The sequence below is a fragment of the Sus scrofa genome, chromosome 2, assembly GCF_000003025.6.
Source record: "Sus scrofa isolate TJ Tabasco breed Duroc chromosome 2, Sscrofa11.1, whole genome shotgun sequence".
NCBI lineage: Eukaryota > Metazoa > Chordata > Mammalia > Artiodactyla > Suidae > Sus > Sus scrofa.
In genome coordinates this window covers 51,071,437-51,141,739 of record NC_010444.4, presented here as the reverse complement: position 1 = coordinate 51,141,739, position 70,303 = coordinate 51,071,437, and the positions used below count along the sequence as shown (strand labels likewise).

The 70,303-nt window shown below is 52.2% G+C and overlaps 1 protein-coding gene across 1 annotated transcript; it reads left to right on the top strand.

Annotated features, from left to right (window-relative positions):
* Positions 13,394 to 38,983, top strand: WNT9A (Wnt family member 9A). Its single transcript, XM_003123611.5, has 4 exons — positions 13,394 to 13,576; positions 32,247 to 32,503; positions 33,292 to 33,554; positions 35,759 to 38,983. The coding sequence occupies exons 1-4, from the start codon at positions 13,482 to 13,484 to the stop codon at positions 36,239 to 36,241; spliced, it is 1,098 nt and encodes a 365-aa protein (XP_003123659.2). The 5' UTR covers positions 13,394 to 13,481; the 3' UTR covers positions 36,242 to 38,983.

Here is a 70,303-nt window from a genome sequence, read left to right as displayed (position 1 = left end):
GTATGTCTTCATTGGAGAAATGTCTATTCAGGTCTTCTGCCCATTTTTCAATTGGGTTGTTGTTTTTTTTGCTGTTGAATTGTACTGGTTGTTTGTATATTTTGAAGATTAAGCCCTTGTCGGTTGCATCATTTGAAACTATTTTCTCCCATTCCTTATGTTGTCTTTTTTTTTTTTTATGGTTTCATTTGCTGTGCAAAAGCTTGTAAGTTTGACTAGATCCCATTGGTTTCCTTTTGTTTTTATTTTTGTCTTTTTAGGACCACACCCATGGCATGTGGGGATTCCCAGGCTAGGGGTTGGAATTGGAGCTGCAGCTGCCAGCCTACCACAGCCACAGCAAAGCAGGATCCGAGCCGTGTCTGTGACCTACACCACAGCTCACAGTAAAGCCAGGGATTGAACCTGTGTCATCATGGATGCTAGTCAAATTTGTTTCCACTACGCCATGATGGGAACTCTGGGGGTGCAATTTTAAAAGGTATTGTATTTTTATATTCCTTTTATAATATTTCATTTTTAGTATACAGGAATGCAACTGATTTCTGAATGTTAATCTTATAATCTTGTATTATGCTACTTTGCTGAATTGGGTTGATCGGTTGTAGCAGGTTTGTGTGGAGTCCTTAGGGTTTTCTATATATAGTATCATGCCATCTGGATACAGTGAAATTTTACCTCTTCTCTTCCAATTTGGATGCATTTTATTTCTTTTGTTTGTCTGATTGCTGTGGCTAGGACTTCCAATACTGTGTTTCATGATTTAACTCCCCTTTTAAGGTAGATCTATTGAAGACAAATTCTCTTCATTTTCCTTTCTCTAAGAATGTCTTTATTTCCTCAATTATTGAAGGATTTTTCTCCTCCCTCCCTTCTTTCTTTCTGTCTTCCTTCCTTCCCTCCCTCCTTCCTCCCTCCCTTCCTTCCCTCCCTCCTTCCTCCCTCCCTCCCTCCCTTCTCTTTCTTTCTTTCTTTCTTTCTTCTTCCTTCCTTCCTTCCTTCCTTCCTTCCTTCCTTCCTTCCTTCCTTCCTTCCTTTCTTTCTTTCTTTCTTTCTTTCTTTCTTTCTATCTTTCTTTTTTTTCTGGATATAGGTTCTGGGTTGACAGTTCTTTTCTCTCAATACTTGAAAGATGTTGTGCCACTTCCTTCTGGAATTCATGTTTTTGATGAGAAATTTGTTAGAATTGTTTTTCCTTATAAGTAAGTTTTCATTTTTCTCATGCTGCTTTCAAGAATTTTCATTCATATTTTTTCCCCCATAAGATTGGCTGTGATGTGTCCTGGAATGCATTCTTTGGATTGATCTTGCTTGGGATTTGCTCAGCTTCTCAAATCTGTAGGTTTATGTCTTTTACCAGCTTCGGGAAAATTTTCTCAGCTTTGCCCTCTTTCTCCTCTTGTTCCAGGAGCTCAACGACACATGTAGGTCTTTTGTTGTAGTCCCACATAGTCCTTGGGTCTACCTATTTTTTTTTTAGTAGTTTATTTTCTTTCTGTTGTGCAAATTGGGTGGTTTGTAATATTCTAACTTAAAGTTCACTGATTCTTTTCTCTTGGAGTTGTTGTTGAGTCCATCCACTGAGTTTTGTTTGTTTTGTTTTGTTTAGCTGAGCCCGAAGTATGTGGAAATTCCCCATCTAGGGATCAAACCTATACCACAGCAGTAATCCAAGCCAATCCAAGCGGTGACAACACCAGATCCTTAACTTGCTGTGCTGCAAGAGAACTGCCACTGAATTTTTTAAAATTTCATTTTTTGCTCTTAAAATTCCATTTGGTTATCTTAAATATTTTCTATTTCTTTCCTGAAAATTTCTATTTTTCCACTTATTGCAAGTGCATTTGTAATTGCTTATTGAAGCATTTCCTGATAGCATCTCTAGATTTCTCATCAGATAAATTTAACATCTGTGTCATCTTGTTGTCAGTATCTGTCAATTGTCTGTCATTTAGGATGAAGTTTTACTGATTTTTGCTACCATGAGTGTGGAGTAATACATTTAAGTCTGTTTTGGCAGACATCCTCTGATACAAGCCCGTGGAGAAAGAGATGCACTGCTTCATTACTGCCAGCATGTGGCTCCTCGTCAGGTTTCCACTGACACTGCAGGGATGAGGTTGGGGTTTGTAATCCCTGGGAGGTGTTTGTCTGGCTTCCCATCAGGAGCCTTCTGTCACATCATGTTGGTGAATGAGAAAGGGAGTGTCATTACTTCGGGGTGAGGAGAAGGTCAGGGCTCCCACCCTGATAACAGGGGTGTGGTGGGCATGTTTTCTCCCATGGTGTCTTGACTGGGATCAGGCAATTACCATCTAAAATGTCTAGTCTTTTAGGGTATCTTTCTTGGTGCAAGAGATAAGCACATTTTATTGGTGATTTTTGAGTTTCAGCCCTTATTGTGTCTGGGTTTCTGGCTTCTCCAACACCCAGGTCAGGATCTTTGAGGCAAAAAGAAAACCAAGACGTTCACTTATGCATCTTTCATCAGATCCCAAGGTCCAAGGTGGGCTACCTTCTCTCCACCTCTCAGGTCTTCTTGTCTTACTTGGATCTTTTGGAACCGATTTATTATTTATGTTTTGTGTTATCTCCGCAAGTAATGGCATTATACTACTTCTACTTCTGCTTCAGATGATAGATGGTGTCCAACGGCCTTTATTCTGACATGGCTGATGTTTTCAGCTCCTTGTCCTCTTGGGCTTCCAACTTTCTGTTGGGTAGTGTGCATTGAGGATGGCCAGAGGCAATCTTGATTTGGGTCAACTCATGATTTTAAGAAGATGGCATAGGATGAACTCCAGAACATAGGACCCAGAGGCCCCAAAGCCACTATGAAACATTTACATTTGCTGTCTTTCCTCTGGTGGTGTGGAAGGCACCTGATACTCAGGGAGATATAGGACTGAGAGAAGCTGCCTCTGTTTTCCTATAGATGTAATCTGGGTTTAGGTCCTTTCCCTGCAGGGCTTTTGCCTGACCCTGAGATTAGTTTATTTAAGGACATGAGAACCAGGGGTCAGGATCCATGACTGATCTCTGTGTCCAAGGGACAGGTTTAGGTGGTGGGAGAAGACAAGATCAGAACATTGGAAATGTTCCTCCTAGCTACTGATAAAGCCTGGTAGATAAAGATCACCAGAGGTGCCCTTGAAAGTGCTGCTGGGGAGGCCTGGTGTCAAGGTGAGCCTCAAAGTATCCTAGAGAGGAGGAAGGGCCGTTTAAAGGGCCTGGTGTTGTGCCGAGTGATTCTGAGAGGGCCTAGGAATTCAGAGTCAGCTCTGGGCTGTGTGCTGCCAGCAATTGGGGCTCTCATTGCTCTTTGTGGGGGTGGGGCAGGATGGGGGGCTGGACGGAAGGAGTGGTCAGCAAGTAACTGTCACTTGGGAATTGATGGTGCTTTCTGGGGAGAAATGTAGCTCCTGTGGCCTTCACTTGCTGGAACCCATAAGCTGAGGTTGATGTGGAAAGTTATGTGTAAAGAAACCCCTTGATATAAGCTTTGTATCAGGTCAGTTAGTTTTCTGCTGCCACATAACAAATTAGTACAAAGTTAGCACTTAAAACTCGTGTATCGTCTCATCTGTACAGTAAGTCCGGATGCAGTGTGGCCAGGTCCTCTGATCAGGGTCTTGCCAAGCTGAAACCAAGTGGGTAGGCAGTCTTTGTTCCCATTTAGGGGCTAGCCTAGGGAAAGAGCTACAGTATTCCCCATGGGTCATTGGCAGAACTTGTGCCTTTTTCATTCTAGAGCTGAGATCCCTGTTGTCTCACTGCTGTTGGCTAGGAACTGCTTGCAGCAGCTAAAGACCATTCTCATGTTCTGGCCATCCCTGGGCCCCCTCACACTTCCAATCTCTGTGACCCCAGAGAGGATCAGTCCCATCTGATTAGGTCAAGCCCACTTAGATACTCAGCCTTTTCAAAACCAATTGGTCAGTAAACTGACCTCATCATAATCACAGGTTCACTCCCACCCAAGGGTTGGAGCTTATGCAAGGTGTGTACATCTGTGAGTGGGACTTTCAGGGGGGCACTGTAGAGTCTTGCATGCATGCAAGATTTGGAAACCAATGATGCTTGTCCATGTCAGAGTGATCCAGGGGCTCCTATCTGTAAGGCAAGAATGGGCTGCACAACTCTCACCAGTGTAGTTTCAGAAAGCAAAGCCCTCATTGTCTATGAGTTTGGGGACAAGGCTTTTCAAAGCAGGTCTTTATGCTGCTGGACATGTAAGATCCATAGGCTCACAATGGCCTTTCCCTGCCACCTTGGGCCTGCTCCCCCCAAGTGCCAGGCCAAAGCTGTTTTCAGGCATCCAGGGTGCTGGTGGGGGTTATGTGGCTGCTATGCAGTTTGTTGTTGATTGTTTTGTTGCAGGGGTTCTTGGTCCCTGGAATCTAGGGCTGGTTTTGTAAGATGGGGGCTGCAGCTTGTTCTAATTTTCCAATGTGGCAGGAATCTCAGATCTGCTCTCTTAAATGCCTTTTAAGTGGTGATGACCATTTTCCCTCATTTACAAACTTGATGTTGATAATCAACTCAACACCTGACACTTACTGTGTCCCTGAAACTGTTGGTCTCTTAGTCCTCCCTTTCTGAGCTGACAGCAGCCCACCTTCGGAATTGCCTCACTCTTCCCATCTACCCACACCCACAGGAGCCTTGAGAGGTCTGTCAGCTCTCTCTGCAAGGAAGGCTAGAGCCAGCCTCCCCACTACCGGCTCTCTGATCCAAGCATGTGCTTTTCTCACTTGGTTCCTCCTTCTGTGCTTGCCCTACAGTCTGATCTTAGTGCAGCCCAAGGGACTTGCCTTGGGCCCCAGACCTATGTGACCACTTGCTCAGTGCAAGAGCCTGCATGATCTGCTTCCCTAGTGTCCATCTGACTCCCCTTCCCTGGCCCTCACTCACTCTGGCCTCCCCATTGACCTCTAGGACCTGACATCCACACTCAGCCTGCTTTTGTCAGACAGGAAAGCCACAGTAGGGAACTCAGCTACCCAGGATGGGACTCATTTTGACCTTGTTGAGGAACACCATGAAGTTAACAGAAGGTCCACTGCACTAGAGCAAGTCAGCTGGGTCCTGGTCCTCCAGGGTCACTATTCTGTCAGAGGATTGACTCAGGCAGCAGTAGTCCCCACCCACTGCTGATTCTGGTAAGAAAAAAAATCATCGTGATATAGGGATAATAGATATCAGTTCTACACATCTCACCTTAGGTTTTACCCTCCTAGGCCTAGAGAATCACAGAATGTCAGTTCAAACACATGGCCATCATACCTTATAGGTGTAAAACAGGGATGGTGAGACTAGGACTTATTTTGTTCTTTTTAATGGTTGTTAGTAGATGTAGCAGAGTGGTATGACCTGGATCAGACCCTCCATCCCGCCCTGTACCCACCTCCTTTCTCATCCAATGTGGGCCCTGATCTCATCCCTACTTCCTCCCTTGGATTAGGGGTACTCTGATTTATTTTCATCACTTCTTTAAAGGTCTTGTCTCCAAATAAGTCACTCTGAGGTCCTGGGGGTTGGGGAAACCACATTTGAATTTGTGGGGGACACAATTTAGCCCATAACAGCTTCTGTGGACTTTCGGTGTCTTCTCAATCAGGGGTCTGCTGGACTCCACCTTGTGCTATAGTCTAAAACCCCAGATTTATCCATCTGTTTTCTTTCTTTAAAAGATCTGTTATCGGAGTTCCCGTCGTGGCACAGTGGAAATGAATCTGAATGGGAACCATGAAGTTGTGGGTTCGATACCTGGCCTCACTCAGTGGATTAAGGATCTGGCGTTGCCATGAGCTGTGGTGTAGGTTGCAGATGTGGCTTGCATCTGGCATTGCTGTGGCTGTGGTGTAGAATGGCAGCTACAGCTATGATTCAGCCTGTAGCCTGGGAACCTCCATGTGCTGTTGGTGCGGCCCTTAAATGACAAAAAAAAAAAAAAAGACAAAAAAATTTTTTTTCTTATTTATTTATTTATTTTAACTTTTTAAAAACTATTTTATTACTCAAATGAATTTATCACATCTGTAGTTGTATAATGATCATAACAATCTGATTTCACAGGATTTCCATCCCACAGCCCAAGCACATTCCTCTACCCCCCAAACTGTCTCCTCTGGAGACCATAAGTTTTTCAAGGTCTGTGAGTCAGCATCTCTTCTGCAAAGAAGTTCAGTCTGTCCTTTTTTCAGATTCCACATGTCAGTGAAAGCATTTGATGTTGGTGTCTCATTGTTTGGCTGACTTCACTTAGCATGACAGTTTCTAGGTCCATCCATGTTGCTAAAAATGTCAGTATTTCGTTCTTTTTAATGGCTGAGTCATATTCCTTTGTGTATATGTACCACATCTTCTTGATCCACTCCTCTGTCAATGGACATTTAGGTTGTTTCCATGTCTTGGCTATTGCAAGTAGTGCTGCCATGAACATTGGAGTACATGTGTCTTTGCAAGTCGTGGTTTTCTCTGGATAGATGCCCAGGAGTGGGATGGCTGGATCAAATGGTAGTTCTAGTTTCAGTTTTCTGAGGAAAACTGGACAGCCACATGGAAAAGAATGAAATTAGAACACTCCCTAACACCATACACAAAAATAGACTCAAAATGGATTAAAGACCTAGATATAAGACCAGACACTATAAAACTCTTAGAGGAAAACATAGGCCAAATACTCGCTGACATAAATGATGGCAACATCTTCTCAATCCACCTCTTAGAGTATTGACAATAAAAACAAAAATAAACAAATGGGACCTAATCAAACTGAAAAGTTTCTGCACAGCAAAGGAAACTCTAAACAAAACGAAAAGACAACCCACAGAATGGGAGAAAATCTTTGCAAGTGAATCAACTGACAAGGGATTGATCTCCAAAATTTACAAACAACTTCTGCAGCTCCATACCAAAAAAACAAACAACCCCATCAAAAAATGGGCAGAAGATCGAGACAGACAGTTCTCCAAAGAAGACATATGGATGGCCGAGAAACACATGAAAAGATGTTCAACATCACTCATTATTAGAGAAATGCAAATCAAAACCACTGTGAGGTACCACCTTATACCAGCCAGAATGGCCATCATCCAAAAGTCTACAAACAGTAAGTGCTGGAGAGGGTGTGGAGAAAAACGAACCCTAGTACGCTGTTGGTGGGATTGTAAATTGGTGCAACCACTGTGGAAAACAGTCTGGAGATTCCTCAGAAAACTGAAACTAGAACTACCATTTGATCCAGCCATCCCACTCCTGGGCATCTATCCAGAGAAAACCACGACTCGCAAAGACACGTGTACTCCAATGTTCATGGCAGCACTACTTGCAATAGCCAAGACATGGAGTGATCCAGAGGAATGGATCAAGAAGATGTGGTACATATACACAAAGGAATATGACTCAGCCATTAAAAAGAACGAAATACTGACATTTTTAGCAACATGGATGGACCTAGAAACTGTCATGCTAAGTGAAGTCAGCCAAACAATGAGACATCAAATGCTTTCACTGACATGTGGAATCTGAAAAAAGGACAGACTGAACTTCTTTGCAGAACAGATGCTGACTCACAGACATTGAAGACATTGTCTTATTTTTTTTTTTTGTATTTCTGCAGTATCCATTGTGATTGTTCCTTTTTCATTTCTTATTTTGTTTATTTGGGTTATTTCTCTCCTCTTCTTGGTGAGTCTAGCCAGAAGTGTGTCAATTTTGCCTACCTTTTCAAAGAACCAGCTCTTGGTTTTATTGATTTTGTCTATTGTTTTTTGAATCTCTATTTTATTGATTTCCTTCTGCTGACTTTAGCTTTCATTTGTTCTTCTTTTTCTAATTCATTTAGGTGGTGGGTTGTCAATTTGAGATTTCTCTTCCTTTTTGAGGTAGGCCTGTATTGGTATGAACTTCCCTCTGAGCACTGCTTTTGCAGCATCCCATAGATTTTGAGTGGTTGTGTCTTAATTATCATTTGTCTTGAGGTATTTTTTAATTTCCTTCTTGATTTCCTCATTGACCCATTGGTTTTTTTGTAGCATGTTGTTTATTCTCCATGTAGTAGGTTTTTTTTCTTATTTCTTTTCCTGTGGTTGATTTCTAGTTTCATGCCATTGTGGTCAGAGAAGATACTTGGAATAATTTCTATACTCATAAATTTGTTGAGGTTAGCTTTGTGCCCCAGTATGTGATCAATTCTTGAGAATATTCTGTGTACACTTGAGAAGAATGTGTATTCTGATTTTTTTTGGATGTAATGTCCTGAAAATGTCAAATAAGTCTAACTTTCCTATTGTTTCCTTTAGGATCTCTGTTGCTTTATTGATTTTCTCTCTAGAGGATCTGTCCATTGATGTGAGTGGGGTTTTATAGTCTCCTACTATAATTGTATTCCCATCAATTTCTCCTTTTATGTCTGTTAGTATTTATTGTATGTATCTGGGTGCTCCTATATTTGGGGCATATATGTTGATGATAGTAATATCCTCTTCTTGAATGGATCCTTTAATCATTAAATAGTGTCCATCTTTGTCTTTCTTTATGGGCTTCGTTTTTTTCTCCCCACTGAGCGAGGCCAGGGATTGAACCCACAACCTCATGGTTTCTAGTTAGATTCGTTTCTGATGTGCCGTAATGGGAACTCCATCTTTTCTTTTTTTTTTTTATGGTTTCCTTTACTACGCCAAAGCCTATAAGTTTGATTAGGTCCCATTGGTTTATTTTTTGTCAAAACAAAAGTGTGAAAACTTTGAATGAACATGTTAAAATGTTTATTATACATCCAAGTCTTCAACATACATCTCACAGAGGATGAAGTGGTGTGAACAGATAGTGTCCCACTATGAAGAATCAAGCTCAGGAGACCTGTTGTGGCTCAGTGTTAATGAACCCGACTAGTATCCATGAGGATCCCTGGCCTCACTCAGTGGGTTAAGGATCTTGCATTGCCACCAGCTGTGGTGTAGGTCACAGATGCGGCTTGGATCCTGTGTTGCTGTGGCTGTGGTATAGACTCCAGCTGCAGCTCTGATTTGACCCCTAGCCTAGGAACTACTGTATAGCCCTTGTGTGGCCCCAAAAAGAAAAAAGAAAAAGAATTACGCTCTAAGCATCTGTCTGAGTATAGGTCCTGTGCTGGGCACTGCAGAGAGGGTCTATTTATGCAGGCCAGGATGCAGAACTGGATGCTGGCCAGGGTGCGTTACTGGACAAGGATGTTGCCTGAGATACTGAGCCCTTTCCACAGCTACCTGCAGGGGGCAGACTGACCATGCAGTGATGGGGCTACAGTGTCAGCTCTTTTGAGCTCAGAGTCCTGGCCCTGTAGAGTACCAGTTTCTCTTCTCTCTTCTCTTCTCTACTCTCCTCCCTTCCCCTCCCTTCTCCTTCACAGGTGTGCATGAGCCCATGAGCTGATTTGGTGGCCCATTCATGGCTGGCAGGCTGGATGGGATCATTTCTCCTTGAGCTCTTTGTCTAGCTCAGTTTCAAATGATTCATGAGTGGCTTTCACCATCTTCCCCAGAAAGTGCCCCTGCCTGGCTCTGTAAACCTTTCCAATTAGGCTCCAATTAAGCAATGTTTTCTGATAAGTGGCTGCTCACCCATTCCTTCCAGACCACCTGAGAGAACTCTTCCTGTTTTGGGCAGCATCTGGGCAGTGCAGCCTCCCTATCCTGGCTCTTGCGCCTCTTCACCAAACCTCATTCTCATCATTCTGTTGACTGAGGCCTGAAGAGTAGCTGAGGAGTGAGTAGGTGTCAGCTGGGAAGATGGGGCTCCTCTTGTCCTTTATCCCTTCTATCTCTCTGTCTCTGTCTCTCTTTATCTCTGGCCCTGAGAGGAGGTGACTGAGGAAGTCACTGAATCGACAATTGAGGCCTTGTAGCTGCATCCAAACTAGGTTCGAAGATGTCAAAGTGGGCCAGCCCAGGGAGGTGAGCTGCCTTTGCCCAGCTTGGGGTCCAGCTGTGCAGGACACTTTGCGGTTCTGCTGAGACCTGGGCAGCTCCCTCTGCTTGGTTGTTAATATGCTCAGGACCCATTGTTGTTCATGATTCTGGCAATGCATAGGGCCAGGGTATCCATGAATTTGGATGTTTGCAAAAGTGCCAGTAAGCCTTGACAGCCTACTGCCTTTGTTATTCCCCTCTTGGGAGTGGGCTTTGTTTGGGAGCTATGCCCATCAGCCTGGACCACTCCTTATTCTTCATGCTGCACAGGGTGGCTGCAGCCCCTGCACTAGTGGTAGCTTGTTCTATGAATGTCCTTTCCCAGGAAGCTTGCCCATGCCAGGCAGGACTGAGTGGCTATGGTAAGGGAACTAAGAAAGCCCCAAGCCCAGGCTTCTCTAAGAGAAACATGGGGGCACTTTGCTATTGGCCAGAGCATGCTATGCTGAAAGAGAAAGGTCGGACCTCTTTGGAAGAGACCCCCTTCCCATGCTGTGCAGAGGCCAGAAAGATGATCTATAAGGTGGCTTAACATGAGATGTTTGCCCTTCTAGCTTGCTTTGTGTCTTTGGTGGGCTAATTTGCTGAGTTCTCTGGGCCTCAGTTTATCATCCATGGTCAACTGAGGCAGATGCTGGTCTGTCAATGGCTGTTCCATGTTAATTTACCTTTCTTCCCCACCCTGGGCACACACAGAGAGGCCAGGTTGATGTGGGATGGCCAGGTGTTGTGGGTGACCAGAATCTACAAAGGTGGCCAGGGCTTGATATAGATAAGGCAGGGGTTGTGGGCACAGAGGTGGGAAGCATCTGGCCCATCTGGGGAAGTACAGACTGCATGTATGCCTCTGGGTATGAAAGCAGGAGGGCCACTTTGCCTCTCCCCTGCAGTTTAGGAAGGCCCACCAGTGGCCATGGGGGAGGTGGGATTGCAGGCAGGGGTGTGGTGAGGCAGTCAGACCTGATGGGGAGATGTGTTGTCTAGGAGATGGAGCCTGTGACCTTAGGTCCAGCTGGGGTGGGGGTAGCTGGTAGCTGGGAGCATCATCTCAGTTGCTGCCCTAGATGCAAGGGGCAGGGACAGCCCCTCCTAGGCCCCCAGATACTCCAATGTCACCCTGCACCAGGCACTCCCCCCCCCCAACTCCCATGCTGCATGGCCCACCAAAAGCTGGTCCCTAAAGGCCTTGGTCCTCACTGTCTAGACTGAATGGGTCTCTCAGAATCCCTCCCCTCCTGATACCTGGGGGAGGCTCAGCACTCAAAAACGTGCTATAGAGCTGCTTAGGCTGGCTAAGTGAGCCCCCCAAGCTGCTATGAGCTGACAACTCCTGATGAAAGCAGAACCCCAGCCATCCTTCACGTTCCCCAGATGGCGCTCACCTTTCCAGCTCCCTTTGTGCCACCTGTAGCCCAGCCAGTCACAGGCTGGAACCTGAGCTGGCCACCTCTTTCTTTGGGACTTGCTGGGTGGCCAGACAAGAAACCTCTACTCCCCATGGAAGTGAGCCCTCTAAGGCTTGCAGTGCCTTCCAAACACATATTTACAATCTCACACTTCATTTTTCTTGGACACAATCTCTGTGCCTATAAACACGTCATCACTCACACCTCCTCACCCCATGCCTCATACTTCCCGGGTGTAAGAGCCATGTCTTCAGGTGGAGGCCCTGATAGTGTGCTGAGGCCTTTGGAGGTGGGGATGACAGGGTGTCCCCAAGCTCTGCAGCCTGGGTGGGCTGAAGCTGCTTTGGTTGGTGTTCTCTTTTGCCATGCCAGCCCTGTTGGTGAGATGGCTGAGTGTGGTATGAGCAGATGAGGGCATCAGATATCCCCCTCCCAGAGAAGGAATCCCTGGAGTAGGAAATGACGTGAGGCTGGTCACACCCACAGAGAGGCAGAACGATGGGTGGAGGTTTCCACAGTGTGACACCACAACTTAGAAAAAGACATGGCTCCCTGGAGTTGGATGGGTCACAGATGGGAACACTGAGGCCCAGAGAGGAAGTGATTTGCTTAGTCCCCATCTCCTTCCCACCCTCTTCTCACCCAGTCAAGCACCAAAAATTCCCCAGGCAGGATGAGGTATGTCCACCAGGATGGCCTTCTAAGAGGGGCGTCCTGCTTCACATGTCTTTGTCAGGTATATTTTTTGTCCTTTTGTTTTGCCTCAGAGCACTGCCCTGAGATAGGTCACCAGGTGGTAGATCCTCAGAGACCACTAGCCCAGCCTTTGAAGGTGCTCAGGCCCCCAGACCCTGGGTCACTGTGGCGGGAAACAGAACTCTGACTTCAGGTGTCTGATATACAGCTGGACTCTCCCTCTCAGGCTCCTCCCTTCCCACACCTCTGGCAGCACTGGCCATGGAAGTGAAAGCTAGTCGTCTGAAGGCTAGCATTTAGGGGACTCCTACCCCACAGCCTGTACCCTACAGCGGTGCTCTTCTCCGTGGTTTGTGGCTGTTGACATGGAGAACCCCTGGCCCAGGGGCTTCTAAGCGTTCTCCTTGATCCCATCCTCTATCTGGTAATTTGTCTTATCTGTTTTAATTACAGCTTGGGGCTTTGCCTTGCTTCAGCTGTGGCTCTGCGTTCTCTGTGTGCCCAGCGGCTCATCTTGCCTCTACCGGCAGCCTTCGTCCAGTTCTCACAGTTTCTGAGACAGAGGTCGCCCCAGGATCAGCGCGGGCAGTGATCTCAGCCTCTAGTTCACCTCTCTCAATTTAAATGTAGGGAGACAGCTCCCAAAAGGTCGAGTGACTCGACCTGCCTGCACCATCCCTAGTCAGGTTGTCTCACTCTCAGGCCTACAAACCAGGGAGCAGCGCTCCTCTGGCCTCCCTTTTTAAAAGTCATGCTTCGCAAAGTGCAGGGGCATCACCTGCTGGCTAGTCTCCTCTTTCAGGAAAACTCCCCCTTCTTGAAAACTCCCTCCGGAGCGCTCCAGCTCTGGGCTGACACCCGAGTCCCCTGCGGCACCACCCCCTGGCTTCCCAGCCAAGAGCTCCGCCCTGGCCCCGCCTCGGGCCACACCCCGCCACCTCTGCGGCCCCAGGTTCCCCCATCCCCAGATCCCCTAACGCTCCCACCCCTTGCTCCCACTCCAACGGCTGTACAAGGACCGCCCCGCCCTCTAGCCCCAGGCCACCAATGCTCCGCCTCGGCTCCGCCCCCACGGCCGCGCCGGGGGCTTGTTCCCTTCCCCCGGCCCTCACCGCGCTCCGGCCCCTCCCGCCTCTTCCGGCCGACCGGGTTCCCACCCGCCTCCTCGCGTGCCTTCCTCCCCACGCGCGGGGCGCGGCCGGAGACCCGAGTGGCCGGGTTGCAACAAGGCTGGGCGGTGCACTGGCTCGGGTTTCGGCCCGCCCCCGGCGCCGGCGTGACTCCTCCCCGGGCGCGGGCGGGGCCGGGCCAGCTGGCCGGCGCCCCGCCCCCGGCCTGGCGCTCCGGGCGCTATAAGAGGGCGGCGGCCGCGGGGCGCCCTGCGCGGGGCCGGGAGCGCGATGGTCAGCCGCCGCGGCGCGGCAAGATGCTGGATGGGCCCCTGCTGGCGCGCTGGCTGGCCGCGGCCTTCGCGCTGACTCTGCTGCTTGCCGCGCTGCGCCCCTCGGCCGCCTACTTCGGGTAGGTGCCTCGGCGGCCCGGCGGGCGGGGCAGGGCGGGCGGGCCCGGCCGGAGGCCGGCGGGACGCGAGGGCGGGGGCGACCCAGGTGCGTGGGGCGCGGTGCCCAGCCTAGTGAGGGCCGTCGGGTTGCCTGGAGCGGTTTGTTTGCGACGCTCGCGTCGCCGGATCCCGAGTCGGTGTCCCTTTGGCGCGGCGTGAGGAAAGGGGCTGGCGTACCCGACGGGCTGGCGCGAGGCCCCGGTCCTCCGTGACCCCGGAGCCGTAATCACTGGGGCCGCGCCCGCGACCGTGCGCGGGGCTCCCTGGAGCTCTGAGACCAACCTTTGGTCCCCGCTCTCTTAGGCCGGGATTTCTTGCCAAAAGTCTGGAGCCTCCCCGGCCCCTGCACACCTCCCCCCCCCTTGCAGTTTCCCCCTCCTTTCTCTCATCGAGAAGTTAATTTAACAACAACAAAAAAATACGTACAAAATCCAGATGTTCCTTGCACTGAGCCCCAAAGGGGGGAAAAAAACTACAGTCTGGAGGAATTTTATTTTTCTTGCGCTTTTCTTCTGACGCTTGTTCGGGCCCGGCCTGAGGGAGCGCGTCTGTGGGACCCTGTCCAGTGCACAGGGGCCAGCTGGGCTGTGAATGCTGCCTCCCGGCCGTCTCCAGGGTCGCTGCCACATGTGCTTCTCCAAAGCAGCAGTTTGCGTGGTTTTGGCGTGTCTCTCTTCGACGTTCCTTCCTGCCCTTCCTCATTCCTCCCTCCTAGTTCTTGGATGTCCAGCCGGGCAAGCATTGGGGACTCTTTCTGTGTTCAGGTCTGGGTGGCATCTTGCGGGCAGCCATATGGTTCTCCTCAGACTACTCACCTTCTGCTCCCTCACCACTCCTGCTTAGCTCCTGTCCTGTGTGCCCTGCGGCCGCTCCCGGGCTGTCGTCCTCCTCCCGTTGTCACCTGTTCTCTCTCCTCTGGCCCGGGCGCCGCCGCGCAGCGGCCTGGCCAGCAGAGGGCCCCGTTGGTCCAGAAATGTGCCACTGATAGGGTGGGGAGAGGCCGACTGGGCGAGGAGCCCTGCAGGTGTATCCTGTTCTCAAAGAAAATAAAATATTTTCATGGGAAACTTTCCCTTTGTGTTTTTCTCCCCCACCTTCTCCTGTTCCTTTCTCCTGAGTTGTCTTCCAGGGTCAGCTCCCTGTCTCCTTCTCCTGGAGACCCCACCCCTCAGCCAGGGCTGTGGCTTTGGGTTTGGCCCGCCTGGGGCCCAGGCCATGTAGAGGCTGGCACGCCCCTGCATGCCATCTGTGCAGCCTTTGCCTCACCCTCTCGGGCACAGGGAGGGTCAGAGGATGGCTGTCTGGCTGCAGGTCCACGGTGAGTCACGATGGCCTGTCAGCCAGCTGTGCCTTCTCGCTTTCCCGGCCCAGCCATGGGTCTGCTCACCAGGCTTCAGACACACCCTGGGCTTGTCTGCGCCACACTGTGCTTTGGTTGGAGTCTCCTTGCTGCTGGCTTTCCTTCTGGGGAAGATCAGATCCACAGGGTGGCAGTCCAGGTCCTGGCTCCCACCCCCATCCCCACCCCCACAGCATCCTTCTCTTTCTCCATGCTTTCTCTGTGCTTTGTACCTCCAGGAAAGTCTGTTTAGCTCCCTTGAAGGGAATAAGTCCCTTCCTACAGTGGATGTATGGCAAGTAGGGAGGGCTTAGAGCCCCTGTGTCTCCTCTGGCCAGCCCCTTTGACCCTACTCTTTGACCCCAAAATCCCCATCAAGTGAGGCTTCTCAAGTCCTGCCCCATGGGTAGCATAGGAAGCAGTTGTGCTGCCCTGGGGACAGCTGGCTCTGCTGGGGGTATCCCCTCACCCCTGCCCCCTGCACTAGACTGCTAGAGAGACAGGACTCAACTTGGTGGAATGGAGGTCCTGGAGAGGGACAGACTCTGTTCCAGCCAAAAAGGCAGAGGAGGGAAGGGGCCTGGTCCTGGAGGAGTCTGCTCCTGGTGTGCTCTGCAGGATAGCACAGGCATGGAGGCCCCGCCTCTGGCTAGTAGTGACCAGATGAACTTGGGTTTGGGGCCCTTTCTCCTGGCCCAGTAAAGGGGCAGGAGCCAGGGGGGAGGTGGGGAGGAGATGGTCCAAGGCAGGCAGGGCAGGGCAGGGCTGGGCCAGAGCCAGGGGGCCTCCCTGTGCCTTGTACTAGGGCTTCCCTCCCCACCCTAGTACAGAGGGAGCGCACGGGCCAGCCTGGGGTGGGGTGGGGGTGGCGGGGAGCTGGGATCCAGGCCCTCCTCTCCCTTCTCCCTTCCCCCACTCCCCCGCTCTGAAAGCTCTGCCTGGCACAGAGGCTCACAGGCAAGGCAGCTCCAGTTACAGCCCAGAAACCCAGAGAGGCTGGCCTGGGGGAGGATCACGTGGGCAGTGGGAGCCCTCCCTGCCCCACCTACACCCCCCCCCCGCCCCCAGGCTGCAACCCTACCTGCCTTACTCCTCCTGTCCTTCTCAGGCTGTGGCCACTAGGAAGACCCCTCTAGGTCACCTGCCTGCCATGGGGAAGGAGCTCTCCTCTCTCCCTCCCTGGCCTGACCCTGCTTCTGGTGTGATTGGCAGGTGGTGTTTCCATCTGGTTCTCCTGGGGCTACAGAGATGTATGTGCTTTGGGGTCCTATACAGCTTGGCCTGAAGCCCTCTTGGAAGGAAGTGGAGCCTGGCTCTGAGCAGAAAGAGGCTGTCTCAAGGTCTTGTGGCGAGTTTGAGATACAAACTCAGACACCTCTCCTGCTGCCAACCACCACCCACCTCTGCCCTGGCTGTGGATCTGGGTGGGCTCACCCATACTCTGTTCCTATCTTGATGTTATCCTCAGGTGAGAAGATGGAGCTAAGGAGTGGGCCAAAACCTGCTCAGGAAGGGTTGCCCCAAGGCCTTAGAGCAAGCCATCTTTGTGCTTCTCTGAGTATGGAGCCAGGGTCTGGGTCTGGGGATTTTGGGGATCTGTGCCTGCCAGAGCTGGGACTGGGCTCCCTGGCACCTCACTGCCTTTTTCTTAGAGATCCTGTGTGTGTTTACGTGCTGAGCCATCTCCCAGCAGAGGCCCCTGGGGATGCAAGCATCCAGGGACTGACCAGGCAAAGGGAGGCCCAAGGCTTCCTACATGATTAATCTCCAAAAGAAGTAAGAAGGGGCACAATGAGCCTTGAGGCTCTTTCAATACTCCATGTTGGCTTAAATACTCCATGTTACATAGGAAACATTTGCAGGCTGGCTTAGGGGGTGTGGGGCCTTTCTGTGAGGTCTATGGGCTGGCCCTAGCTCTCTGGTCCAGGCAGCCTGGAGGCCTGCATGGAGGAGGCAGCATGAGGCTTGGCACCCAAGGGCCTCCCTTGTCCATGAGGGGTCTTCGGAGCCAGTTTGAAAGGCAGCTAAGGTGCTCTGGATCATTGTGAATGATCCAATGGACCATTGTGAATGGTCAAGTGGGTGTTAGGGCCGAAGGTCTTTATGTAATTGAAATGTAATTCACATCCTGTAAGTTCACTTGGCTGAAGTATGCAGTTTGGTGGTTTTTAGTATATCCATGAAGCCCTGCAGCCAGCACTGCTGTCTAATTCCAGAACATTTTCATCACCCCAGAAACCTCATATTCTGTCTACCCCCCCCTCCCGCAGCTTCTGGCAACCACTAATCCACTTTCTGTTTCTGTGGATTTGCCTGTTCTGGACATTTCATATAAATGGAATCATACAATATGTGGCCTTTTGTGTCTGCCTTTTTTTCACTGAACATACTGTTTTCAAGATTTATTCACCTTTGTAGCATGAATCAGTGTATCATCCTTTCTTGTGACTAAATAATATTCGACTGGATGGATGAATGGCAGTCTTTTATCATCTATTCATCTGTTGATAGACACTTGGGTTGTTTCAACCTTTTGACTATTGTGAATAACGCTTCTGTGAACATTGTATCCAAGTTTTTTTGTGGAGTTTTCAGTTTTTCGGGGTATATACTTAAAACTGGAATTGTCAGATCTTATAGTAATGCTGTGTAGGGGCTGCACCCAAGGATCTTCACAACAGATCTTCCTCCTGCTTGGCCCCCCGTGGACTGTATGGGGGGTCAGGGTGCAGTTGGCTGTTCATTTTCTGGCGCTGGTTCAGGGAGTGGGCAAACTAAGGGCCCTGGCACTGTGCTTGTGTGCTGCCCTTGGAGCGGGGGGCTACTATCATGGGGTAGTGTTGGGGCTGTGCATGTGGGGTTGGGAGAATAGACTACTTATTGCCAGGAGGTGAGGGTACCTCTTCTGCTTCTCTGAATATTGAGCCTGGGGCCCCGCAGGGATTCCTGTGTGGCCACAGCACAGGTCCTACTGGCTGCTTGCAGCTGGTCCCTAGAGTAGAAAGAAGGAGGGAGAATTTCAGGGTAGGAGGATGGAGCCTGATGGTGGAAGGATGAGGCTGTAAGGTGAGCCTGTGAGTGGGCAAGGGAAAAGATGGACTGCTGCCAAGAGAATGAGGCAGGCCTGATGGGCATGGGGGCTTGAGCTCACCTGTAGTGGAGGTTAGCCTTACACAGTGAGACTGGGGTGACCTAGAGTCCACTAGGCAGTGGGGCTAGGGAGGGGCTGCAGAGCGTGAAATGTCCCAGCAGATTCCCTGGCCAGGGTGGTGTTGCTGTGAGTCAGTCCCCATGTTGGGGAGTCACATGGGTTTGGGTGGCACTTAGGGCAGGTGCTATGCATGGAGACCCATCTCAGGACAGATGTGCCCAAAGCAGTCCTGAGAGACCTTGGATCTGGTCTTTGGGGGAGTGGCCATGGAGAGCAGTGTGTGTTTAAGGGGTTCAGAAGAGGATAGGCCTGCATTAGGAGCTGAGGGGGAGGGAGGGCCCAGTGTCCAGGGCAGCTGAGGAGCTGGCAGGGATATTACTGAAACCCCTTGGAATTGGCCCTGTGGGTAATAGCACCTCAGAGCAGCGGGTAATGAGAGATGCAGGGTGGGGCAGCAGGCTGGGGATAGGGGAGGGCTTCACATCAGGGGAGGGAGCCCTAGAGACAGGAGAGAACAGAGGAGTGGTATGTGGAGGGGACTGGACTTCCTGTCTGCAAAGGAGGAAGGATTCTTCCTTGGACTCATAGTCTGGAGCCTCTGTGGCCTGCAGAGGGACCAAGGTATCTCAGTTTCCCAGTCGTGGATCCAGGGAAGACATGGAGACAGGTGGAAAGAGCAGGTGGGGGAGGCAGAGGGGATCCCTTGGGAGGGGTGCTGACTACCCTTTGCATCTCTGATCTCCAGAGTACCCCCTGCCTCTCCCTGTCTCATGGGCAGTCTTCTCTAGGGGGCTATGGACTCTCAAACCCTTGGCTCCTTCCACAGGCTCCTGGTGGGGGGGGGGCTGCCCTGGCCCCTTAGTACGGAGACCAGATAGAGACAGGTGGGAGTGTCAGGCCAGGACCTCTGCTCTGGGAACCTTGTGCATGCAAACAGTGGATTCCAGAGGCCTCACGGTGGGGCCTGAGGTGAGGAGGAAGCCGCCGCCATCTGGCTCCCCTCAGCTGTGTGAGCAGATGTTCTGCCACAGCCGGCGGCCGTCTGGACGGGAGGACAGCTGGCCTAATCTCACCCCTGTCCTTGCCACTGTGGTCCAGGACCTGACTCCAGAGCCATAGGCACTAGTGTGATCCTGCCCAGGCTTCCAGGGTGGCCCTAGACCGAGGGTGGCACCCATTACCCACCCCAGGGGCTTTGTGATATCAAGGACAATAGAAGTGTGTGGCTATTTTTTCTCCTGGAAAAGAATGCACACACCATTCCTCCTGGGCAGGGGCGGGGGGCGGGGCGCTGTGGGCCCTGATTTCAGGGAGGAGTGATGAGCTGATAAGGGGACTGGCTTGGCTTTCCTAGCTGCAGAAAAATGACACCTGTCAGCAGGGCCGGCACTGAGCACCCTTAATCTCAGCCTGGGGGACACCAGGCTCCCTTTGTGTATTGTCCCAGTAGTGAGGGTGCCCCTTGGTGACCACTCTGGCTCAGTAGGCTGAGGCTCAGTAGGTTTTAGATGAGGCACAGTTGTCTGGGAAGTTGGCAAGGTCAAGTCCCTGCTTAGAGGTCAGCTTCTGGTGGGTGGGGAGCAGGCCCACTGTCCTAATGGGCCTTCACATCCTCTAGGGCCTGCCTTAGCAGTTGCCTCTTCCAAGAAGACAGAGGACAGTTCAATGGTATTGCTCTTTACCCGTAGCTTACCTCTTGGGAGGCCAGGGGGGTTCCTCGTGGGATTTCCTCCAAATTGCACTGGGCTGGCACTCCTGAGGCCTGTAGGGAAAGTCCCCTCTCCCATCTACTTCCTGGCTCTGCACTCAGGAGCCTGATGTGGATTCCAAGGTTCTCATTTACCAAGTGGGCCAGCCCTCTGCCCACCTCTGGCTCTGACCTCCACCACCCTGTACCCACATTGCTGGCTGGACCACTTCACCTTCTGGTCATGGCCTGGATGTTGGACAGAGACTTGGTGGGCAGTGCTGGAGTTCCAGGGGGCAGGTGGGAGGTAGAGACTAAGGATCCCATTGAGTGAAGTTTGGGGAGGTGGGGGCAGATGGAAAGGCTTGTGCTGCATACCAGGTCTGCAGGCATCTGCAGGAGGGCTTGGTGGCATGGGCTGGGTGATGACCAGCCTGTTTTCCTGCAGGGACTAATCATTAAGGGATATCCATGGGCTGGGCCTTGTGGCAGGTGGCTATGCCAGGGCCTCCAGTGGAGGGCAGCCCCACTCTGCTCAGTGTCAACCTGGGTGGTGTGTGCTGGCGGCCTGGCTCCGTGACCCACGGCCATGGCTCTCTATCCTTCCCTGCCCCTCCCAGTGAGGTTCCTGGCTGGCCTGGTGCCTCTGGCCACAAGAGGAAACCCAGCCGCCCAGCTGGCAGGCCCTGCACCTCGAGACCGGCAGCCGGACGAGGGAATGGAAAAAGGCAAGCCTCAAGCTGCGTTTGTTTTTCTTAGCGATACCTGAGGTAGACGTGGCCAGGGAAGTGGTCTGGCTCAAGAGTAGAGGGTGCCAGGGGCTCCCAGCCCAGAGCACATCAGGGCTGGCTCCCTCCCAGGCAGAGAGAGCAGCAGTGGCTGTTCAGGCCACCCCAGGGTAGGATGTTGATCAAGGCTGTCCCAGTGTCTTCCATCTATGTCTGGCATGGTGCTGCGCACCTGGGAGGCCAGCTCTAGGAAGGAAATCAGTCATCGAGGTGATTCTGGTCGTGATGAGAGGGGGGTCCTGTGGGTCTCTAGGCACCTGCTCTGCATCTTGCATGTCCTTCTTTGTGGCAGCTGTCAGTGAGGCCTGGGGGTGTGGTGACCAGGGCACAGAAGTGTCCTGGTCACTTTAGTTTCTCCACAAAGCCACTGATGCCTATCTTCTCATGGCAATCAGTGAACATTGTGTGTATGTGTGGGGGGTCCCACAAAGCCTCGGCTACCTGCCTGGGGACCTGTAGGCCTGCTCTTCTCTAATCTGGGCTCCACCATCTTATTCTGGAAAGGATGCAGTTGGCTGGTGGCCCTCAGAATCTGAGGGTCCCACAGGTTCTGTTTGCTTTGGCGGCCAAGTGTGGAAGGGGCATTTCTGTTAGGCTTGTGGATGCCAGGCTTGGTGGGCAGTGCTGTGGGTCCCAGTGTAGTGGAGTTTTCTGAGTCCTGTGTCTGCCAGCTGACTCCCAGGGTGGCCAGGCCTTAGCTAAGTAATCCCCTGGAGTAGCCAGTCAGTGATGTGGAGCTGGCGCTGATCAAGAGCTCTTCGTGCCCTGGAATGTTGGGGCCCTGTGAGGTGGGAAAGTCGAGGCCTGGTGGTTCTCACAGCTGATGGCAGTGACAGCTGTCATAGACACAAAGTCCCTGCCGCAGTGTGACCTGTTCGTGGGGCAATGCCCTGCTGCCCTTCCTATTCCCGTCCCTTGGCCCTCATTTTCTCCTTGGCACAGCAGGGCACCCAATGATGGTGGAGATTAAAGGGAGCCCCAGGCTCTGGTGGTGGTATCTGTGCCCACCCTACACCTGCATGCCTGAGTGAGAGGCTGCAGGCCACAGGAGGATGGAGGGTTAATCTCAGAACCAGTTCTCAGCATTGGAATTTGTTTTGAATTTGATTCACACAGAAATTAAATGCCGTCTGGTGGGGCTGAGGTTTCCTTGGCAGAGTGCTGTGGCTTCTGGAAACTCTGGCCTCTTCTCTTTCCGCCCAGCCTAGGGTCTGAGCTTCCCATGTGCAGGGAGCTTGGTTTGTGGGCAGGGTAGCCCTTGCGGTGGCTGGGCCTGTTGGTAGGAGGAAGGGCAGTCAGAATCTGTCCCCTACCCAACCACAAGTGAGAAGGAGTGAGGCATTCTAGGGGCTGAGGGGTATGGGACAAAGACGGCCCCAGTGCTGGCACCCACCCTGATCTGACAGTGCTCATCCTGTTACCTGGCTGTCCTTCAAAGTAGGTATGAGGATATGAGACTGGCTGAATGCTCATAGGAGCTGCCCTGGTAATCTCTAAGCAGTCAGGCATGACAGCCTCAGGCCTGGCCCACAAAAGGGGTTGGGCATCTCCAGACATGGCTCTGTCTGTCCTAGGTTCGTTCCTGCTCTCCTCAGGGGTGCATGTGGTCTCTGAAGAGCTGTTGCAGTCTAGTTGGGGCAGGGCGAGCCCTCAGCAATGTGGGACCTAATCCAAGGTGAATTAGTCTCCAGATCCTTACCTTGATTACATCTGCATGTTCTGAGGTTCCAGGTGGATATGAGTTTGGGGGACCTTTACCCTCTGCTTCAGATTATTCCTGCAAACAGTCTCTCAAATATAGCAACAGCATATGGTCAGAGATAACTTGGTGTGTGTGGAAGTGCAGCCAAGGACTTGAAGAAATGATGGCAGCAGACCAGTAAACAGAGCATCCCACACTGAATAAAACAGTTCTCGGTGTGCCTTCAAGAGCAAGATAAGCTTGGGATATCTGTAAGGAATGAGAAGCCACAAAAACTGACCCAGCAAGTTTGGAAAAACCAAATAGAATTGGGAAAAAAATTCAAGTAATAGACTGATTTGAAAGCAGATTAGAAATAGTTGAAGAGAATTGGTGAACTTTAAGATAGGTCAAGAGAAATTACCCATGGGAAGGCAAATGCATGGAAAACAGAGAGGATGAGAAACCTGGGAACACTGAGGAGGCCGCCTGTGTCACCAGAGGCCCAGAGGTAGAAAAGAGGGGGAATTGATGGGGTGAGGTGTGGAGAGAAAGGCTGAAAAATTTCTGAAATTGATCAGAACAATCAAGAAGACTCAAGAGGCCCAGTGTCTTCCTAAGCAGAAAAAATAAATGTTCATGCTGGAGCATTGCAACTGTAAAACACCAAAGACAAAGAATTATAAAAGCAATCCAAGAAAAAAAAAGTACAGATCACCTCCCAAGGATCATTAGGTTGACAGCTAACTTCAGAACTGAGAGCAAAGCCAGAAGATGGTGGGACCATCCACTTGGTAAGTGAAAGAAAATAACTCCTGGCCACGAACTCTATGCTTAGTGAAGCCTACTCTAAAATGAAGGTGAGGAGTTCCCGTTGTGGCTCAGTGGTTAACGAATCCGACTAGGAACCATGAGGTTGCGGGTTCCATCCCTGGTTTCGCAATTAGACCCCTAGCCTGGGACCCTCTATATGCCGTGGGTGCGGACCTAGAAAAGACAGAAAATAAATAAAATGAAGGTGAAATAAAGATATTTTCAGACAGGTTGAGAGTTTCTCTGAAGGAAACTTTGATGCTGCAGCTCTGGCATGGGAAATGGCCCTGCTGTGTTTCAGATGCAGAAAGGAATGAAGAGCAACGAGAATGTTACAGGGGAGGAGGAGGATAAGCGAGTATTGAACAACTTCCTATAGGGTCCTAAATGTAGAACTAAAACACACAACAGCGTATAATTCTGGGGAGTCAATGAGGTTGTGTTCTCAGGCCTCATATTACCCAGAAGGGGGTGGTATTCCCAATGCTGGACATGAGTAACTTATATTGTAATTTTGAGGGAATCATGAAAATAATGGAAATGAGATTTCCAATTAACAGGAGGAAAAGCATAATAAGAAAAATAACCCAAAAGAAGTCAGGAGAGGAAAAAAAAAAAAAAAAGGAAATAGAAGAAGCATGGCCAGCAGAAAAGATAAACTGAGACCCTAGGAGCTCAGTGGAAGAAATGCCCCAGGCATCAGGCTGGAGTGATTGGGGTTGTAGTCAGGTCCTTAGTTTAATTATAGGCTCTGTGTGAGACCCATACAATGTAAGGATAGAGAACATAAGAAGATGGAGAGAGAACACACCCATTCAATGGACCATAAAGCAAAGAAGGAAGCAAAAGTAGAGCAAGAAGCATGTGCTGTGATTCAGACTCAGGACAATGATCTGAGCTGTGACCTGGTTTTAGTACAGTGACCTGGGGCTGTGTCAGGCCCAATATAGTGACCTGAGTTATGGCTCAGGCTCTGTGCAATGACCTGAGGCTGCAGTGCTGGAGAGACTGAAGCAGCCACAGTGGTAGCTTAAATGCATGTTTTAGAATATGCATTTATTGGAGAGACACTTGTGAGCTCTCAGAAAGTATCCATCACAGAAGGGGGAGAAAGAATAGTGAGGTAAGCCCAAAGAAGGCAGAATGTAGAAAGTAGAAGTACTGCAGAAATTGACACAAAAATGTGCATTAGAGATGAGAATGGATCCCTTGCTGGGAAAAAGGTCTTGGAAACATCTTAGGAGACTAACCTAGTGAAGAGGAGGCTCAGAGTGCTAGTGTCCCACTGCAGGGAATATCAACACAGATTCTGCAAACAAAAGCAAGGGAATGTAATGAACAATTCCATGCTGATAAATCTGAAAATTCAGAGGAAAAATGGAGAAAGCCAGAAAAGTAACAGAAACAGATCCAAGATATAGAAATATTGACTAATACTGTAGTAAGCAAAGAAATTGGGTCATTGGTATAGCCACTATGGAAAACAATCTGACAGTCACTCAAACAAACATAGAATTCCTTTATGATTCCAGTATGATATATCCACTCCTGGGTATATATCCACAAGAAATAAAAATTTATGTTCATGAAAAAATGTGTGCATGAATGGCAGTAGTGGCATAATGTATAATAGCTAGAGTGAACAACTCAAATGTCCATTATCTGAGGAGTAGAAAAACAGAATGTGGTCTCTCCATACAGTGGAATCTTATTTGGATTAAGAGGTGAAGCGCTGATTCATGTTATGACATGGAGGGCCTTGAAAACATTGTGCTAAGTGAAAGAAGCCAGTCACAAAAGTCCACATGTTGTGTGGTTCCATTTATATGAAATGTCTAGATCAGGCAGAGCCATAGAAACAGGATTTATTAGTGGTTGCCAGGAGTTGGGGGAGGGGAATAGGGAGTTGATAGCTAAGGAATACATTATAGGGTTTCTTTTTGAAGTGATGCAAATATCCTAAAAATTGACTGTGGTGGTATTTGCACAATCTGAAAATATACTACAAAATGCTGAACTGCATACTTTAAATGGGCAATTTTTAAATTTTTTTGTTTATTAGGGCCACAACTGTGGCATATAGAAGTTCCCAGGCTAGGGGCTGAATTGGAGCTACAGCTGTTGGCCTACACCATAGCTACAGAAATGCTGGATCAAAGCTGCGTCTGTGACCTACACTGCAGCCAGATCCTAAACTTACTGAGTGGGACCGGGACTGAACCTGTGTCCTCATGGATACTGGTCGGGTTTGTTACCACTGAGCCACAATGGAAACTCCTAAATGGGCAGATTTTTTTTTCTTTTTTTTTGTCTTTTTGCCATTTCTTGGGCTGCTCCCGCGGCATATGGAGGTTCCCAGGCTAGGGATCGAATTGGAGCTGTAGCCACTGGCCTACGCTAGAGCCACAGCAATACGGGATCCAAGCCGCATCTGCAACCTACACCATAGCTCACTGCAACGCCGGATCGTCAACCTACTGAGCAAGGCCAGGGATCGAACCCGCAACCTCATGGTTCTTAGTCGGATTCGTTAACCACTGCGCCACAACGGGAACTCCCCTAAATGGGCAGATTTTATGGTAGGTCAATTATATCTTAATGGAGTTGTTTTTTTTAAAAAGAGGAAAAATAGAATTTGGATCAGAAAGGAAATCTTTCCACCAAGAAAAGGTCAGCCTGCATGGCTTCATGGCATGCATTGTTCCAGCAAGCAGTCAAGAAGACACAATTCTAATCCAACACAACTCTTCTAGAAAATTAAAAAAAGAAATCAAAAACAAAACCAAAACTCTCGCTAAGTCACTGAAAGTCGGCAGGAAGAGCATGGGAGAAGAAAATTACAAGCATGGATGCAAACATCTTAGACAAAACATCATCAAGTTATATCAAGCAAAACAGGGAAAGGATAAAAATCCATCATGGCCAATTGGGTTTATTCTAAGAATGCTTAATGTCTAACATTAGAAAAATCAATTAGTGAAATTCCTCAATTTAGCAGATTAGAGGAAAAAAATGACACATCAATATATACAGCGATGACACTGATCTTTATCAACATCCTTTTGAAAAATTTTTTTCTTTTTGGCTGTGCCCATGGCATGTGGAAGTTCCTGGGCCAGGGATCAAACCTGTGCCACAGCAGTGACCCGAGCCACATCAGTGAAAGCACCAGATCCTTAACCTGCTGTACCACAGGGGAACTCTTAATTTGTGATTTTTAATACACTCATAGTAATCTAAAATCAGAAGGGAAATTCTTTAAGGTGGTACAGGGTATCCAGAAAAACACCCAATGAACCTCATTCTTAAAGTGAAATGGCAAAAATCTTCCCTTTTAAGACTGAGAGTCAGACAGGGATCCCTGTTGTCACACTTCTCTGTATCTGGGTGATGTCACCTGTCTTAACAGACCCTCAAGCATGATGGGGGTTGTTTCTCTCATGTAGCAATACAGTTCTGGCTCTATGAGTGCATTGACTCCTGGTCTCTGGCCTTGTAGTGCCAGCCTTTAGGGTGCTGTGCCCTTGTCTCCAGAGGGCTGCATCTGGATGGCAGAGATGTGAGTTTGGACTTGTGGAGGAGAGATGAGCAAGAATGAGAGTGCCCACTTTCTGGTGGCTTTCTCCCTCACTTCATGGCCACACATGCTGGCAAGCGCACTGGGCAGCCCAGTGCTGGCCAATGATGCAGAGCTGGGGGTCAGGAGGCTGGGCCCCAGAGAGTAGCTGGCAGCTTCTGCATGACTGATGGCCCTAGCCAGTGTCAGAAATCAGCAAGACTGTGTAGCTTTGAAACTAAGAAAGCAGACTGGTGTCTCTGCAGGTGGCATGATTGTATAGAGAGCATCTGAAAATAATCAGAGATTTTGTATTTTGGTGACATAGCAAGGTCACTAAATACACAAAATCAACACAGAGTCAATTGGACTTTTGTAGATCAGCAGCAGAGGGGAGACTGGCTTTGTGAAGATGTTTTATTTTTATGCACTATCACTCTGGAAAAAAGGGTTGACTCTAAATACAGTGCAGCCCTATCAGGGGCTGTAAGATTTCAGACTTCAGTGGGGAACCAGTAAGACTTCAGAGAGAGGTAAGAAGGGAATTCCATTTAGAGAGAGATGCCACTCTCACCAGTGGAGAGACTCAATTCTGCACCCCCAGAAGTCATGACTGCCACAGCAGACCCTGTCCCATGTGTACAAATGCAGAGCCAACACATGCCTCTGAATCTGTTGGAAGGAACTCCTGATGGAATCTCAGTAAAACTTCAGTTCAGTGGTCGCTATCCCAGGGTGGAGCCTGGGAGTGACCCATATGTGAGGCCACTATGATGTCATAGAGCAGTGAGGAGAGGGGACTTTTGGAATCTTGGGGGAGGGATGCTAGCCCCACCAAAACTCATAGGCAGATGCCAGCTGGATGCAAAGCTGGAGGTGCACAGCAAAATGGGCCGCTTTTGAAGGGAGGATGTTTAGGAGACTGCTTATGACGTTAGGGGTGGGAGTTGGGAGTGTCCCAGGCACAAGGCTGTTTTTGAGCTGTGTTCCATAGTTGTGCTACTCATTTCCACGTATCTTTTGAAAATACCTGAATGTTCCAAAGTGCCAGGCTGACATTTAGATCTTGTCATTTCTTCCAGGGAAGAGGGTCCAGTGCTGGGAGAGGCCAGTTAGATGGAGCAAGGACAGGCATCCTTGGCTTATATCCTCCATGGGCCACCTAGGCAGGCTTGTGTGCCTGTCTGTCTCAAATCAGATGCCCATGGTGAGGGAGGGACAGCTGTGTTCAGTATGGTGACAGGTGCACTGGTATGTGCAGCTGGGTGGTCGGTGGGGGGCTGTTCTGTGCCAGGCACTTTCTGGGCTGGAAGGTGCAGTCCCTGTAGGCTGTGTGGGCAGATGCTCATTGCTCTAGGCTGGCATGTAGCAGTGAGAACTTTTGGGGGGCTCTCACAGGCCACTAGTTGTATTTTGAACTTTGTCATTTTGAATGGGCCACCTATGCATGGGACAATGTGTGAGTGGCTCACAGGCCCTAGGGAGAAGAATGTTTCCTCTGTCCCATGCTACCTTTGTCCTGGGTTACCCTGTGCACCCACACATGTGCGTGCAGGTCCTCTTCAGAGTGAGGGCTACACCTATGCACTGATTGTACATAGCAGGTGGGCAGTGGCTTTTCTGATGCTTGCTGGATACTTCATGGAAGGGATGGATCCCATTTATTCAGCCAATCTCCAGTCTTTTTGAGTAACAAAATGCTTCCATTGTTTTTGTATGACAGCATTGTGTTGGGTAACATGTGAGTGACATATGCTTGTACATTTTAAGAATATATCTGTAGTCTGTATTTCTAGAAAGAGAATTGGTGGTTGAGTTTTATACATATAATCAGTCCAAAATCCTATCCATGGAGGAACACTTGTTTCCCTGTGTCCTTAGCAGTAATCTTTTCAGACATTGATTTGTACTCATCTGATGAATGAAAAATAACCTATCAGCGTAGTTTTATTTTGCATTTTTGAATGAAATGCAAATAAGTTTTTAACAGACAGCTAATTCCTTCCCTTGAACTATATGTTCATATCCTATGTCTACTTAACAGTTGATTCCTTTGTTATTGATCCAGAGGAGAAAATACACCTGTGTTGACACATGTACATGCACATGTGCCCACATGCACAGGCCCACACATAAGCAAACAAACTTGGCCCTTGGCCCAGGATCCGAAATGCAGCATTTCCCATGATTTTTGTCTATTGGTCTTTTGACCCTCTGCTACTTTTTCACTTTGCAGAGATTCTTGTGCTTTTAGATAGTCAAATAAATTTTCAAGGCATTTTGGTTTCTAAGTCACTGTGATAAAAGCTTTCCTGATTCTAAGAATGCTTTATGAACCTCTTCTCTTTCCTCCAGCACTTCTGTGGTTTCTTCCTCATGTTAGGGTTTCTGTTGTGGGAGACCTATCCCTTGTCCCTGGGGCCTTCTCCACTGAGTCCAAGCCCATCTTATGCCTTCCCTCTACCCTGTGTATTATCTCACCACTGACACCTCTGCAAGGGTCTGTCTTTTGTCACTTCACTCCAGGCCATAAGCCTGCAGAGTCTACCTTGATTGTTAAGGGGCTGGGGCAGGGGGCAGCTGGCAGCTGGCAGCTAGGCCCTCATAAAAGAGAGGTGGGGGAAGGGCTGCCTTTGTGGGAGGGATGCCAAGGGACAGAGCAGTGCGTTCCCCTCGGGTTCCCCCTTGTGCCTACCATGGGAGCTAGGTGATGGCTCAGAGGAAAGGCTTAGCCCTTGGGCCCTGGGCCTCAGGCCATGTGGCCACATGGCTGTCAGCTGGCCATTCCTGGACTGGGGCTGAACTTTCCTCCATGTCCTTCTGCTGAGAACAGATGTAGACCCCACCTGGCTAGAGGACAGGGTCAGCTTGCCTGGATCAGCTTGTCCTGTGTAGTTTGTGCACAGGCTGGCCCTAGATGGGTGGGGCCCCTGTTCTCAGTCCTCATATGCAGAATTTGGGTGCAGTTGGCCCTAGTGCCTTCAGGTAGGCTGGAAGGCAATCACCTGCCATTTGTCCCCTGCTCCTTGTGCACACCCACATTGCCCTTTCCAGCTTGGCCCTAGGTCCTCCTAGGATAGTCTTGCAGTAGGGGGTCCTTTTGGATGCTGGGCCTGAAGCTCAGTTAATCTGGAAGAATCTAGCTTGGGGGTGTGTGCCGTTTGGAGGCTACAGTGCTTTAGCTGCATGGCAGGCAGTTCTCGGCACAGCTGTTGACATTCCTGTCTGGGGACAAGACTCCACCGTGTGTGCTGCCTTTGTGTGGGAAGTGTGGCTCTTCCGGCTCCCAGCCCAGGGACCTTGGGCCCCTGCCTGCTCCCTGTTCCAGCTCGGCAGCTGTCCTCAGGCAGGAGGCCTAGAAATCCACAAGGCTGCCCTGATGTCAGCCCCTGCCCTGTCCCCATGCCCTTAGGCATGAGGTTCTACCCTTAGGTAAGGGGTGTGGGTGGCTGAGGTCTGGAGCCAGCATGCATTGCCACTTCCCCAATGCATTGTCCTATCTCCAAGCTCATGTGTCTTCTCCCCATAGGACTTTCTACCTCTGCATCCCCACTGCTCAGCGTCCCACAAGGGATGTGTCCATGCCTCAGAGGATTTGGGGATTCTCCTCTAGCCTGCATCCATGCTGGCCTCCCTCTGTGCACCCAGGGAGCCTTCTGGTTCAGAGTATCACTTAGGCAGAGGGGAATGGGCCCTGCAGCAACATCTGCATGGACTTGAGCTGGCAGGGATGCTACTTTGTGCTCTGCTCACCCATACCCTTGGTGTCAGGGTTGGGAGCAGTTGCCACCTCTGCTTCCCTACAGCTCACTGGTGCACCAGCTCTGAGCATTTTGGGGAGCAGGGCCAAGGCCTGGGGTGAGTCTTCTCAGGGTGCCCACCATGGCCTTTCTCATGCTATACCTAAGTATGGAGAGGTGGGAGGATGGTCCTTTCTTCTCTGCACCCCTAGGCCTGGCCAGCCTGCTCTAGACAGAGAGGCGTTCCAGTGGCCTCTTTGTCTAGCAACTGCCTGGGCCTCCTGTTGGCCTGGTTCCTGAGCCTCAGTGCCCTGCTTTCCTGTCCTCAGGGAGCTGATCAGTGAGGGTTAGACAGGGGTGACTCCTTTAGGGACTGAGATCTGGGGGCCTCAGGACAGGGCTGATTTGCTCTGCATAGGCCCCATGCTTGCCAGGATAGATGTGATGACCTCATCCCCTCAGCAGGGCAGAGCATGCTGGGGTATGTGTGCATGCTGCTTCAAAATGCAGCATCCCTATTGGTCCCCAGAAGAGCCTCAGTCTGCAGCATTACTGCTTGAGTCTGCTAGAGGATAGGCTTCTAGAAGGCCTCACCCACATCCCTTTCCCTGCAGAAAGCTGCAACTCTCTATGTCAGCCCAGTGCCCGCTATGCCCTTTAGGGGCTTTGGAAGGACACTGAGAAGGGGGATGGGGCATGGAGTGGGCCTTCAGTATCTGTGGGCACCTAGCACCCCTGGTTTTTGTGGGTTGGCTGGGGTGGGGACTGGGGGTGCTTGTTTCCAATAATACATGTTGTTTCTAGCGGTGGACTCTGAGCCCCACCCATGTCCAGGTGGATACCTCTTGCTTTGAGAACTGAAGTTCTGGGTAGGGCTGGGCATGGACATGCCTGGAGCCTAGATGTCTGTCCAGGGATGCTGAGGCCCTTGGTTCTGAGCACAGAGTCAGCAGAAGGCCAGAGCCAGTCAGTCCCTGGACGGAGCGAATGCTAAGGCAGGCCGGACAGCTGATGACCGACTCAGGCCAGGGCCTTGGGTCAGCCAAGAGAGGGATTAGAGAGCCACAAGAACCAGGGCCCACTTCCTAAGGGGCACCTGGGTTCCGGGCTGGGAGGTTTTTCTGGTGCAAGTGTTCCTGGAGACCCCAGCGGGACAGTAGGGTGCCCAAGGACAAGGAGTGAGCTAGGGTCTTCCCCAAGGGACCACAGAGCTGTTGGGGGGTGGCAGAGGATGGGGTCCTAGAGAAAGCTGGGTAAGCAGTTATGGGAGTGAGTGGGGAGGGTATGGTAGATGTACATCTCATACATGTACCTCCCTGCCCTGGTTATCTCTGCCTTCAGCCAGCACCCTGGGCTGCAGTCCCCCTGGATATGTTCATGTGGGTTTCTAGCTATCTGTTCCTTTCCTTGTCATCAGAAATTGGGCGGTGAGGCTGGTGTCAGCTGGGGTGTGACTCTCTGAAGGGAGTTGTTGGGGAGGAATCAGCAGCCATGTGGGTGCCTGAGGCATGCTCTCTGAGAGAACCCAGTGTGAGAACCCAGGGCATGCAGGGGGCCAGGCAGAGGTCCACAAGCAGTTGGCAGGGCAGGGGGTGAGGTGGCCAGGTGGGTATGGGGCCAAGCAGCTGCAGAGAGGATGCTTGGTGGGCAAGGGTCCTGTGACCTTCTTGCTACCCCTTCCCCACCAGATTCTCTGTGGCCTTTCTGTACCTGTCCCTAGGCTTGCTACCCCTCCTGCGCACCCCCACCAGGTGGGCCCACTGAGGCTCTGATCCAGTTACCACCATACTTTCTGGCTGGGCTGGTTCTTCTGCTCATCTGGCACTCACCTCCTGCCTTCTGGGACAGGGCTCACTTTGGCCTCTCTGTGTCCAGGCTGACGGGCAGTGAGCCCCTGACCATCCTCCCACTGACCCTGGAGCCAGAAGCAGCTGCCCAGGCACACTACAAGGCTTGTGACCGGCTGAAGCTGGAGCGCAAGCAGCGGCGCATGTGCCGCCGGGACCCTGGTGTGGCTGAGACGCTGGTGGAGGCAGTCAGCATGAGTGCTCTTGAGTGCCAGTACCAGTTCCGGTTTGAACGCTGGAACTGCACCTTGGAGGGCCGCTACCGGGCCAGCCTGCTTAAGCGAGGTAAGTGGGTGGAACATTGGGCAGGAGCAGAGAGGCAGGACCTCCTAGCTGTGGTCTGTGTCCCTAGCACACCACCTCAGCTGAGTTCCAGGTGACTGGGGCAGTGGATGGGATTTGACCCCCAGCTCCCCTGTTCCCTCCCTGCCATTCCCTCCCCTCCCTCTTGACCTCTGCCCCATGCTCAGTCACTCCTCACACCTGCATGGAACAGTTGCTGCTGGCACAAGTCACATATGGGCAGCTTTGGCAGGGCCCAAGGCAGCTCTGATGGCTCTTGCCACATGGCAGTGGCTGAGGCGCAGTGCCTGGGCACAGGAGCAGGGATCCAGCTGGCATCCCATCCCTGAGGACAGAGCCTCCTCTCTTGTGCTTCTTTCGCATGAGGGTGTTGAGAGGGACTCTCAGTGAGTCCCTCAATAGACTTGTTTAAAAACTGGGGACCTGAGGCCCAGGTCATGGCAAGGCCCATACAATGCCCTGGCCAGTCCAGTAGGTTGGAACCATAGAGGTATGGGGTCTCTGATCACTGGGCACAGCTGTGATTGCAGTACACTTTGGGTTCTCTCCTGTCCCTGTGATCACATGCACTGGCCAAGAGAGCACTTCCAGGTGCACATGTCAGCCCAGGCAGGTATGTCCCTCCCTGTGTGGAACACCAGGAAGGATCCTTCCCACAGACCCTGCTCTATCTGGAATGTGTGCTTGGGGAGGCCATGGCTTGACTACACCCAAGTGATATGGGGGCTGCTCTGGCCTACTGACCTGCCCCTTCCCCCTCCCACCCTCAGGCTTCAAGGAGACAGCCTTCCTCTACGCCATCTCCTCAGCTGGCCTGACACATGCACTGGCCAAGGCATGCAGTGCAGGCCGCATGGAACGCTGCACTTGCGATGAGGCCCCTGACCTGGAGAACCGAGAGGCCTGGCAGTGGGGTGGCTGTGGGGATAATCTCAAGTACAGCAGCAAGTTTGTAAAGGAGTTCCTGGGTCGGCGGTCTAGCAAGGATCTGCGAGCCCGTGTGGACTTCCATAACAACCTCGTGGGTGTGAAGGCAAGCGGGGCGGGGTCTGGGGTGGGAAAGGGTGCAGGGTGGGAGGTACGTGGGGTATAGGGCAAGGCATGGGGCCGGGGGTAGAGGCAGTATGGATTGGGGCGTAGTGCAGGGAAGTGCAGAAGGGTGGGCAGGGGCACTGGTGAGTGAGAGGGCTGAGGGCTGGGAGGAGGTAGAGGCAGCTGCCTCTGTGTCTCTGTTTCAGCCATTGGTGCCAGCCAGGGCCTCCAGTCCTCAGGGATGCTAGTTGAGGGTGGGGAGCCCCATGGAGGGCTGCTCATTGTCTCTCATGGTCAGGTAGAACCAGAAAGCCTATTTGCTGCTGGCTGGGGAGGAGGCAAGTGGGTCTGGGATGGTCTGTGTCTGATCCTGAGTGGCCAAGGCCACAACAAGGGTCTCCTGCTGGCAGCATCTAACCAGGAGGACAGTGGACTATGCCCTACCAGCCAGGGCTGAGGGGTGGATGGTCCTGTCACTAGGGACCTAGATGGCCAGTGGCCAGGGAAGTGTATGGCTCAGGAGTCCTGGGAAAATGCTGGGGGTGTGGCTGGCCCGAGTTAGGGAGGCTGCTTCTCCCTCAGGGACTCGGTCTATGGCCAGGAATCTGTTTTGAGGAAACCTGAAACAAAAGGCTCAAGGTGAAAAGGACTGTTTCAGCTCTCTTTCTGGGCCCTTCTGGATGCTGCTGGCTGTAGGCATGGCTGGGCCTGGAGGAACCTGGCTTTGTAGCCATTCTCTACGTACCCCCAGCCCCTTGGCTCTGTACCACTGGAAGAGGCATCAGGCCCCATCACCTTCACTGTGGACAGAGCACCCCACCCTCTTAGTGCCTGTACAACCTGGACAATCAGATGCCTCACAAGGCTTAGCCTGAGCTGTGGGACAGTCAGGGCCTGGGAGGGGCATCTGTGTGCTTACTGGGCAGTCCTGGGATATGGAGCCCCGGCCTGGAGGCTGGAGGAGGGGCGAGGTAATTAACACCAGCCTGGCTCTGAGCCCCCTTTATTGAGAAGCCAGAGTTCTGAGGTGTAGGCTTATTAAAGAATCAATTTCTTCTTTTTCCATAGGCTCTGCCCCTCCTTCCACCCTTTGGGGAGGGGTGCAGGCTGATTAAATCCCCCAGGCGAGGCCCTTTCTTTTCCTCTGCACTCACCCTTTTGTAAGCTATTAATGAAAAGTCAGAATATGAAAGTGCTCTATTAGCTCCACTGGGCCTGGGTAAGCTGCGTTTTAATTAAATTTGTCCGGGTTTCTCAGCAAAGTATCATTAAATGTGACTCTTCTGTTGCCTGACTGGAGGGCAGCTACGTTTCTTAATCCCCCTTGAGCCTCTCCCTGGGGCAGTGTGGGAGCTCAGGCTTGGCTGAGGGCCCACTGGGAGAGAGACCTCCCCTTCCCCCGCTGTTCTTCCCTGTGTCCCTCTAGGGACCCCAGTGCAGGAAGTCAGGCAGGAGGCCCCCCGGGGGAGCTGGCCTGACTCCATGGCTTTGCAGGTAGGACCCAAGTCCTGTCAGGGGAAGGATTTTGCCTTAATCTCTGGCAGCTTCCCACGTTCAGAGCAGAATGTTGGTGCCAGGCCATGCCTGCCCCTGCCTGTGTGTAGGGGGTGAGGGGGTGTGGCCCCCTCCCATTTGGGCTTCTCTGAAGGCTTTCTCCTTCCTTTCAAGATCCTCTTAGGGGGTAGAGGGCAGTAGCATCTGATCACTATGCTTAGATAGGGACATGGTCAGCTCAGATGCAGACTCTGGTGGCCAGTTCTGCCCATTAGGCAAGATAACAGACTTGTCCTCACCTTTTCAAGGAGCAAACTGCTGAGAACAAACACTGAGATCTTGCTGGGGTGCTGACAGCAGGGCTAGTGGGGTGTGCCCTGCCCTTGTGGAGGTCAGCCTGGGATGCAGGGATGGGAAGGAGGGTCTTTACAGTGCAGGAGATGGGTTCAGGGTGCTGTGATGTCTCCTCTGGAGGCTAGGTGCTGCCTGTGGATTTTTCTGATCCTGGTGGTCCATGGCTTGAGCATGTGGGAGCCAGGGAGCCTGGGTGATAAGCAGGGGTGACCTCCTGGCCTGAGCCCCAGTTTGGGGGGCCATGAGGTCTGGCCCTGATGTAAATGGCAGTTCCAGCCGCTCTGAGAATTGTCCTCGGGGACTGGTCTCCGGTCTGCTCAGAATGTCCCTCATGCCCACCTCCCTTCCTTTCACCAGGTGATCAAGGCTGGGGTGGAGACCACGTGCAAGTGTCATGGTGTGTCGGGCTCATGCACCGTGAGGACGTGCTGGCGGCAGCTGGCACCTTTCCACGAGGTGGGCAAGCGCCTGAAGCACAAGTATGAGACAGCGCTCAAGGTGGGCAGCACCACCAATGAGGCCACTGGGGAGGCTGGTGCCATCTCACCACCACGGGGCCGGGCCATGGGGACAGGTGGTGGTGACCCACTGCCCCGCACCCCAGACCTAGTGCACCTGGATGACTCACCCAGCTTCTGCCTGGCTGGCCGCTTCTCCCCAGGCACTGCTGGCCGCAGGTGCCACCGGGAGAAGAACTGCGAGAGCATCTGCTGTGGGCGCGGTCACAACACACAGAGCAGGGTGGTGACCCGCCCTTGCCAGTGCCAGGTGCGCTGGTGCTGCTACGTGGAGTGCAGGCAGTGCACCCAGCGTGAGGAGGTCTATACCTGTAAGGGCTGAACCCCTGTGCCTGGCCAGGCTGCTGTAGGGGTGCAGGCAGTGTGTGCAATGTGAGGGGTGTACACCTGTAGGGGCTGAGACCCTAGGCTTGGCCAGGCTATTGTGGGGGTACAGGTGGTATGTGCAGCGTGAGGGGTCCAGACCTGAAGGGGCTGAGTCGCTGGCTTGGGTGCCCCCAGCATACTTGACAGGGGCAGAAGCCTAGGGGTTGGCTGGGTTTGTCGTCCCTGCCCCTTTGTCTCCCCATCACAGAGGTCCACTCTGACCTCTGTCCCCTCTGCTTGTCCCTCCCATGACCTGAGAGCTTTGCACAGATGCTTTCCAAGCTGTGTACCCCTTAAGTCACCAGTTCCCACAGAGTGGTGCCCCTTCTGCTCTTGGTACCCTCTGAGGAGCAGCAGGCACATCTTTGTGACCTACAAGGCCTCTGTGTGGGCTGCCTGTGGGCTGTCCTGCACCAGCACTGGCTTAGAGAGTCAAACCACTAGGAGAGAGAGCAGATGCCCGGCTACCCAGATGCGGGGTTTTACTGCTGGCCCCCTCTGCATTGAGTACTTCTTTTTGGAGTGATATCAGTGACTTTTAAGTTATTTTTATTTAACTAATATATAATTATTATTTTCTCCATCCCTGCAGTCTCCCAGGCTGTGGCTTCTCTCCTTGTCAGAGCCTGGTCTGGAGGGACCCCTTTCCCCTTCCCCTCCAGGCTCCTTCCTAACCCATTTGCCTGATCTGCTTTGTTGTTTGAAACCACTAAATCAAGAGAGACATTGCTGTTCATTGTTTTTTAAAGAAGTAAAGCAGGCTTTTTCTGGCCACTACCCTCATGGTTTCTGAAAGCCAGGTCCCATGGTCCAGGTCAGCTGCCCACAGCAAGGCTGGCTTGGGAAGTGGATGGGTCCTGTTCTGTACTCAGTGGGCACATGGCTCCACACTTCAGACTGTTCAATGCAGATTCTGGGGCTGGGGGTGTCAGAAGGTGGCCTATTTTCCCCCAGAGGTGGGCATGGGCAGAGGGGCAGGGGCAGCCCCTTGAAGGTTCATTCCATAAGAAAGGCATGGCTTGCTCTCTGTCACTATGGGGGAGGCAGAGTAGGAACAGACATGGGTGGAGAGAGTCTGGGGATAGGATTGACAAATGGAAGGCTGGTCTTCTTGGCCATGCTATTGATTTTGCAGGGAAGGGAAAAGGATGGCCAGCACTGACCTGAATTAGTTTGACTTTGTGTGCACACATGTGTGCATGTGTGTATTCATGCATGAGTGTGTGACGTGTGTGTGCATGAGCATGTGTGCATGCATGAGTGTACATGTGTATGTGATGGTATGCATGAGTGCACATGCTTGCTTGTGTGTGAGCTTTTGTGTGTTTATGCATAGGAATATGATCATATCTGTGCATGGGTATGCATGTATACACATGAATACATTCAGTTGTGTGGCTGTCCATGTGCACATGCATGTGTAGTGTATGTGCATATGCGAGCATACATTATGTGTGTGCATCATGCATGTGCATAAGCACTTCTGTGCATGTGTATGGTGTGTGTGCCTATGCATGCTGTGTTGGTATGGTCAGTGATGGCTGGTGTATGGCCTCTGCCCTCTGCCCATCCTAGGTCTGGGGCTTTCCTTCCCATGTTGACAGGGCCTCCAGCCCTACGCCCATCCTGCTCAGCTCCATGGCTGTGCTCTGAAGGTGTGGGCTTGGATTTGGGCAGGTACAGAGCTGGGTGGCAGCATGGACATGGGAACTACTGAATGAAGGGGTTCCTTGGAGTCCAGGGGGGCTTCAGGAACCCTGGAGACTGTGTTTTAAAAAGAAAACCTATTTATGTGGATATGGGTCTCTTTGTACCTGTTTCATAGTGTAAATAGTAAAGTTTATTTTCCTGTGGTTCAGAGAACATCCCCGGGAATAACTGCATGCTGACAGAGTGGTGCAGCCAAGGCATGTCCCCTGGGAGGGAGCCAGGGCGGGCTTTATGGCAGTGGGTGATATGGGTCTGCTCCTCAGTCTCCTTCACAATTGGCTAGAGAGGGTGGGGATGGGCTGGGGTGCATTCCAGTTGTCCCCAGGCATCCCCACCTGCTGGGACCTGGAGCAGGCAAAGTTGGCCATGCTTCCATGACAAGACTGTAGCTCAGTCACTAGTGGGTCTGGCGAGGTGGTAAATCAGAGGAAGGATTTCTTTTTTAATCAAATACCACATTTAGCTCTATGTCATAAATATTAAGAAAAGTGTTTTTTTAAAACAAGGCAGATTGAAAATGTCTGCTGTCTGGTTTGTTTATACACAAATATACAATAGAATGTCTTGCTAAGTGAAGAAGCCACTCCCGCTTATGGAGCCTCTTGTTAACATGCTTCTCTTTTGTGCAGCAGAGGCTCTCTAAAAGGAAACATGTTCTGTGGTGGGACTCAGACACTCCCCACCCCTGGGCTGCAGGGGCAGAGACATGCTGAGGGACAGGCAGGTCCTGGCCCCCTGCTCTCTGCCCATGTGCACAGACAGGACTCTGAGCTTGGTTAGGCCAGGTCTAGGCTGGCGGGAGGAGAGGGGCATTCACACATGAGAACTCTCTCTGTTCGGAGTCTCATGTGAGCCTATTGATTTCTCTACCTCATCTGTATAGCGAGTAGGTGTGTACTCGAGTGACTTGGAGAATGTATTTATTTAATGGCCTTGTGTAACAGAACAGAAACAAATGGAAACACTAAATAAATGTATTTTTAAATTATAGCACCATCTTCATTGGCTGCCTTCAGAAGGATATTGGTGGTCCTGGGGAGAAAGGCCTAGGGGAGGAGGGTGTGTGGGAGGAGTGCCTGAGGGAGGAGGATCTGAGGGCAGAGGATCTGAGGGCAGAGGATCTGAGGGTGGAGGGTCTGAGGGAGGAGGGTCTGAGGGAGGAGGATGTGAGGGAGGAGGGTCTGTGGGAGGAGGGTCTGTGGGAGGAGGATCTGAGGGAGGAGGGTCTGTGGGAGGAGGATCTGAGGGCGGAGGATCTGAGGGTGGAGGGTCTGAGGGAGGAGGGCCTGAGGGAGGAGGGTGTGTGGGAGGAGGGTCTGTGGGAGGAGGGTCTGAGGGAGGAGGGCCTGAGGGAGGAGGATCTGAGGGAGGAGGGTCTGATGGAGGAGGATCTGAGGGAGGAGGGTGTGTGGGAGGAGTGCCTGAGGGAGGAGGACCTGGGGGAGGAGGGCCTGAGGGGGGAGGGTCTGTGGGAGGAGGATCTGAGGGAGGAGGGCCTGAGGGAGGAGGGTCTGTGGGAGGAGGGTCTGTGGGAGGAGGGTCTGTGGGAGGAGGATCTGAGGGCGGAGGATCTGAGGGAGGAGGGTCTGAGGGAGGAGGGTCTGAGGGAGGAGGGTCTGAGGGAGGAGGGTCTGTGGGAGGAGGATCTGAAGGAGGAGGGCCTGAGGGAGGAGGATCTGAGGGAGGAGGGTGTGTGGGAGGAGTGCCTGAGGGAGGAGGACCTGAGGAGGAGGGCCTGAGGGCAGAGGATCTGAGGGAGGAGGGTCTGTGGGAGGAGGGCCTGAGGGAGGCAGGCCTGAGGGAGGAGGGCCTGAGGGAGGAGGGTCTGTGGGAGGAGGATCTGAGGGCGGAGGATCTGAGGGTGGAGGGTCTGAGGGAGGAGGGTCTGAGGGAGAAGGATCTGAGGGAGGAGGGCCTGAGGGAGGAGGGTCTGTGGGAGGAGGATCTGAGGGAGGAGGATCTGAGGGCGGAGGATCTGAGGGTGGAGGGTCTGAGGGAGGAGGGTCTGAGGGAGGAGGGTCTGTGGGAGGAGGATCTGAAGGAGGAGGGTCTGAGGGAGGAGGGTCTGAGGGAGGAGGGTCTGAGGGAGGAGGGTCTGTGGGAGGAGGATCTGAAGGAGGAGGGCCTGAGGGAGGAGGATCTGAGGGAGGAGGGTGTGTGGGAGGAGTGCCTGAGGGAGGAGGACCTGAGGGAGGAGGGCCTGAGGGCAGAGGATCTGAGGGAGGAGGGTCTGTGGGAGGAGGGCCTGAGGGAGGCAGGCCTGAGGGAGGAGGGCCTGAGGGAGGAGGGTCTGTGGGAGGAGGATCTGAGGGCAGAGGATCTGAGGGCGGAGGATCTGAGGGTGGAGGGTCTGAGGGAGGAGGGTCTGAGGGAGAAGGATCTGAGGGAGGAGGGCCTGAGGGAGGAGGATCTGAGGGAGGAGGGTCTGTGGGAGGAGGGCCTGAGGGAGGAGGGTCTGTGGGAGGAGGGCCTGAGGGAGGAGGGTCTGTGGGGGGAGGAGGCCCAAGGAGGTGAGAGAGTTTACGGAATAGAGTAGTCTCCCACAGACCAAATCCAGTCCAGGCTTCCCTAGAGATGGGAAGGGTAGGAGCTCCCTGTTAACACATGAAAAAGTAGAAGCTCTTGTGTGCAGACATCATATCCCAGGTCCCAGTCTTGAAATGGCCCTGTGGATCCTCTCATGAGGCTGGCACTGGGCCCACGTGCCCAGCTCCATCTAGCTTGGCCTCTGTCCCCACACAGCCTCAAACAGTGGCTCCCTTGGGAGGCTCTGATCTGTCCTGCCTTTTCCAGCTGCTGGTGACCCAGGCATTCCTGGCTTTTGGCCACCTTACTCCTGTCTCTGCCTCCATCTTCATGTGGCCATCTCCATGGCTTCATTGTTTTCTCCCCTTCGCTCCCCTATGAGGACACCTGTCAGGGGCCATAGGGCTCACTAGGCAGGCCAGGTTGCTCTGGTCTTGAGATCATTAAGTAACTAAATATATCTGCAGAGACCCTTTCCCAAATAAAGTCATACCCTGAAATTTAGATGGATGTGAACTTTGAGGGACAGAGCCCCAACCACTGCAGTCGAGGGCACCTGAGACAAAGGGTAGGCCCTGGGGAGTGTGCATTCTCTGTTGGAATGGAGCAGGGGTGGGTCTGGGGGCTGTGGTATGCAGGATGAGCACACCCTTCTCTTGATCAATTAGGAAAGAAAGCTTTCTCTTTCTTGGGCAATTCTTCCCTCATCACCTCAAAGCCCATGTCCTTCTGGGGGAAGTTGGGGGAAGCCTCGAGGCTGCCAGAGGTGCTGCCCATCTTGCAGTGCATGTGTTAGGCACCTGCCTTGGTTGCCCTCTCCCTGCCCCAGGAGGAGGAGCCTTGGCTAGCTGGAGGGCACCCTCTGCCTCCTCTCAGGATGCCTGCTGGACCCACAGCTTTCTCTCACTCTGAGCCTGCAACCTCTTCCAGAAGCTCTTACCTTGTGATTCATTTCAATGCTGAGTCCCCAATACATCTCATCCATCTGTCTGTCCACCTGCTCTGAGACTGGTGTCAGGACATGCCCCAATACTCACCAAGTTTGTCCCTGCCCTTCCACTCTCCTTGCTGACCTCTGTTTTCTCTTGAGCCCATCTTGTGCATTCACCTACAGCTATGATATGCCCTACCAGACCCCTAGTGGCCCTCTCCTGGGAGGTCACATTCCCTACCACCTTGGGTCTTGTCCAAGTCCTCTTGGACACCCAAGAGAGGGGCTGCCACCTGAGGAATGTGGGTTTATCCACCTAATCACCATGATTAGGCTGACGGGTCACAGTGCCCCCTCTCTGGCCTCCTGAACACTGCCATCAGTGACTGAAGGACACTTCCTGATGCCAGTCCCTCAGCCAGGCTGAAGAGGCCCTTCAGCTGGGCACTGGGATCCACAGGTGAGGGATGGGGGTGGGTGGCTGGCAACAGGACATGGGGGGCTCAGGGACATTTTGACATGTGAGGGACCCTTAGGGGTAGCGCCTCCTCTTTGCACATTGTGAAAACTGAGGCCTCCTCCCCCAACGCTGCTGCAGAGGGGCAGGCAGGGGGCTCAGGCCTCTTTGTCCTGGGTGGAGAGGGTTGCAAGCTGCCTGGACTAGGGAGCAAGCAGTCTGAATAGGGCCATTCTTCCTGGGTGGTGGTGGCCGAAAATGTAGTTGAAACCAACCCAGGTGCGGGCTGTGGGCCGCAAGTGAAAGGGGGCTGAAGAGGGGAGAGAGGGCCAGCCAGGTGGGACAGGCTGGACAGGTCGCTATGCACAGCCTCCTGCCAGGGCCAATTTTCTCCTGCCTGGGCATGCAGCCCCTTACTGACGATCCGTCTCTGGGCACCCAGGTCCTTCTCAGTCCTGAGTTCCATGTGTGGTGGATATACTATGTGCACCTAGTTAATCTTGCATGTGTTTCTGCGAGTGTGCATTTGTGCAAGCATGTAAGGGGCTGGGTCCACATGTTTGTACATGTGTATATGCATGCTGTGTGTTTGTCTGCATATGCACACTGTGAGCACAAAGTGCTGGGTTGTCTCCTTCTTTTCAGCCACCGCTTTGCCCAGTGACTGTGGTCTCTCCTGCCCTTGTCTCTGGCCTCGTCCAGCTGACAACCTGAGGCAGGGGCTGCCTACCCTGTCCAACCACATCCTGGAGAGGCAGCCCAGGACCACAGGTGGCCAGAGGCAAGTCTGGGCTTGAGCCCAGCCTAGACCTGCTGGGGTGGGGGCAGGAGTAGGAGGCGGGAGATGGCTGGGGGATTAGGTAAGAAGGTGCAGTTAGGTAACGTCTCAGACGGGCCTGCACATTGGGAAGGTATTCAGCTGGATCCCACCTGCTGTCCAGGATGACTTCAGAGACAGAATGAGGTGAGAGGCAGATGAAGGAGGAGGGGAAGAGGAGTGGTACAAGGTCGCGGGGGGAGGAGAAAAGGAAAGGGGAGGAGGGGAGGAGGAAAAAGAGGGGGTGAGGAATAGGAGAGGAGGGAGAAGGAGGAGGAAGGGGAAGATGAGGGGGAGAGAAAAGGTGGAAAAAATGAGTCCAACTCACCATGGCCAGATAGCCTGGACAGGCTATATTGGGGCCCTGTTTCACCTTGCTATGACACCTTGGGGACCCTGGGACCATTGAGGTCACAGGAAGCATACTTGCTGTCCTTTTGGGGCCTGACTGGGCTAAACACAGAAGGTGCTCAGGAAACAGCCCCTGAAGGAGAGTGTGAGAAGGAGGCTGCCCAGGAGGGCTGAAGGCCCAAGGCATTGAGGTGCTGACAGATGGGAGGCTGTGGGTGGGTCAGGACCATTGGGTCCCCAGCATAGAGAGCACACAGCCCCCATTCCTGCCTCTGCTCTGGGGGTCTTGATGCCATTGGCCTGAGCCTACCTTAACCCCTCCTGGAACTTCCTTCATATAAGGAGGCTCTGGACAGATGGGACAGTGGCAATAGCTTATAGTGGGCTTATGTGCTGGTGCCCTGGACATACAGCCTGGACTTCACCTGCCCTCATCCTTCTCAGATCCTCCAGCTTTCTATCTCCACTCCCTTCTTCTTAGAGCCACTCCAACCTGTGACTGCACCTCCCTGCCTCCTCCCTCCCTACCTGGGCTGCCCATGGTCCTCTTCCTGCCATTGTGCTCCTTTCAGAAGCAGCCCTGCTCTCTGAGTTCCTCCCTGCTCACTGCCCGGGGACTCCTGTCTTGGGACAAGACCCTTCCATCCCATTGTCCAGCACATAGGTCAGGGGCTTGATTGGTACCTAGGCAGGACAGATGCTGGGCAGAGCCAGGACCCCTGCCCCAGGTGATGGGATGTGTGCCTGGGGCCACCTTGTCTACCCAACTGAGCTCTCAGGCAGGGGGAGACCCAGGCCAGGAGATAAGTGCCCTGGCCCTGCATGGTCTTGCCTCCGCCTGGCTCTTGGGCCTCAGTTTCCCTCTGTATACCCTGGAGGTGAAGCTGGGGGCTCAAGAACAATTTCATCCCTTTCAACAGCAAATACCCCCATGGATGGATTTAAGGAGGGGTCTAGCAGGTTGCCACAGAAACAAGGCCAAACAAATAGTACCCCCCCCAACAGGCCCATGGGGCTCCTGTGGCAATGACCTCATCTGCCACCAACCCTGTGCTGTGGGGGGTCCTGGGCTGGCAGGGGGAGCTGCAGCATCCTGTGTTTGTGTGGGCCCTCGTCCATGGAAACGGCTGGAGCTGGGGAGCAGAGCTGGGAGGCTCCTGCTGTGGTTATTAGCTGGGCAGCCAGAGGCCCACCTCCCAGAGCTGGAAGAGGAGGGAAGGGGAGTAAGGAGGAGGGAGGTGAGGAGAGAGAAGAAAAAGGAGAGGAAGGGATAGGAGAAGCTGAGAGGGGAAAGGGAGGTGGGTGGGAAGCAAGGGGAAGGAGAAGAAGGGGGGAGAAGGGGGAAGGGAGAAGGGGGAGGAGGGTAGAGGGGGAGGAATTTGGAAGAGGGGAGGGGGAGGAGAAAGTTGGGGAGGGAAGAGGATGGGGCCAGAGAGAAGAATGGGGAGAGAAGGGATGGAGGAGGGCAGAAGAGGGAGTACACAGAGGGAGGCTGGGGTTTGATGTTACTGGAGTGGACAGCAGGAGGCCCAAATGCCATGGAGGATGAGAAGTAGGGACCAGCACACCAGGCAGGTGGGACAGCATGCAGGGCCTGTGTGGGAAGTACCGGGATGTCCTGAATCTGGACTGGCCAGGTCAAGGCTTAGGGTGGGGTGAAGGTCTGGGGTAGGCCTGGCTAGGACCAGCCAGCAGGGCCTCAGTATGGATTTTTTTCACAGGGGCAACTGTGCACTATCCACATGATTCTCTGCCTAAATTTGAAAGAGAGTTTGTAACCATCCTACAATGAACACCAGTCATCTATTGCTGCATAACAAACTGCCAGGAGTACCAACAAGGCCAGGAGTACCCCCAAGGGCCAGGGATCACTGAGACATCTAGTGACCTGCCACATGCCCATGTATTCTGTACTGATTCACTAATTGATAATTTAGTCACATTTGGTTTGTTTACTCTCCAAAACCATAATGTTTATGGTTATAATGGTGATATCCTGACACTTCACCCTTGTATCTTCCAGTAACATGGGCACTCACCTATATAACTCCTGACTGTCTTCACACTGACAATTCAACATCAGTGGAATACCATCACCAGCTCTGTTTGGCTTTTGTTTTCTGGTCCAGGACACATCAAGGATGTACCCATTTGCCCCTTCAGGGATACCAAGGTGGGTCATGGGCAAAGCAGTAACTGCCCTTTCTCGGTGCTGTGCAGGCAGATGGTCTCCCTATGATTGGTGAGCAAACCACTCCATCAGTGGTCCTGGCACTCATGGATGCTCTGCTCCAAGCAGTGATTGCACTGCTGCCTGTGAAAGGGCAATTTCCTAATTCTATAATTCCTGCTACATTTATTTAATACACATTATTATTCTGTGAAGAAAACTTCCTTCAACTTTTGTTTGCTTTTTCCTGTTGCCAAGAACACACAGATTCTTTTTTTTTTAATTCAAAATATTAAAATTGTATGTCATTGTTACTCACTGAATGCTCACATTTCCAAATTTGGCAAGGAGGGACACCCCCCACCCCAAGTTGGTTTCTCTGTCCTATCAATCTATTCAGACATCCTTTCTGTTTGGATTCCAGAGGTTTTTGATAGACATGAAAGTGTTCAGAGTCACTCTGGAGACTCTAGAGAGATATTACCAAAAAATGACATTGGAAGAAATAGAAATAATTCAGGGCACAGAGGGGGGTTTTAAATAAATTCATTGGTATCATTAGAAAGATTTGTGAAGGAATTACATAAAACAAGAATAGACTCTATGGTAAAGGAACAATAAAAACAAAAAATGAACTATTGGAAAGGAAAATATGGTTAGTAGAATAAAAATTCTTTTAAAATAAATTTTTGAAAGGTAAGGCCCAAGAAATCTAGTAAGGGAAAAATATAGGTCAACTTCTTGAGGTCACATAACAGTATTGGCCAAGGAGATATGGTGATAAATTCCTGTGAAGAGGGTTCTTTCTCTAATAAAAAGGAAAATCTTGCTAAGAGAATGCCCACTTTGCTTGATACATGTATACTCTTCCATCCTTCTCCTGCCTTGAATATAGACAGTGATGGAGGAGTTGCAGCAGCCATTCTCGGATCATGAGTACCCGAAGCCACACATGAAGAATGAATGAGCAAAAACAGAAAAGGCTTAAGTCTCCATACAGCTCTTGCTCTAACCCCACACTGCCTCTTCTCCTTCTGTTGTACGTATGTAATTTAAAACAAATGAACATCTGTTTGCTTAGGCTCCCATTTTGTTATCTGCCACACAGATCATTCTTAACTAATGTACAAATAGAGCCCTGAGGAATGAACAGATGTAGGACATCATCAGCAATGGAGGGTGCTATACTAAAATGGAGCCATGCCTTCAAAGCTCCAGGGGATAGTCATTTCCAACATATCAGTCTGTGCTAGCCAGGATCTCATAAAAAAATGGAACAGAGGTATTTGGGCAGGCAAGTTCTCAGAAAGTTCACTTCTGTTACACAGCCTTTCTAGTAAATTATTTAAAGTGCTGCACAGAGCAATTCAGGGGATGCAGAAAACAAGGCTCCACCCAAAGAGTAGGGAGGGAAACTTGGATGGCTGGGGTAGAGGAGGAGAGACCCAACAGGGGTGACTAGGGTGGGGGTGCAAGGAAGATAGTGTATGCCCTAGGACTGATGAAATTCAGGATGTGTGGGTCCTAATGAAAAACAATACAAATACAAAACTGGTCTTCTCCTGGGGATTAGATCCAGCCACTGGAAGGGTGAATCAAAGTACAGAGCTCAGAATGGGGAAATTTTCCATAGAAGACATGGATTGGAAGGAAGGAGTGAGTTTTGGGCCCAGTGAAATGTAGATAAGGAATTGCATCGAACTGTAGAAAGCTCGCCAAGACAAGGAGGCTGTGGAGGGCACAACTGGAGTTGGGGAGGAGAGGGCCTGGAGGAAGAAAAGGTCTGATCTCAGACACCAGTGCTGGCTGAATGGAAACCTTACCCACTTCTCAAACTGATATCCTCATTTCTCAAACTCTCTTTCTTAATCCAAGAAGGATTGTATAGAGACATGTGTGTATCTCATGTGTTGAAGAGACATCTATCCCAAATTCAGCAAGTAAATCTTTGAGTCTCATTGCCTCACTTGGCTCCCACTCCTCTTTCCCTCTCTCCTCCCACCTCTCCTTCCTCCCTATTTCCCTTTTGTTCCTTCTCTCCTGCTTTCTCCTTTCTCCCTCCTGCCTTCCTTCATTTACAAAGAAAATAATTTTCATAGTTGATACTATTGATTTAAAGCAGCATTGCAATTAGACTATAGATAGTTCTGTGTGTTGATCCCTGGATCATGTATGATGCCTGGAAATGGCCTGGATTAAAACTCACTTCTCGGAGTTCCCATTGTGGCTCAGTGGAAACGAACCTGATCAGTACCCATGAGAATGCAGGTTGTTCAATCCCTGGCCTCCCTCAGTGGTTAAGCATCTGGTGTGTCCATGAGCTGTGGTGTAGGTCGCAGGTGTGCCTTGGATCTGTGCGTTGCTGTGGCTGTGGTGTAGGCCGTCAGCTGCAGCTCTGCTTCGACCCCTAGCCTGGGAACATCCATATGCCGCAGGTGCAGCACTAAAAAGCAAAAGAAAAAAAATTCACTTCTCGTTAGCAAGGTTTACTTATTTTTTCTTTTCTTTTCTTTTCTTTTTTTTTTTTTTTTTTTTGACTGCCCTGAAGCATATGGAGTTCCTGGGCCAGGAATCAGATCCCAGCCGTAGTCATGACCTAAGCCATATCTGTGGCAATACCAAATCCTTAAGCCACTGTACTGTGGATCAAGACACCAGCACTCCCCAGACCCAATGATCCTGTTTTGTCAAAGCAGAATTCCAACAAGGTTTACTTCTGAGTGAAGGAGTCTAGGGTAATGATTTGCTCTCATGGTACATTTTGGTTTTACTTGATTTAAAAGGATAACATGCATTAATCAATTTCATCTCTTTAAAAAGTCATTCTGAAAGTGAAGGAGATGCAGACAATCTCACCAATGTCCTGAGGTGACCAAGAGAAGGAAGGAGGGATAGGCAAGTGGATTTGGCTCCAGAGGTCGGTGGCCAGGCCACAGAGTGCTTCCCAGAAGATGTCGAAGGCCAGTGTGTCAGGAGTGCAGACCACTTGAAAAGCAAGATGGGGAAGGGGCAGATAGGGAAGAGGGTTGTGCAGTCCAGAGGGCTTTTCTTTAAAGAGTCATTCATTCATTCACTCACTCACTCATTCCACCAACACCTACTGAGCATCTAATATATGCAGATGCTAGATTAAGGGTGTAAAACATTAGAATGGAAACTATCAGCTAAACAGAAGAAAATATGTATGTGGAAAACTTTACGAACAAACCATAGGAGCACAAACCATAAGGAAATAACAGACTGCTGATGTTGATTATATTGGGGAAAGTATTTCTCCCAGCCACTGGGAAGAAAAGTAAGGGGAGAAGACGTCTCCAATTTCTGCCCACAAAGGAGTCCCAATGCTTGAGGAAACATACCACTCAACAGGAAACGGGCTGGCTGTGTGGGTTGTGAAGATGCCCAGAGTGCCTCTCCATTACTGTTCACCATGAGGCAGGACTCACACCTGAATACTAGTCACAACTTGGGCAGGCAAAGGGTTGCCGGGGCAGAGAGCGTATGGTGTTGTTGCCTCTCTTCCCTGTGCTCTGCCGAGCAGGTCCTCAAAGAGCCCACTCCACGAACCCTGAGAGCCAGGACTTGGGGAAAAGTTCAGGTGTAGAGTAAGATCTAAAAGGTGATACCACTAAGGTAAATTTAAAATACACAAATGGACATGGGCTGTCCATATCCATAATCATACAGTGGGGCAAATTTAGCATAGCAGCAGCCTAGAGACAGGAGCACAGGTAGAGGATACACTCACTACCTTCACAGTGTTCTGGATGAGAAGGAACAGGAGAGCAAGAGAGAACCACTGATGGTGCAGGAGAGAGGGCATTCCTGCAGACAGAACCTGGGGCTAGGAGTGTAGAGGTGAACAGGCAGTGTGGTTTGCAGGCCATGGAGAGCCAGTCGTTGTGAGGTCTGAGTAGGCTGGCTGGCTGCAGTGGTGGTTTCTACCCGAGAGCCTAGCTGTCCAGGTGCAGACAGATGAGGTGAGATTTGGTCCAGTGGGACTGTTATGGGCAGGGAGTTGGGGGTCTCTATGGAACGACCGTAGAAGTGGACATGAAGGGTGCATGGGGTAAGGGGCTGGGGAACAGTGAGAACAGGGGCTGCTGGGGTGGGGCAGTTCTAGTTGTGTCCAGGTGTGAGGTGGCTGTGGAGGTGGAGGGCTGAGGTAGACCAGTAGGGGGCAGGGTTTGGGAAGGAGCTTCTTTCTCATTGCTGGAGTCACTTTCCCACTACTGGCAGTGTCCTTCTTTGGAGCAGGCTCACACTCTGAGACCTCCTCTGCATCTGGAATTAGAAGCAGAGACAGGTAGGGGATGTCTCTGAGATGACCGGGAGGGTGTCCCTGAGCCTGAGCACAAGGCCCAGTGATCTCATGGCTGAGCCCTGCAGGTGTGACCCATTCCCTGTGGGTACCGCCCCCTGCAAGGCAGAAGTGGGCACTCAGCTTTCCAGATTAGACATAAGGGAAGTATGGTCTGCTCTCAGCCTGGCTGGGGGCATAGGTGCCAGGCAGCCTGGGATGGGCCTCCTCTGGCTAGTGAGCTGGTCCAGGTGGCCAAGGACTGTCTGAAGGGAAGCTGGTGGAAAGACAAGGTGTATAGCAGGACATTTGGACAGACTCAGCTGTGAGGAGAGGGGGGTGTGGGAGAGGAGGAGGGGGAAGGGCAGAGGGAAAGAGGAGAAGGTAAGAAGGAGGGGAGGTGAAGCAGGCTTGTGAATGTGCATGAGTATGTAAGTGTGTAAGAACGTATGTGATTATGGGCATGCGTGTGTGTGTGAGTGAGCTGACATTGCTAAGAGGGTCCTGGGACACAAAGATATGGGGTCATGGGGCTGAGAGGGACACAGGACATAGGGCCAAGGCTACTGTTAGGTCAGTGCTTCCTACCAGGACACTAGCGTTCTGGGCCTGGAAGCTTCCAATATGTGGAGCTGGGGAAGCTGCGTTCCCTCCTGTGGGTCACACACTCAGGTTCACCAAGGGACTGGATGGTGTGGAGCAGCAGGAAAAACAATACAGACCTAACCCCCCCAACCCCCAACCCCCTGCCACACCAGCCCAGAATCCTGGTGCTCAACCCTTGAAGCCTCTGAAGAGTCCGCTCCCAGGCGAGGGGCTGAGTTCCTGGAGTGGCGAGGCCTTGAGTTCACCCTGAATGTTTTCTCTTTGTGCCCATAATTCAGCATTAGATCCACAATCCCGGTGCTCCTATGGTGTTTGGACCCACTCCGTGTGTGTCTCAAAGCTCACTTCTGAGGTGTGGGCAGAGGGTGAGAGCTCCCCAAATGTCACAAAGCAAATGGGAAGAGGGGGAAAGCCTCTGCTCTAGACAGGAGGGACATTGGTCACTGTTATTGGTGCTGGTGGCACCAGTGACATTTCTCTGGCCCTGAAGGGAGGGGTGGTTTCCATACCAAATAGTTCTCCAAGGCCACACGTGATGAACATATGACACCAAGGACGATACAGAGGCTGTAAAGGTTTTATTACCGGGAGCCAGGGCCCACGTGGTCCTCCGCAGCAGCCTGGGTCTGATTTCTGCCAAGTATGTGATTTGTCTTGCCGGGGAATGTCTCAGTGGCTGAGGTTGGGCTGGATTCCCGCATCTCCTCTGGGCCAGGAGGGGGCTGGGGCCACACCTCCGCTCTCTCCCTGACCTTGCTGAGGAGGGGCTGACAAAGTGGCAATGAGTGCCTGCTCAAACTTTGAATAGACTCAGAGAAGACAGGCGGGCCCCATGGAAACTGGCTCTCCTGTTGGGAGGCAGATGTGAGAGTGCCCCAGAACCCCACGCCATGAATGTTCCTGAAGGGAGAACTGAATGCAGCTGAAATGCTCCATGAGGGATGCCTTTTCAGGGCCTCCTGAAGTGCCTGTCCTGTCCTGCACACATGGCTGAGTGGAAGCTTGGGGCCACATCTGGTAGCAGGGATGCACCTTCCTAGGCTGGGCCTATGAAGGCAGGAATGGCATGCTGGCAGGGACCGTCCCCCACAACACCCTGCCCATCCCTGCCTGCTGCATCCTGCTATAGGCCTAGGTGGCAGTGCCCTCCAGAACAGCACGTCAGGTGAGGGCTCAGCCCTGCAGACTCTGGGGTCTAGGATGTTGGGAGGGTGAGTCTCAGCCTTGAGCAAAATGTTCTTGAATAACTGACATTTGGACTGAAGTGGGACATGCTCCAGTGGGTGCTGGGAATGCACAGCCTGCAGACCAGCCATCTGTATACTGGCTGAATCCTGCCCCTCCCCAGGCCCTGAGGGTGGGAGCCCCTCAGGTCACAGCCTGGAAAGGGCTTTGTCTTCTGGCTCAGCTAGGTATCTGGACCAGTCTGTCCTTATGATCATAGATGGGGCCCCAGTCTAGATCCCAAGGCAGGGAGGACTGTGTCTCCCAGATCCAGGACAGGGTTATGACCTTAGACCCCAGGTCAGGTCAGGGCTGTCTCCCCCAGGCCAGTCTCCAAGGCAGAGCTAAGTCTCCCAGACCTAGGGCAGGGCCACATCCCCAGACCTAAAGACAGATTCTATATTCTCTGAGGCTAGCTTTTCCTGAAACTTCAGTTCTCCCAGGTGGTGTCAGAGACCCCTGAGGCCTTAAGAAGGTAGAGGGTGAGTGAGATAGAATGGACCTCTCCTCACTCCACAATGCCTCAGGTCTCCTAGGCCCCTAGTTTTAGCCTGGTGTGGCTGTGGGATATGGGTAAGGCTCTTCTTGCTCATGTGGGGTAGCCCCAGGCCCCTCTGGGTGCCCACACACCCTAGGGATGGCATCTCTGTCTTGGCTCAGGTAGCTGTAGCAGGGAGTTCTGGGTGTGGACAGCCTCTCCTGCCGGTGGCCTCTACTGCATGGGAATAGATTGGCAGCAAGCACCTGAGGCCTTCTGAGCCCCCTTGCTCCTCTCTATGCTTTGTCCCACCTTATCTCCATCCAGTGACCACAGCTGCCCTGATTTCTCAGGGCCCTGGGTGGGGGGTACTCCTGCCCCCTGAGGTTGGATGGGGCAGGGGCTGCAATGATGGTCTCCCTTCTGTGTTGGCCCAAGACACAGGTCTTGGAGAAGTTCTGTGGCTTCCAGGACAAACAGAGCCCTCTGTCTCCATCCTTGGCTTTGGACCCTCAAGAGGGTCCTTCCCAACCTTCTCAATGCTTGGGTAGAGAACTGAAGCCCAGCTGGCTGGAGCCCCTCCCTCCCAGGCCTAAGACAGGCGATTACTCAGTCATCTGGGCCCCAGGCCCAGACTGGCCCTCATCTCCCCAACCCTGTGCAAGCCGTGTCAGTAAGGAACAGGGCTGTCCTCTCCAACAACCACACAAAAGTCATGGCAACCAAGGAGCAGAGGAACCAGCTTGGAAATGATGGGAAACATGTTATAACATTGGAGAGGGGTCCTGATTCGAATGGTGGCTGGGACGAGTCTGCAGAGGGGAGCAGCTGCAGAACAGGATTTTCCTCCCACCATGACTCTCTTCTTCCTTTTCTTGGGGTTGCTGGAATGAGGGGTCAGTCAGCTAGGACCAGAGGCAGTGAAGCGCCCTCATTTGTTGCTTTTTCCTGGGCAACTCCTTCCGCACCACCACGTCCCAGGCCATCCACACTGAGAGGCTAGTTTCTGCCATCTCCTCCCCTCCCCTCACCCCCCAACCCAAGTCTTCTCCCCAAGGCCCAAAATGCATAAAACTAGAGGCTGCCACTTCCTCTGTGGGCCTGGGGACACATCTGGCAGGAGCCTAAGGCTTGCCCTGATACTCTGGTCTTAATGGCCAGTGTCCCTTCCTTTCCTAAGGCCTGCACCCCTTCCAGGCCTCTGAACTCCGCCTGAACCTTCATCATCCTTTGATCTGCTTGGAAAAAAATCCCATCATTTAAGACTCAAGGCTGCTGCTGCCTCCTACGGAAAGTCTTCCTGGATTGCCTGTCCCAGGCTAAAGTGTCCCTCTGTGTGAGAATGTTTCTTTTCTTTGTGGGATGGGTCTGTTGTTCAAGGACAGCCCACAGGGAGAAGGGACCTTTCTGGAGTCAGGGTGAGCTCGCCTTGGAGGAGGGGGCGAGCAGTGAGAATCATAGTTTTGTGTTCATTGGGGTACCGCTCCAGCTCCAGCTGGGCCTGTGTGGGGGAAGGGAGAAGGCTAGTTGGCCCCATTTGCAGCCTGAGAAGCAGCTTCAGAGAGGGACAGTGGTTTGGGCTGGCTGCCTGGGCTCTGAGTGGGTCGGGGGCTGAGCAGGCCCACAGATTACCCGCCTGCCTTTATGCACTCCAATTCCAGGGGCAGGGGAATGTTTATGTAAATACTGCATTCTGCCGAATTCTGGCAGGATGAAGTCATCCTCCTCTAGCAGGGGGGAGCAGAGCTGGCCAGGAGGGATAGGGAGGAGCCAGGATTGGATCCAGCCCACCCTGAGTGAGGTCCAGCAAGGGAAGTATTCATTGGTGCACCTGGATTACAAGAGGTAGAACCTGGAAAAGAAAACTCAGAGGTAGCCTGCAACGGGTGCGTCAAGACAGAAAGGGACCAAGAAAGTGGGTATCTTTACCTGCCCCTTCCTTGGCCCCAGACCTTCTCCCAGGGCCTGTAGGAGGGAGGGTCACTCACCAGGGTACCCTGGACTGTACTCCTGCCCATGCATGGCCAGGCTCCTGTGTGACTTGGTTCCTTTCCAGGAGATTGTGAGCCCAGAGGGAGGGGGTCTGCACATTGTTGGTGCTCCATAACTGCACAAGAATGAATGGGTGAATGGAACTCCTGGCCTAAGTCCCAGAGTCTGCTGGTGAGGGGCTATGATGTTGAACAAGAGTTTTGAGTAACTGTGGCCAGAGTGAGAAGGCTGGAGATATGAGTGAGGAGGTTCTGGTGCTGGGGAGGGGCCAGGAGGGACCTGAGGCCTGAGGGCACCCACGATGTGGCCACACCAGGCAGGGTACACATTTCTTACTGCCCAGCTATGATGGGCCCTTTTAAGGCTGCAGATTAGAGGTTTCTGTTCCCATTTTGTGGAGGTGAAAACTAAGACCCAAGGCCACAGATGCAAAAACCATAATGATTGGCCTAGGGCAGCTCAGTGAAGGAAAGACCAGACCACCAACCTTGTGCCAGATCCAGCCACGAATACCAGCCAACCTCAGGGGAGAATGTTCTAGAGAGTGACTGAGACCAGGAGCAAAGGAATAAGTAACTTAAAAAAAATGTCAAGAATGGAGAAAGCTGATCACCCTGCATGAGGACATGTGGTCATCCCATGTTCATTGCATGTAAACATGGAGTCCATGATGGGCAGGGTGGCCTCAGTGTGGCTGAACTCCAGAGGGGCTCTCCTCTCCACAGCCATGGCAGGATTGTTGCCCCTCCCTACCAGGGTGGAATTTGGGCTCCTCGTGTTCAGGGTGCTCAGGGCATGATGACTAGCAAATTGCGCCCTCCTGCTGTGCTGAATGCCTGGGGTCTGGGCCCAGCACAAAGGGGAGTCTGCAACAAAAGAGCATCACGTGGCAGCTGCTGGCTACCACCCTTCAGCCTTCCCCACTGTCCCTTGGAAGGGAGAAGAATTTCAGGAGACAGAGACAGAGAGACAAAGAGAAATAAAGATAAAGAGAAAGAGAGAGGGAGGGAGAGAGAGAGGAGAGAGAGAGGGAGAGTCAGACAGATACAGCAAAAAAGCAATGTGTTAGGTGTTGCTGCCCCAAGGAAGCATAACCAGGGAAAGTTGAGGTGACAGGGTGGTGACGATGGCCTGGTGCTAATCAGGATGTGGGAAGAGGCCCCTGAGGAGATAGGCTGGGGAGAATAGAATCAGGCTAGGGTCTGTCTGTCCCTCATGGGCCTAGTGGGAGCCACTGTCTGTCCCTCATGGACCTAGTGGGAGCCCCAGGGCATCTTGGAGACCTGGGGCTCTGTGCTCCTGCCTCCCACCAAGGACTGGGTCTTTTTATCTTGCAACCTGTCTCCCCAGCAGCTCAGGCAGGGGCAGGACCCTCCAGCTGTTCATGCAGCATGTGGGAGTGGAAGACCAGCGGCCTCCTTTGCCTGGTCCCTCCCCTGTGGGTCTCTGTGTCCCCTTCTCTCTCTCTCCCACCCCTACCCCAGCTGGAGTCAGTGATATGAGACATGGCATCAAAGTTAGTATGAGAGATGCTCATAGAGTTTGCTGGTCTGGGGCCTCAAGGCAGGTAGAGGGGGCAACAGGAGAAGAGGCTGGCTCTGTGAGAAGTATGGTGAGCCAAGATGGACTGGGAGCATATGCCTGTGTATGCTTGCATGCACATGAGCGTGTGTGCATGTGAGCATGTGCACATGTTACAGGAGCCTAAGTGCACACATTCATATGTGTGTACATGCTGCATAGCAGCGTGTGTGCATGTCTGTGGAGGAGCACCTGCACTGTGAGTCAGATGCCGATATGGGACCAAAAGCTGTGAAGGAAGCTGGAGGCAAACAAGGTGGGAGATGGAAGGCATGTCTGTGCCCCTCAGGGAAGACAAGGATGGCCTCCGTGTGCCCGCCTACCTACCAGCCTCCCATGGAAGCTTTGATGCTCTGTGGTCTCCCAGATAGTGGGAGCCTCCAATAGACCCTATCTGTCTGTTACCCAGTGATTCATTCATTTGTCCACCCACCTACCCGATTCCCATCCTCATCCCACAGCCCTATCCAGCTCCCACTACTACAGCCACCTCACCTCATACCCCCACACCACCCTACTCATCACTCACCCCCTGCCCATCCTCACCAGTCCATAATTTCACCCATCCTACTCATCTACCCTTGGCCATACAGAAACAAAGCCCTCATCACCCACTATTCCATCTGACTGTTCATCTATCTTCTGCTCAGTGCCCAGGCCTGGCTTGCTGTGTGGGCCCTAGGATGGTTAGCTGACTTGGGCTGACTGCAGACAGAGGAGCTTCTGTCACAGGCTCCCTACAGGTTCCTTACAGGCTGGTTATCCTTGCTGCTCCTTAACTCCATGCTGGAGGGGTCTTGCTCATACTCCCCTCACTGGGCCCATCTCCTCCTGCTCAAGGACACTTCTGCCAAGCCCCCAACATATGTGGCAGCTTCAGTGTCTGCTGTGACCTCAGGGCCCTCTCTGCCTCAGAAGATAGGCCCCAGATAAGTTGGGCCTCTGCTCAGCTGGTGTCCCCCTTGGCCTAGTGGCCTCCTATGATGCTTCTGGAGGAAGATACTAGAGAGAGGAGAGGTTCTAGCAAAGGCTAGAACCTGGAATGCTCTGTCTTCCAGGCTGTGGGCCCAGAGGTTATGGAGGGCTCTTTGAGTTTTAATTTTTTGGCTGTGCCGCCCCCCAGAAGTTCTAGAGCCAGGGATCAAATCCATGCCACAGCAGTGACAATGCTGGATTCTTAACCTGCTGAGCCACTAGGGAACTCACTGTGAAGGGGTCTTTGGGAGGATTCAGATTCCAAGATTCTGTCAGTCAGGCCATGATGCTGAGATTCCAGTCTGCCTCAGAGAGTGAGTGGCCACATCCTGCCTGGTTCAGAATCCTGGCCCCTGGGAACTCTCCTGGCCCACTTTGTATGAGAGAACAGGGCAATTCTGCCTACCTGGGGCAGGGCCACAGGGCTCTGAGTAGTGGGGAATCTTAGTGCATGCCTGCAAACCTATTGTTTACACTGGCCCTGGGAGCTCAGAGGTGCTTGCTCACTGCCCCAGTCCCTTGTTAGTTAGTTACTGCCGCCTTCTACATCTAAGGGGACCGGATCTCACTTCTTGGGCAATCAGAGAGGGCTTCCTGGAGGAGGGATCTGAGTTCAGAGACAGCTGAACTGCTTCTCAGAGGGGCAAGCCCCAGAAAGATGTGGTGGAGGGAACTGGCTGGGTCGGGCTGGATTTGAGGACTGACCATGGGGAGGCCCGACCACACTCTTTGGGACTATGTTTGGTCCCTAACCTGGGAGCTTCAGAAGAAAGCTCCCAGGTTTTTTGATGTGTGTGCATGTGAGTGTGTTTGTGTGCAAAGTTCTTGTGACTGACAAATGAAGTAGTTGTGCATGGTTCTGTATGTGGTTCTGTATGTGGTTTTCCAGCTTTATGTGTGGTTTTGTGGTTCTATGTGTGTCTTCATGGTTCCACGTGTGGCTTTGTAGTTCTGTGTATAGTTTCATGAATCTATATGTGGCTGCATGGCTGCATGTGTGTACCATCCTGTTTAGGCACTACAGTGACCCCCAGAGGAGGAAAATTACTCGGACCCCCTTCATAGGTGGGAAAATTAAGGCACTGGGAGTTTGTGATATGTAAATTCTCACAGGTGGTGACACCTCTTGCCATCCTACTTCAGGTTTAATAGGTGAGGAAGAAGACCCATGGGCATGCATGGGGATTCCAGGGTGGGCTGGGTTGCAGGTGGGTCCTTGGATCTCCCGCATGATAGGTCCCTGGGTACTCCTCAGAAAAGAAGCTGGGCTTTTAGCTGCTTCCCTCCTGTTAGCCACCCTGATGCATTGTGCCAGGAGTATTTGCCATGGAACAGATGTTTCACCCCCAACAGAGCAGGTTCCTCATTTATTCATTCATTTTTTCATTCATTCACTCATTTGTTTATTAATTTGTCCATTCACTCATTCATCTACTCATTTGTTCACCCATCCATGGCTCCATTCATTCATTTATTCATTCACTTACTCATTCATCCTTTAGTTTACTATGACACTGACATTGAGCCCATGGGAATAGCCAGGATGAGGCCACTCAGCTTGGAAGAAGGACATGGCCCTCTTTTCACTTGAGGTTCGCCCCATGTGAGTCTAGTCCTGGTAGAGTTGAAATGGGGCATGTTTCCACCAGAACTGTGGGCTGCTCTGGGAGGTGGGGAGTGTCCCACAGCTGGGGACACCACAGGGGTCTCTGGGTAGGGTCAGCTGGACACAGAGTTCTGGGCTGAGCCCCATTACCCAAACCATCTGTGTGTCTCCACTTGAGGGTCCCAATTGCTCTCCCTGTTCTCAACCCCTCACTTCTGAGCCCAGGAAGTAAGGGATTCCCCACTGCATGACAGATGGTTTGGAACCTATCAATAGCTGGCAGGCCCTCATTCCCAGCATATGGCTGGCCCTGAGCAGCAGAATGGGTACATGTCAGGGCAGGCCTGTATTGTCCTTGGCCTCTGAGCCTGAAGGGCTAAAACCTGCAGAGGGGGTATGCATGGCCAGGGCTCCCTCCTCAAACTACAGTGCTGTATGCTCAGAGCAGGGTCCAGCACTCTGACCCTCTCCCTTGCACATTGTGATGAGGGCCCATTGATGCTCTAAATCTGGTAGCAACCCCAGTGCCTTGCTGCTCCAGCCTTGGACCCCTGAGCCTGTAGAAGGGTGTCTGCACTAGCCTTGGCCCTGCAGAATCAGGCCCTGGCCTGTTTCCCTCACTCTTCTGAAGTCCTGGCTCCAATCCTGAGCTTCAGCAGGTGCCTCTGGGCCTGGACAAGACTCCACTTCTTGCTGATGTGTGTTCCACTGGAGCCTGGGGGTCCAGCTTCCTGTGCACCACGATGGCAAATAAATTGCATGGTGCCATCAGTGGTCTCTGCTATGGTCAAGGAACCCAACAGTGGTTTCTCCAAATTCTTGTTCAAGTGGCCCCTACCTGCCCGCCTTGGAATATCCCTTCTTCTTGGCCACTTGAGGAAGCCCCCTACCCTCTACTCCTGCACTATTCAAATCCAGGTCACCATGCCCTCCCACAACTCCTGCCTGGGACTCTGCAGCACTCTGCCAGGCCTGTGGCCCCAAAGACTCTCTATGACAAGGCCTGGTTCTATGCCCCCTCAGCACCCACTTTGATCCTTTGCTCAGGTGTCATCTTCTCAGGGACATTTTCCTGATCCTCCGTGTCATTCCGAGTCCTGGCCCTGGCCTGCTCTGGACCTCACTGAGGGTGGCACTGTCTCGTCCACCCCACCTTGGGGTCAAGAGGCCACTGGTAGAGTTCTGTGGCCAAAGAAATGAAGTCAGGTGTTGGGAGAGGGCCTGCTCACCTGCCTGGGTGAAACTTCCATGAGAGAAGGAAGGCTCTGTGGCCCATTCTGACCTTTATAGACTCAGTGGGCAGTAGCTATCTTTGCACCATGAGAGGGCTAAACTGCTGCATTATCACCCTGCTGTGGCCCCTGCTGATTAGAGTGTGGGCTGCACATCAACCTCACCAGGTGCTGGGCCCCCACATGCCTGTTGGGTCAGAATCTGCTTTTTGACTAGGGCCTGGGGCGGGGTCACAGAGAGTGCTGTATTCTGTCTTTTGCATCCTTCCTAGACCATGGAAGGTGGCTGCTCTGCTGAAGACCCTCCATAGGGGTTGCACTGCCCCTGTGTCATCAGGATTTTATGCCTCCTTCTAGTCCCACTGTGTCAGGGAGATTTTAAAAACCAAAATTCCAGGACTTTTTAAGGAAAAAAATAATGTAGTTCATTAATACTTGAGAATTGGAGTTGTGCTAATTAGGGAAAGGATTCTGAAGGGAATAAATGAAATGAGTATGAGCTTGCAGCTGGATCAGCTTCTTCTTGACTTTTAAGTAGTTTCAGGCCTCTGCCTGTGCATACACCCTCCTAAGAGGGCTTGGGACCCTGTGTGGAGGGTGGGGAGGGATGGGCATGGACGTGACACCCAGCGTCTCATGTGGCCCTTGCTGTAGCCCTGTGTGGTGGTCTTCACTTTCCTATTTCCTGGGTGAGGACTTTGAAGCTTTTGGCGTGAGATTCCAGGGGACTAGCTGTACAGTGGGTCTCAGAACTCTGCTTGGCTTGCCTTGGGTGCAGTGGGGGGCTCTGTGAGCAGCTGGGATCTCTGAAGCTGCTCCCAAAGGTCAAGAAGGACCACCTGGATTCCCAATGATTCCTAGAAGGCCCACCCTTGAGCAGAAGGCGTCCTTCTCTTGAGGTAATGGGGTGGGACCCCTACTCCCTGGACAGGCTTCATGGGCAGGGCCAGGAGACCAGGCAGCATCTCTGTGTACTCTGAGGGCTGTGGTGTGGCCTAGCCCATGCCTGGGTTGTGAGTGGGTGAGCCAGGAGCCAGAGCTTTGAAGGAAGAGGAGGGATTTGTTCTAACTGAGCCTTCAAGGGCAGACTTCTGTTCTCACCACACTCAGGAGCTTCTGGGGCCCCTCTGACACTCACTCTGCCCTGATCATTTCTCCCAGACTTAAATTTCAGCCATAGGACCCTAGAGCACCACCCTTTTTCAAGTTCACCACTGCCCAGAGCACCCTTCTAGCTTTGTGAACTCTTATGTGCACTGCAAAGTCCATCTCAAATGCCTTTTGCCTGGGCCTCCTGTCTTGACTACATTACTCAGAGGGAGGGCAGACTTTTGTTCCTAGATGCTGATATGTTCCTAGGTGCTGCTCTATCCTGGCCTTCCCTCACTGCTCCCTGCTCGTCTGCCCAACTGAGAGTCCTCCAGGGCAGACTAGGTTCTATGCCCCTGGGCTCTGGCATGGGGTTGAGTGAATAAACGATTTAGTGAATGAATGACTGAGCAGATGGATGGCAAAAGGATATCCAGATGGGGAAACAGAGGCTTGGAGAAGGGAAAGAGCAGGCTGAGGCTACACAGAACCCTTTCATGCTCTTCCTCTCACCTTAGGCCATAGACAAATGTACTTTGTCATCTCCTTTGTGCGAGTTGACAACTCAGAAACTGTTACTGGATAAGGGGGCAGCTAGACACTGAGTTCCTTTGCTTGGCGAGACTCCTAGTGGGGACTGGTGTGGGGTGACTGGCCCAGGCACACTCAATGAGAAGAATCCTGCCTATCGGATTTGGCTCTTAGATGGAATGTAAAAAATGAAGCCTCAGGGACCTGACTGGACAGTGCCCTCCTGGTTACCCACACTCCAGAGTTGAGACTGCACTGGGGCCAGAGGATTCAATTCTAAACTGGTTCTCCTTATAGGCCCCATGTGCCCACAGCTGCCCACAGAGCCCTGGGAACGGCAGCTGAGACTGGAGGAAACTGATACCCAGGAATCCAGGGTGCCATGGAAGTGAGCCTCAGGCCCTGCCTGGGGTATTAGGAGCCTGATCTACTGCCCAGATCATGGTCCCTGGAGCTGAGGGTGGTCGCACCAAGTCCACCTAGGTTTGGGAGAGAGGAGGCAGGTCCAGGGTACTGCCTGTGTCCCCATGCTGCAGTCCATCTAAGGGAAATGAAGACCCCACTGTTGCACAGAATGACAGGTAAAGGAGAAGTGGCTGCTGTGTGAATGTCTCACACTGGTCACCTGGCTTCTGGGCCTCTGGGCTGTGGGTGCTCCAGGGGACACCATACATGAAAAGCCTGGCCAAGTGCTTCGCCCCTGCACCTCCTCTTCCTGCCAGGCCTCCCCTCCCTTCTCGGGGCTCTAAGGTTCTCCTGCCCTCTAGGCTCCTGACGGTCCCCATGTGGCTGGCATGTGCTCCTAGATGAGCCTGAATGTGCTCTCATACACGTGTATCATGAGCATGGAATGTACCCCGCTTCCAATATGTTAGCAGAGAGAAGGGGCCCATATGCGTGCACATGGCTGCAGCCCCTGCAACTTGAGAGCACAAAGTGTGAGTGTTGGGTGTGGTGTGTCCTGAGTGGGTCATGTGCGGGATCATGGACACTGTGCACCCTGGATGCATCATGGGTGTTGGCACCGGTGTCTGTGCTCCCAGGCTCTCTAGCTCATTCTCTGTCCCAAGACTATAGGCCGTAGCTGCCCTGCCCCACTTTCTCTCCCTCTTACACAGAAAAATTTCACTCCCTTGTTTTAAAAGGCAATTTTTTTTTTAATGTCCAGGAGAAACATGTCCAGGATGCTCTAGGGGATAAGTAGTTTCTTTTGCCTTGTTTTTGTGTTTTTGTCTTTGTTGTTTCCGGATTGAGAATGCTTGAGACCTGGGGTGGGTGTGAGGAGAGGCTAGAAGGGACCAGCCCCAGCAGCCCTGATGCTGAAGGACACCGGGACTGTGTCTGGATGAGTGGGCATTTGGGGACCCCAAACATGATCTGGATCCTAGGTGAGCCTCACCTCCTCCCTATGACTCCATATTTTAGACTCTCTCCATATTTTAGACTCTGGTCTTCCCCCACCTCTGTGTGACTGCTCCAAGGAAGAAATGGTCAGGGAGGTGTTGGATGGACAGGAACAGTTCCCCCTGGGTTTGTGGAGGTCAGCATGGCCAAGAGAAGGGATCCTTGGAAAGCCCCAAATGCCAAAATGGGACACTCAGCCCCCCACTGCACCTGCATTACTCTCCGGGAACTTATTATACATTGTCCTCAGGGCTTCCTTGGTGGCAGCATGTCCTATTCTTTGTGAGGCTGTGGCTGAGGTCAGAATATTTGCTCTGGCCAGGGTCACCTCTACATAGGCTTTTACCCTGAGCCTACGTGTGCTTGGGGGGCCTTACCTGGGGGAGGGGGAGCAGAGCCAGAATATGATCTTCTCCTTTCTCCAAGCTTTAAGGGCTCACCACCTGACAGGGCCAAAGCCAAACCATCGCCCACCAGTCTGGAAGGAAAGGACCACTGGGAGGTAGCTCATGGCCTTTGGGGTGGGATGCAATGTGACTTTCTTTCTCCCATGTCTGAGAGCACACCCTGACATGGGTGTGCTCAAACCCCAGAGGGGCCTGGTCTCACTTGCAATGGTACAAGCATGCTGAGTGAGGTCAGGGAGGGAAACCCCCACCTCACAGCCATTCCCTGCTGTGTGTCTCCTGGACATTACTCTCTCCTTCCTGGGCCCGAAGGGTCCTGATGCTGTAAAGCTATCTAGAAGCTATGCTCAGGAGTTAAGAGTCACAGAGATCCTTCCTTTGTTCCAGGCATATAGCCCTGAGATCCCTGATGGCCCTTGGGCCCACTGCCCCTTCCAGACCCCACAGACTTTTCCTGGGACTTTGAGATGTAGATTAGGTCGGCCTGTTCCTTTTCACTTTTGCCCCTGGATGATGGCTATATATGCCTGATATTTGAGCCTCACGTCTTTTAGGGCAAGATTTCTCATTCCCTAGGCATTTGTGAGGGTCATACCCCATCCTCTTACCTTCCCCAGACCTGGTGGGGCAAACTGCTTGGAGGCCAGTGTGGGGAGGCCTCAGGGAGTAGGGACAAGACCTGGGCAAGGACAGAGAGGAAGCCTGGGGGCAGAGGCAGCTATAGTGCTTTAGGAGCCAGACCTGGAGTCTAGCCTTAGCCTGAGTGCCATTAAGGGGTTAATAATTTTTTTTCTGGTCATAAGTGTGATGCAAGCTCTTGTGGACTTCAGAAAAGCAGAAAAAAAGATAAAAATGTGCTGCGCTGCCCCCTTGGAGAATTTGGAATACCCAGAGAACTCATGCCGGAGTCCTTTGGTGCCCTCTGCCTCCTTCCTTCCCTCCTTTCAGTTTATTCCATCTCCTCATGAATTCCCAGAATTCCTTCTCAATCTCTTTTCTGGCTGGGTATGATCCAGAACCACAGCACTTCTCTCTGAGTCCTTGCCCTGGGCCTCCAGGCATAGGTCCAGGCCAGCTCTCTGAGCAGTGCCCATGGTCTTCTCAGAGCCCAGCACCTGTTGCTGGCCATCCACTACAGGGTGAGGTCTACGTGACCCCCATCCGGGAGACACAGCTGCTCCAAACAACAGCATTTGTCCTACTCTGGGTTCTCGACTGGGCAGGAGTTGGTGGACAGCTAATCCTTCTTCCATTCAGTCGCAGGAACTGGAAAGGCCAGGCTGGGACCTTTGGGGCTCATCTACGTCTGGGCTTCCTCACAGCATGGTAGGGGTAGGGGTGGGGGAGCGTGAGAGAGCACAGGCTCTAGGTGGAGGCTGTGTCCCCTTCAGTGTCTGATTTTGGATGTCAACCCAAGCACCTCCCCTTCATGTCCAAATGATCACACAGCCCCCAGCTCTGATGGGAGAGTCCCCATTTCCCGGCAGGGATGTGCAAGGGTCTCACACAGTGTGTCAAGTTTGAAATATGGTGGTGGTATTTGTGGAAAACACAGTGGGCCACATGGGTGCAAAGGCACACTGGCACCTGGCCTCTCAGTTTCCACACCACTAAAGCCCTTTACCTGCACCTGCTCTTGCAGTAGAGGCACTGCTCCTCAGGTAAGCTCTGTCACATCTCCTTGGCCTTTGTGCTCTTTGTATTTGCCTTTCCTCTCTCTTTCTGTAGCCAGGTACCTCATAGGCAGTTCTGATCTCCTGTTCTTGGAGGGTTCTGTCCCAGTATCTTCTTTTTGGGGTCCCATTTTTTTCTTTTTTGTATTTATTAGATGCCTTCTTTCTTCCTCCCTTTCTTTTCTTTTATTCTTTTCTCTTCTCTTCTTTTCTCTCTCTCTATTCTTTCCTTCCTTCCTTCCTTCCTTCCTTCCTTCCTTCCTTCCTTCCTTCCTTTCTTCCCTCCTTCCTTCCTTCCTTCAGGGCTGCAGGTATGGCACATGGAAGTTCCCAGGCTAGGGGTTGAAATGGAGCTATTGCTGCCTGCCTACACCACAGTGACAGCAACACAGATCCAGGCATCTGCCATCTATACCACAGCTTGTGGCAATGCTGGATCCTCAATCCACTGAGCAAGGCCAGGGAATGAACCCTCATGCTCATGGGTACTAGTTGGGTTTGTTTCTGCTGAACCACAATGGGAACTCCTCTTAGATGTCTTAATTCCACATCTGTCTAATGTTAGGCCCCTCATCTGATCTGGCCCCAACCCACCTTGGCTGGAAGTTCCATTTGGCTTTATCACCACTGCAGTCCCAGGACCTAAAAAAGGCCCGGCATGCAGGAGGGGTTTGTGAGTACCTGTGGGGCCTACAGCAGCCCAGGTTGCCTAAGTGGAGTCGCTCCCAGGAGGGTGGCACTTGCTGCCTCCTGCAGGGCAATGTGTGTTTCTATGGACTCCCTCAAAAGTCCTCACATGGCCACTTTTATGGACCCAGCCCTGGGGTTCAGGCTTTTGGATTATGCCTGCCTTGCCTTTAGGTCCTTCCACTATTGGTCCCCTTGGGCCCTGGGGTGGTAGGAAGTCCCACTGAAGCCCCCTCACAAAGCCTGATATGACCTGGTGCAGGAAAACCTCACCTCCCACCCCAGTCTCCTTAATGGTACTTAACACTCAGAGATGCTTCCCACCCTGAGGCCTCTCAATAGGTTGAGGGCCACCAGGGTTGGAGGACAACCAGGCAGTTCCGGGGCCTTGTCATGAATGACCCTAGGCTGCCATGGCCCCAGGGACTGGATTCTTGACAGAGGCATCTCTTGGAGGGTTCTATGGGTCTCTGGCTCCCAGCACCACGCCAAGCCAGGGCCCTCCAGCTGGAAGCCCAAGCCTGGGTTTTGGCCATCTGCAACCAACCCCAGTGGGGAGGCCTGGGGAGCTTGGGTTCCTAGGGCAAATTCTCCTGCCCTGCCTGGCCCCTTCTTCTGTGCCCAGGGAATGGGACCACTCACATTCGTCCCTTCACCCCAGAGACTTCTGCTGTACTCTGTTCAGTCACTGCCAGTCCTGCTTGCCCACTGCTCCAGACACGCATCATCTGGCTGGATATGGCCTTGGGGTACATGGCACTCTCTTGTCCCTCCCTGCACCCCTGCACCCCAACCCCTGCCCCAGTCCAGGTGGATCCTGGCTGAATATCTAGCCTCTGTCCCAGACTTACCTCTGCCTGATCCAGGCCGACTCTCTCTCTCTCGCTCTCTTTTATTTATTTATTTTTTTTTGCTTTTCCAGGGCTGCACCCATGGCATATGGAAATTCCCAGGCTAGGTGTCAAATTTGAGCTACAGCTGCCAGCCTATGCCACAGCCACAGCAATCCTGGATCCAAGCTGAGTCTGCAACGTATACCACAGCTCACCAGCAAGGCTGGATCCCTGACCCACTGAGCAAGGCCAGTAATTGAACCTGTGTCCTCATGGATACTAGTTGGATTCATTTCCACTGCGCCACACCGGGAACTCCTCCAGGCCAACTCTTTAACTTTGCTGGGACCCTTGTGGTGTGAGAGACCCCAATGTGGGCAACACTCCCAAATTCAGTTTCTGCTGGCCATCAGGAGCTTGGGACAACTAACTGGAAATGATCAGACTCTGTGGCTGCAGAGGCTGAAGGCTGGCATCTATTTGGCCAACTCAGGAAGTCTGAATTGAAAGAAGGGGGCTGTGCATGTGGGTGAGTGGGCACAGAAGCATGGGCTGTGGGCACATGGACTGGCAACCTGTAAAGTGCCAGTCCAGTTCTTCAGATTCCCCTGGGCTTGAAGGGAAAGGGCATCTCCTGTTGGCTCTAGGACCTGGATTGGCCTGAAGATCAAGACAGATGATGCTCTGAGATGAGTGCAGGACCAGGAGCTTTATAGGGCTTTGCTTACAGACTCTGCACCTTCCTGCCTCACAGACAAGGAAACTGTACCTATGGGGATGCCCCTCGCTGTGGGGACGTCCCAGGGATGCTTGTCTCATAACCATAGCTGACTATATATCTTCGCTGTCCCCATGCGGAGGATGACTGCAGCTGCCCCATCACCCACATCACCCTCCCTCCCTGCTGCAGCCAGAAGTCATCAACAATACAAGGGTCATGCTTCCTTGTGACAAGCCTACCTGCATCAGTTCAGTCTCCTCTGGTTCCCACAGTGGCTACCAGTCCTTACCAGTTCTTTTAGTGCAGGCTTCCTCTTGTAGCTCACCCACAGTAAATACAGAGGGGGAAGGGCAGCCCCTCCCACAGCATGCCCCTGCACCACCGTGGTACAAGCTGTGGGTTTAGGGCCGTGCCTGACAAATCCTGGTTCTGCCTTCCCAGGAGGACTAAGGCCAAAATTCAGCATCCTGGCTGCCCGGGCTCCCCACCAACTCAGCTCAGTCTAGCTGCTGACATGTGTGTTATTTCACCTGCTGGATCCCAGCATTCCAGGGCAGGGCCAGGGAAGGTCATAAAAACGTTGCGGTAATCTATATATTATTTTTATGCTGGTGCTTAACACAGTGCCTTTGACACATGTGCGGGAGCCCTGTCATAAATCAGGCCCCTGGGTCCACCGTGTACACATGTAGGGGGCCACCCACACCTCTCACATGTGTGCTGACCCAATGGCTGCCTCCAGGGAGCCAGGCCTTCAGGCTGGCACTTGAGATCCTTGAGCCTAGTCTAGGGTCCAGCTGCTGGCTGCCCTCACTTTGCCTCCTACAAAGCTTCCCTGAGTACAGGAGCAGGGAGGGGGGCCAGCTGGTGACAGCCTCCACCAGCTTCAGGCCAGAAACTGAGGAAACACCCATGCTGCATTTGGCAGCCATGTATGCATGTGTGTGCAGTGTGCATTCTCTTGGATGTGTGTGAGTGTGTGTGTGAGTGTGTGAGTTCTCCCGGGGGGTGGTGGTTATTCTCCTGGGTGTTTGTGCACACATGTACAAGTATACACTCTTAGGTATGTGTGTGTTTGTGTGTGTGAGTGGATGTGTGTGCATTCTACCCAGTGTGTGTGTGCATATGTGAGCATAAGTGTGTGAGTGTGTGTATTGAGTATGGCTGAGCAAAGGCCTGGCTCCTCTGTTCACTATAGGCCAGCTTTCACAGCCCTACAGATTTTGTCCTCTGCCTGGATGGGCCAGGACAGACCTTCTCCACTTGGCCTACTTGAACAAGGCTCTTAGACCCTCAGGGCATCTGCCAGCTCCCAGGGTTATGGCAGCAGGCTTTTCTCTGGATGGCAGTCCCCCATAACTCCAGGATGTATTCTGGTCCTAGGGTACTATATTGAGTCCGGCTCTCCTCATTAGCCCTCTGGGCCTTGGTTTGCCCATCTCCACACAGGTTGGGTTAGGTAAGGGGGATTTGAGAGTGAGTAACACCTTGTTTGTGAACTGCAAGCCTGGAGATGCCATCCTGGAGAGGTGGACTGAGATGGATGTGTAGCTTTGTCAGGGGAGGGGCCCTGAGAGCAATTGGGCCTTCACCATGTATCTTGCACATGGCAAATCAGGGCCCCAGGTCTTCCTTACCTGCCCCCCAGCTGTGGACTTTTTCGATTGCTCTGGGACCCATTGCATTGGGTTGAGGTCCCAAGGCAGGGCAGCTGAGTGCCATGGCTCTTCTTGCATCTGCACCTTCTGTGGACTCCTAGGGGTCAGAAGCCACAGTGTCCAAGGCTGGGTCCTGAGCCTCCTGCCTCAGTGGGTACGTCCTCATCCTCCTTTCCCTGCTGCCTGTGGAACAGCTCTCTTGCCCCCTTCGGGAGCTTTCACGTCACACCCTGGCTGTGACACAGGTGGATGGATGTCCCTACCACCACTCTGGGTGTTGATTTGGTACAACACTGGGATCTCTGGGACCTAACAGCTCTTTGTGCTCACATGTGCCACACATATTTGTGGACCTTGTGCTATTCACCTTCAGGATTGCAGATTATACCAGTGGACACCTGGAAAATCACCTGTCAGTCACTTTGGGAGGATGTGTTCTGGTTGCATAAGAAATAGTCCTAAACTGAGTGACCAACATAATAATCAACAATCATCTACTGACTGTTTTTGGAGTCTGGCTAACAGTTCTGGCTTGAGGCCTCACACCAGCAGCTGTCCTCTAAGAGGGCTCCCTCGTGACTGCACTGGAGAGGGCTGGTGGCCAGGGCCTCAGGGTCTCTCACGAGGATCTTTCCACAGTGCTGATTGAGTGACCCAGTGGTGCGTGTCCCCAGAGCAGGCAGTACAGAGGTCTTGGCAATTCTCACCTCAATTAGCAATTGGTTGGTTGTGTGGCCACCCCTGGCTCACAGTTAAAAGAGCCCCCAAGGGCATGAAGGCAGTAGGTCCATCTTGGAGAACAACTGCTTTAATAGGAAAAAAACTTGTTATAGATTGCTTAGTGAAAATAGCAAGCAACAGATACCAAGGGGTTGCTGAGCACAGTCTGTGACTGAGCAGGACCACGTAAGATGTAGTCTTCTAGACAAGGTTTCATTTCTTCCCAGTCCTGACCTTGACCCCAAGCAAGACAGTTGGGAGCCTCTTCTCAATCAAAGTGTAGAAGCCTCAGGCCCAGGACAGACTAACTGAGAGACATGAAGGGACTAGGGCCCAGGGAGGGGAATGTTGAAGATACCTTCCTGTGGCGAAAGCCCCAGCTATATTGTAGGTTGTGGGGTCCAGCTGCATCCCTCTGTGCCCTCACCCACTGTGGGCCCTTCGTTTCCTACACTCCCTCCCTCCTGAGTGTACTGACTTTTATCTGGAACCCAAGGGAGGCACTTTGGAGCCTTTGGCCTTGTGAACCAGGCCAGTGATTAGGGTGTCCTAGGATGATTCTTGCTAAGAGTCCCTAACAAATGCCTCTGAGAGACACTGAGGGGCTTGAGGGAGGGCCTGGGAAGATCCACTCCCAAACCCTCTGTCCCCTGGCTCCCTCCTCCAGAAGGTAGGGGTAGGGTCAGAGATCTTTTCTAAGAATGAGTTGGAAGTAGACTGAAGCCACTCTGGTTAGCAGAAATAGCCAGCTCTCTCCACCTCCACCCAGTGAGCAGCAGAATGGTTGGGATGACATTTCTAGGAAAATTTAGGTGAGTGTGGCTGAGTGTGGAAATTTGCCTTCCCTCTGTCACCTCCAAACTCAGCCCCACAGTGAACAGTTGATTGTGGAGTCCTGGTCTGAGGCCAGTGGACTCACCAGTGCTAATCCAACCCCTGTGCCACCCTGTGGAGGTTCAGAGCCAACATCATCAGTGGGGCCATGTATGCTGAGCGCAGCCTGTGCCCCTTCCCCCAGCTACCCCATGCCACTTCCCTCCAGTGCTTTTGGGGAGGGGTGTTTGGAGGCAAACAGCACAGAATGAAGATGGGGACTCTGAGGCCTAGATGGCAGGCCCAGGTGGGGACTGCAGGGTGCTTGGCAACTGGGAGGCGGGTAGACAGTTCTGACTTGGGAGCTGGCAGTTGGAAGGGCCTCTTCCTGGGTAGGGGTCCTGAGAGGGGCCTATCTGGCAGATGCTGGCTCAGGAGAAAGTGTTGAGAGAAACGGCTTCTGGCCCCACTGGCAGGAGAGTGGCCAGGACACAGTTGGCCTTGTGGGCAGCTTGGCGTGGCCTCA

Excerpts from the sequence above, each read along its gene's own strand:
- WNT9A (XM_003123611.5), top strand. The coding sequence starts at position 13,482 with ATGCTGGATGGGCCCCTGCTGGCGCGCTGGCTGGCCGCGGCCTTCGCG. Across the intron at positions 13,577-32,246 it reads CCCTCGGCCGCCTACTTCGG|GCTGACGGGCAGTGAGCCCC; the intron begins GTAGGTGCCTCG and ends CTCTGTGTCCAG. Across the intron at positions 32,504-33,291 it reads GGCCAGCCTGCTTAAGCGAG|GCTTCAAGGAGACAGCCTTC; the intron begins GTAAGTGGGTGG and ends TCCCACCCTCAG.